Genomic DNA, 69748 nt, shown 5'->3' on the forward strand with positions numbered 1-69748 from the left:
CAGATGTCTATTTGCAATGTTGATTGCTCACAACATGTACTTAATTTCTAACGATTGACAGATGACAGAATATAAAAAATGGCAAGAAAATGGTAAGCATAATACATTGAAGACAGTTAAGTTACCAGTTCTACACAGCTCCACTCTTCTGAAACATTTCAAGGTAATAAACACAAACTAAGTGCTTTAAAATTTAACTAGCGAGACACATAACGTTTAAAACAAATGGATTAAAGATTCTGCATCTTAACATTACTCAAGAGTAATAAAATTCGCCAAAGCAAATAACCTTAAACTGAATGTGCATTTAAGAACGATAAACACTAAGCTGCACATTTCCATCTGAAACGAAAGTTACGGCTTACCGATAATTGAAATAAATAGAATAGTGTAGCGTAGAATGAATTGCAATAATTGAAATAAATAGAATAGTGTAGCGTAGAATGAATTGCAATAATTGAAATAAATAGAATAGTGTAGCGTAAATAGAATGGTGTAGCGTAAATAGAATAGTGTAGCGTTAATAGAATGGTGTAGCGTAAATAGAATGGTGTAGCGTAAATAGAATAGTGTAGCGTAGAATGAATGGTATAATAGGAAGGTTTAGGAAATGCTTTATTCGGAATATCCAATGATGAGATAATGAACGATTATCGTTGTATTCATACATTTATTTTATAATTGTATAATACTTGCAAACTAAAATTACAAGTATATCAGCATGCAAAATATTTTATCGCCGTTCAAAACTGTAACTATCACTGACAGTGGTAAATACTAAAAACCCCATGTACCGCGTCCACACATATTTCAAGCCTCAAAAATAAGGCATGAACATTTACTTTGAAACATAGATCTTCAAGTATAATATTCGTGTTCACAACAAACCGCTCATGGATTATCATACATTCCGTGTCATTTAAAAAATATCATCGTATGTATGTTGAATGATTTAAACGGATAATCGTTATTTAAAAAATTATTTATACTGACCTTTAATATCTGCGTAAGACATTGAATTTGAAGACTGTCATGCATTTCCTATTGCGCGAATCACACGAGCAACAACGTGACCAGTTTTGACAAGTTATTTGTGCATTATTCCATGCATTGAAAAGCAACAGAGCGAAATATCATTATTTTGACATAATGTGCCGTTTATGAACATAACGTTCAACGTTTGACAGTTAATTTCAAGATAGTAATGTGATATTATATTAAAATTCTGAAATGCATTCCAAGGTAGAGTGCGTAAAAGCAATATTGTGACACTCATTGGCCACATAAATATATAACCGTGATCTTGGAAATATGTCAGTAGTTTTTTTTTTGGTTTGTAGGCGACAAGCTGTTTCATAAAGTCGAACATGTTTTCAAAGTTAATTCGAAAACATGCAACACAAGGGAAAGTTGCAATCAGGATGTGTATCGGAACGGACAGATCGACAGTCTTGCCAGTCGTTTATACATAGCAGAACAGTTCATTTGGTAAGCAAAGGCCGACGGCTTAGTGATTTCTACAATATTAAAGTTGAAAGCGGTGAATAACATTCATTAAACGGTATCAATTAACTGAAATGGTAACACAATTATATTCTTTTAGAGACGACATAAATACATGAATTCATATAAAACTTGAAGCTCAGTTCAATGAGTATAGCAGTTAAAGAGGGATGAAAGCTTAGCATCCTTTTTAACAATAATAAAATAAAGCGGGAAATTCACTATACATAAGGTTATGATTGTGATTATATACACACACACAAAATGCTAGTCTCCTCTGATTATTCAACGTTGGCTCCTAAGTGAAATATTCAAGTTATAATTGATCTCTAAAACTTGACATGGTAATGTCGTATACAGTATCAATCTATCGACCATTATGGTACATGATACAATAAAGACGTTTATAGTGTATGTTTGCAAAAGACAATAATTGGTTTGTGAAAAAAGAAAAAGTTATATGTGTCACACGCTATCCACAACATCGAACAAAAATTGCCATTTTTCCTCCCTTCACAAATATACATGCATGAACAAATTAAGTACATGAACTATATAATAAAATACAATAAGTAATCATTAAGCGTAAATGGCGCTTTTTTGTCACAGTATACTTATCACAAATATTTTAAAATCATGTACGATACACAAATGTGTGATGTGTCGCCGTTTTCCTCCTATAACCACTTGTGAAGTAAAATGTGACCAAATTATGAATAAAAAAAATTCCTTGATCTGCTTAATCTGCAGAAGATATATAAATACACGAATGTCAACCCGTTACAAATGCCCAACGTTTGTTTAAAAAAGTGTTTCTTTTATTTATTGATAATATACTTTGTGATATATGATATTTAAGCAGTAAAGAAGTTGAATTTTACATTCATATTGGATAGTGCATAGCGAAGAAATATAATGCTCGTCACCCAAGATTGGGGACCCGAATTTTTTTTTTCAAACGATATTTTGTTAATTTAATAATGTTTATGAGTATTTTATTGTTCATTTTTACATGTATGATGCTCATTTTTTGTTATGTGTTTACATTTGGATATTTTCAATACTACACAACAAACAATTGATCAGCAAAAATTGGTAAATTCTTTTAATTTCGGTCAGACACATGCGATAATCTAAAGCTGCTTTTAATATAATTACATCAAATGTAGAATAGGCATATATGAATGGATTAAAAAATTGTTGTATAATATACATGAAATAAAGCTATTCTTAAAATAAAAACAATAAAAAACATGCTTTTCTTCCGATATACGAACCAAAATTGTCCGCAAACAAGCGGGCTAGTTAAATCACTCGGCCAATGAAACGAACATTTTTTTTCACATATCGTTTACATGTCATACATTGTTTGGCAGTAGCCTAACTGGTTAAAACTTTGTTTTATACAGTGCTACAAATAACGCTTTCGACTTCCCAAAGATTATAAATACATTGACAGTGTAGAAAAAAACTATACACCCTTAAACATACTGTATTTGTCCATTTATAGTTATTTATTACAAACAGCTACACGCCCAAATCCATAATCTAATACATCTTAATTGCATTATATCTTTATTCGTTTAAGTTTCTTACTTACATATAAACTGGTAGATGAAACACTTTTGCTGCATTACTGGTTATTGTTTGAACGCTGTGTCAAGACGACTATTCAACTGATTTGCAATTTTAAGTAAACGATTGGCAAAGGTCGGGACAATAATGATTTTGTCAAGCATGCATCCTAAGCGTTGTTCAAGCAATGTCTTAATAAATGTGTCATTATGAATCGTAAAAGGACTGTAAAAAGTGGCAATTATAAATCCAACACACGCCTTTAATTAATAAGATTTTCAGTCTTTTCCCAAAATCATATTGTTTCTAGACTGTGACAGGACGCTTACCCATCACATTGCTACGTAATTATAGCATAGTTCAGTTTCTCTTGTTCAACTTAACCCTTGAATAAACTGTAATTTCTCCAGATAAATCTAGTGTTTTTTCTTTCAGTAAGATAAGTGTCACGTGCGAAAACAAAGTTTCATCACCTTCACAAGACCAAGAAAGGCATAAGGCTACAACATGATTCTAGTTTCTTCCAAAATGATCAGTCTAATCCATCACACTTCCAACAAAAATCGAAACCGTAACTCTTCATTTTCGATCAGTTTATCGTTGCCTACCGTTTCTAAACTATTACAAACTAATACGTCACACCGGCAGCGGAGCTTAAGTTTCGAAAGTAATTTACATTAATCGGATTTATCTATTGTTTTATAGATTTTTATCAGATGAAAGAAAATCCAACTATACTGGTCGCACCTTGTAAAATTCTTTAACTTCTCAATGGTAGGTATGACCTTTAGAAATGCTTAGATTGCTTTTATATATTGAAATTTGGTTATCGTTTCCATATAGTTATAAAATATTACATCATCACAAGAAAGACCAAATGTAAGATTATTCAGTTTTTCTAGTGCACATGAAGTTTGTTTATGATGATAAGTCCATACTATCACACTAGCAATCTTCAATTTCGATATCAGGTCATCATAACCGTCGGCTATTGTTTTTAAACTATTACAAACTGGTGCGTCACACCGGCAGCGGAGCTTAAACATTCATCGGATATGTCTATTGTTTCGAGACTTTTATCAGATGATAAGTCAATGCAACTGCACTGGTCGCACCATGCAAAACTCTTCAACTTCTCCATGGTAGGTATGACATTTAGAACTGCTTTGATTGCTTTTATATCTTGAAATTTTGTTATCGTTTCCATATAGCTACAAAAAAATACATCATTCAAGGACAGTCAAAATGTAAGCGTTTTCAGTTTTTCTAGTGCACACACACCATTTGGCAATACGGACATTCTTCCATATATGTCTATTGCTTCTAGATTGAAAAAAAGATAGGACTAACCTATCACACTTAGAAAACAATTCAAAACTCTACAGTGTTCTCAGTCCACATAAGGCATTTTGTAGTAAGTGTATTTTTCCATATAAGACAACTGTTTCAATTTGTAACAATATGCTAAGTCTAAACCATCCCAATGAATGGCAAGCTAGTTCAAGACTCTTACGTTTCTCAAGTCCACGAAAGGCAATTTGTAATAATTATGTAATAAAAATCCTGAAATGTCTACTGTGACTAGATTTTTGCATGATGATTAGTCGAAACTATCACAATAGCAGTCTTCAAGCTTTAGACTTTTCAACTTCTTAAGTCCATGTAACGAGTTGGTCCTAATTTTATTTCTCCAGAAATATATACTATTTGTAAATTGGTACATGATGACAAATCCAACCCATCACAATGGCAGTTTCTAAGTTTAAGACTCTCCAACTTCTCTAGGCCGTGACAGGATTTAGGTATTAATGTTATTCCTCCAGATATATCTATTGTTTCTAGATTGTAACATCTTGATAGGTCTAGCCCATCACACCGACAGTCCCTTAACTTAAGACTCTTTAAGTTATCCAGTCCTCGTAAGCCCGTTGGAAATAAAGTCACTCCACCAAATATTTCTATCGTTTCTAGTTTCTTACAAAATGATAAGTCTAATCCATCACACTTGCATAAAAGTCAAAACCGTCACTCTTCAAGTTCGATATCAATTCATTATACACGTTGCCCTTCGTTTCTAAACTGTTACAAACTGGTACGTCACACCGGCAGCGGGGCTTAAGTTTCAAAAGTACTTTACATTCTTCAGATATGTCTGTTGTTTCTAGATTTGTAACAGATGATAAGTCAAAGCCTCCACACTGGTCGCACCACGTAAAACTGTTCAACTTTTCCATGGTAGGTATTACATTTAGAAATGCTTTAATTGCTTTTATATCTTGAAATGTGGTTATCGTTTCCATATGGTTAAAAAATAATGCATCATCACAGGACGGTCCAAATTTAAGCTTTTTCAGTTTTTCTAGTAGACACACACCATTTGGCAATAAGGAAATTCCTCCATATATGTCCATTGCTTCTAGATTATAACACAATGCTAGGTCTAATCTATCACACATGCAAAACAATTCAAGACTCTTCAGTGATCTCAGTCCACTTAAGCCATTTGGTAGCAAGCGTATTTCACCATATAAGCCAACTGTTTCAAGATTGTAACAATATGCTAAGTCTAACCCATTGCACTTGCACGCTAGTTCAATACTCTTAAGTTTTTCACGTCTACGTAATTCATTTTGTATTAATATTAAATCTGAACATATATCTACTGTGACTAGATTTGTACATGATGATAAGTCCAAACCATCACACTGGCAGTGTTTAAGTGTTAGACTTTCCAACTTCTTAAGTCCATTGAAGCAATTTGGTCCTAATTTTATTTCTCCAGAAATGTATATTGTTTGTAATTTGTTGCATGATGATAAATCCAACCCTTCACACTGGCAGTCTCTTAGTTTAAGACTCTCCAACTTCTCTAGGCCGTGTAAGGAATTTGGTAGTTATTGTATGCCTTCAGATATATCTATTGTTTCTATATTGTAACACGTTGATATGTCCAATTCATCACACTGGCAGTCTTTAAGTGTTAGACTTTCCAACTTTTTAAGTCCATTGAAGCAATTTGGTCCTAATTTTATTTCTCCAGAAATGTATATTGTTTGTAATTTGTTGCATGATGATAAATCCAACCCTTCACACTGGCAGTCTCTTAGTTTAAGACTCTCCAACTTCTCTAGGCCGTGTAAGGAATTTGGTAGTAATTGTATGCCTTCAGATATATCTATTGTTTCTATATTGTAACACGTTGATATGTCCAATTCATCACACTGGCAGTCTTTAAGTGTTAGACTTTCCAACTTTTTAAGTCCATTTAAGCAATTTGGTCCTAATTTTATTTCTCCAGAAATGTATATTGTTTGTAATTTGTTGCATGATGATAAATCCAACCCTTCACATTCGCAGTCTCTAAGTTTAAGACTCTCTAACTTCTCTAGGCCGTGAAAGCAATTTGGTATTAATTTTATTCCTCCAAATATGTCTATTGTTTTTAGTTTGTAACAAGTTGATATGTCTAACCCATCACACTGACAGTCTCTTAATGTTAAACTCTTTAAGTTATCTAGTCCACTTAAGCCGTTTGGAAATATAGTCACTCCACCAAATATTTCTATCGTTTCTAGTTTCTTACAAAATGATAAGTCTAATCCAACACACTTACAACAAAACTCAACACCATAACTCTTCATTTTCGATATCCATTCATCATACACATTGTCCATCGTTTCTAAACTGTTACAAACTGGTACGTCACACCGGCAGGGGAGGTTAAGATTCAAAAGTAGTTTACATTCTTCAGATATGTCTATTGTTTCTAGATTTTTATCAGATGATAAGTCAATGCAACTACACTTGTCGCACCATGTAAAACTATTCAACTTCTCCATGGTAGGTATTACATTTAGAAATGCTTTGATTGCTTTAATATCATTACATTGAGTTTTCGTTTCCATATAATTATAAAATGACGCATTATTACAGGACGGGCCGAATTTCAGCGTCTTCAGTTTTGTTTGTGCACACACACCATTTGGCAATAATGAGATTCCTCCATATATGTCTATTGCTTCTAGATTATAGCACAATGCTAGGTCTAACCCATTACTCATGCAAAACAATTCAAGACTCTTCAATTTCCCCAGCCCTCGTAAGCCATTTGGTAATAAGCGTACATCTCCATATAAGCCAACTGTTTCTAGATTGTAACAACATGATAAGTCTAACCCATCGCATTGGCAAGCTAGTTCAAGACTCTTAAGTTTCTCTAGTCCACATAAGTCATTTTGTAATAATGTTAATCCTGAAATTATGTTAACTGTGACTAGATGTTTACATGAAGATAGGTTCAAACCATCACACTGGCAGTCTCTAAACTTAAGACTTTCCAAGTTCTTAAGTCCATGTTAGCAATTTGGTACTAATTGTATTTCACCAGAAATGTATATTATTCGTAACTTATTACACGATGATAAATCCAACCCATCACAATGGCAGTCTCTAAGTTTAAGACTTTCCAACTTCTCTAGGCCGTGAAAGGAATTTTGTATTAATTTTATTCCTCCAAATATGTCTATTGTTTTTAGATTGTAACAAGTTGATATGTCTAACCCATCACACTTACAGTCCCTTAATGTTAGACTCTTTAAGTTATCTAGTCCACTTAAGCCTTTTGGGAAAAAAATCACTTCACCAAATATTTCTATCGTTTCTAGTTTCTTGAAAAACGATAAGTCTAATCCATCACACTTGCAACAAAACTCAAAACCGTAACTCTTCATTACCGACATAAGTTCAAAAAACTCTTTGGCCCCCGTTTGTAAACTGCTACAAATGGGTACGTCACACCAACAGCGGACCTCACGTTTCAAAAGTAATTTACATTCATCAGATATATCTATTGTTTCTAGATTTTTTTCAGATGATAAGACAATTTCACCACACTGGTCACACCATGTTAAACTCATCAACTTCTCAACGGTAGGTAAAATATTACATAATGCTTTGACATCGTTTATACCTTGAGGAGCTTTCGTAAGCGTTTCCATATTGTTGAAGATTGTTGCATCATCACAAGATTGTCCGAATTTCAGCTTCTTCAGTTTTCCTAGTGCACACACACCATTTGGCAATAATGAGATTTGTCCATATATGTCTATTGCCTCTAGATTATAACAAAATGATAGGTCTAACCCATCACACATGCAAAACAATTCAAGACTCTTCAATTTGCCCAGCCCTCGTAAGCCGTTTGGTAATAAGCATTTAATTCCAAATAAGTCAACTGTTTCAAGATTGTAACAATATGATAAGTCTACCTCATCACCCTGACACGCTAGTTCAAGACTTTTCAGTTTCTCTAGTCCACGTAAGGCATTTTGTAATACTCTTACTCTTTCTGCAATTATGTCTACTGTGACTAGACTTGTACATGATGATAAGTCCAAGCCATCACAATGGCAGTCTCTCAGTTTAAGACGCTTCATTTTCTTCAGTCCGTGTAAGCTATTGGGTAATAATGTTTGTTCTCCAGATATGTCTATTATTTCTAGATTGTTACAAAATGATAAGTCCAATACATCACACTTGCAGTCTTTAAGTCTAAGACTCTTCAGCTTCTTGAGTTCACGTAAGCAAGTTTGTTTTAATTGTATTCCTCTAGATAGGTAAATATTTTCTAAATTTATACAAGATGATAAGTCTAACTCTTCACACGTGCACCACAATTTAAGACTAATCAGCTTTTCTAATTCTCGTAAGCCGTTTGGTAATAAGGTGATACCTTCGTATATGACTATTGTTTCTAGATTGTGGTAAGATGTCAAGTCTAACCCAAATTGTTCATTGTGTTTTCCATGCAAACATTTTGGTAGAGATTCAAGTTTACGTGTGTATAAGTTGAGTTGTTTTATGTTTGAAATGTTCATACCTAAAACGCGCTTAATAGAAATATTTTGTCCATCAAAAATATAAAAATGACTGAGTTTCAGCTCAATTTCGTTATCTGTATAATTGCTAGTTTTAGCTTCTTCATAACCACGTGTGATCATTTCCTGAATATGTAATCCTCGAATTTTTATTTCACTGTTGTTTGAATTAATTACATGAGACAACCTATTTGCAGTTGTAATGTTCATTCCGCATAAAAAAATGAATGCCTGGTTTAAAGTTGAAATGGCGTCAGCGCATTCTATAACATGTTTCAAAACTGTGTCAATTTGTGTACAGTTATTAGCTAAATAAAAAGCAGCCAGAAACTCTTGTATGCTTTTCTGAAGGAATGCATATGTTGATCTTTGATACGTAGCAGTTGTCAATTTCCTTTCTGTTAAAATTCCTGCTGCTAATGCAAAAGTCTTTTGTTCAGGAGACATGCAAGAAGCGAGATGTTCATTATTGACAACTATAGAGTTTTCCTGTTCCGAAGAAAACAACATTTCAAACGCTAGTTTAGCAAAGACTTGCAAGTATTCAAAGTTTTGAGCTATGTATTTGGTGCCCTTGAAACACCGAGTTAGCGGACACGTGTTATCGCGAGTGTTTGCCTTTTTGAAAAGACCGTCAATTAATACACTGTATAATTCGCACAATGAGTATCGTGTCATAATTGTCCCTTCAACCCACGAAGATACAACAAGAGAAAGCAACATTGGTGAAACTAATAAACTATCAATATTGTTTTTCTTTACATGTTTCGTAAATTTATCGTGTTCATCGTCAATATTCCCATGTTTTCGAATTAAACCCATAATCACTTTACTAAGTTTGTACGGCTCACGTACACCCTTCAATTCTAATAAACTGTCAAACTTGGTTTCTTTGATTCGTTCGTCAGTCAATTTCCATGGTCGTGTTGTAATTAGCACTGCACACATGCTTTGACATGGAAACAGTAATGGTAGAATCAGTTGGCGAGACGTGTCTGTAATTGTAGTATCCTTCCACTCGTCAAAACCGTCTTGTATTACAAGACATTTTTCGATTTGCATAATTTTATGAAGAAGCTGGTAGGCATTTTCAAGCTCAATGTCCACATATATCATGTCGATTATTTGTGTTTTGATTATTGTGATTATATCACGTTTACCTACAGCTTCCCTCAATGTGACAAGGAATACAAACTTAAAGTTTCCAAGAGCTTCTACATCATCAAAGTCTGCATAATTTTCAGAAACCTCACAGCTTGTTTCTGCTTTGCACCGTTCCATCGCCGAATTATCGGCGAATGTCGCGTGATACATTCCAGATGATATTTTCGAAACATCGAGCGGAAGTCTTGAGTAAATCACTTCCTCAATATATCTTTTGTATTTTGAAGGAAGATCTGGTGATTTTCTTGCATTGCACCAGTCGAGTACTAACTTAGCAGCGAATGTAGACTTCCCCATGCCAGCTTCACCTTGTAGAATTGCTTGTCTGTTTTCTTTTTTTCCGGTAAACAAGATATCTCTGTATCTTCGAATCTGATGTTTTCCTTCATCCTTTCCATCTTCATTCTGTGATATTCTATTTATCAATGGTGTTGCATAAAATGTGCTGATATTTTTGTCGCCGCTTGGATACAAAGGAGATAACGGAACCGTACTTAGCTTGTCAGTGTAGTGTTTTTTTAAACGCTTGAAAAAATCTGTAAAAGAAATACGCATTACCAAAAATGTATGCATATCCTCTAAACAAACATGTAATCTTAGAATAATGTTTAATGCCCAGACACAAAATCGAAATGACGACGTTTTTATCAACAGTCTGATTGCACTTTACTTTTGTCTTTTCCGTTATTATTTCCGAAGAATTATTGTCTATATAAATCGGAATTTACAAGTTAAATAAGCTTGTGATAGCGTGTATCAATCATAATCATAACAGTAGTTCTTGAGACAAGGATAACACTATAACATATATTGAAATTGTCTTCGATTCGGAGCAACGGTATGTCATTGAAAGCGCCTAATACATTATTATTTACCGAATGCAAATTTCGTGCACATACGAAACAAGCTTGCGACACAACGAACTTTTCGTCTACTACGTCTTACAAAGATACCGTATATTTAGTTTACTAATAAAATTATTTAACTAGTCAATTCACTGTATTATTTTATGCGAGAAATACTGTTGCAACTTTGTTGCATGGTAATTATTGATAGTAATATGCACTATCGTGATGAGGCAAAATAGGAAAACAGTTATAGAAATTACAACACGAAGTTTTAATGATTGTCAGTGATGTATGCAAATGTTCTATCAACGTTCAACAATCAATTCAATCCTTTAAGTGAATTAAGCATAATTTTCACCTTTATTTAATACGCTCAGTCACAATCTAATTCCTCAACGTTTACAAAAAAATAGCGATGTTACAAAGTCGATTAAATCTGTTTTGTGGACAGCCTATTGCAATATTTAGTCGGACATTTTTCGTTTATCACCGGATTTTGAACTGCCAATGGTTTTATTATTTCAATAGTCGAGAAAAATTGCAATAAGTAATTTTAGTATTTAAATTACTTATAAAAATGCAAGTAAGTGATGGAATAAGTTTTTAAACATCACAAAGGAATGAATTTATTCTTAATACAAAACATTGTTTAGTTAGTTGCATGCAGATTTATCGCATGTTAGTCAAATATATATATATATATATATATATATATATATATATATATATATATATATATATAACGATCTTATGGTTAAATATATCGAAGATTCCTGTTGTGTGCGTTCAATAATACCTTTTATCAGATAATAAAAATTGTTACAACTTGCCTTCACCAGCACGAGCGTAGGCCTGTTTTTTGCGCCTTTCTTGTTTCTCTAGAAAGTTTCCTACAAAAGCGTTCATCTCATCCATCGATACTTTAGCGACATCAATTATTTTACCAAGTGCGCTCTGTGAACTTTTCAGCAACGTGTGCATTTCCGCCACAGTTATTTTTAAACTGTCCACTTGTAGCTGGTCATATAGAAAACGAATGGAATTTATGTCAGGATGGTAAAGCACCAGTCATTTACAGCAAGCATTCACAATGTATACAAATATATATGTGATATTTTTTATTACAGTGCAAGTATGCATGACCATGAAAATGATTGATATTCCAAGCATAGCATCGTACAATTTGTATTGTATTATATTTTTTTATGATAGGAGTGTATTTTATGTACCTCTCTTAATTTGGTTAATGCTTCTTGCGCAATAATGTCCTGTGCCAGACATGTCGGATCACTGAGAAGGCCAATCAATATTGCGAACGCGTCCATGAGGGCCTTGTCTTTCATCTTGCAATGGGGATTGTGACGCACTAGGCCTATCTTGCGTGCCTAATCAAAAATATAACACTATACACAAATATATAACACGTTATTTTTCTTTATTGATTAGGCATATCAAATTTTGAGTGAATGACTGTGCACGCATGTATAGTTTAAAGGTGTAAATAATGTTTATCATTTATCATAATTTAAATACACGCGATGTGTAAATATGGATTTGTTCAAATGTCAAAGCAATCAATTTACATGCTCGAGACTTACTTTTCCAAGCAGACAAGTAGACATATGCTGTGATATGGGGAAAGACATCTTGCTGTCAAAGTGTTTGCAGTTCAACATCACATTCACAATGCCGTTGAAATCCGTCTCCTTTGCAGTTTTCATCACATTATACCCTTCTCGTGGTAAAAAACATTTCGCTATTTGCCAGTGATTTGATGCCCATTGTTCAGCCGATGTATTCAACCAGGATGGTTTACCATAACGATGGTATTTAATAATCTCATCACGAACTGCATCACATATATTTATGCTGCAAGTCCGAGGCTGTTTGGAGGGAGAGTCATGCATAGACACGCATGTTTGGCCATTTTTCTTACAAACATCTTTAGTTGGACATCTCAGCAAGTTGGCTGTGCAGCAACTTGTACATGTTGCAGTCAAAGGAAGATTAAACCTCGATCTAACTGATTGGAAAATGCAAGCATGAATGTTCTTGATCTCCTCATCAACAAACTTTTCTAACGCAGATCGTGTTATATACAGTGCAAGCTGGGCCTTTAACCAGTTTGTTCTTTCTTGTTCTGAGAATATATCAGCCAGGCTAGTCATTTTATGGATTGGTAACTGCCATGCACCGACTGATATTCAGCAGGTAATTTGTACTGGATTCACTGGACGTAGGCTACCTAAACGTGTATAATATAAACAACAGAACATTAACATAAATTGATGATTGTACCGGGACGGCGGAAACAAATAAAGCTATTTATTTTCGAAAAATATACATCATATTGGTTATACATTCAGCGTAAGTTTGTTTTTACCATTTATAGATACATACGGACAGTGTTGTGCAGTACGAAGAACAATGGAACGTACATATCCATCACTTTAAAAATCAGTTTATTCCAAACTAAATTAACCTTCAATTCATTAGCAGGTATAAACATCTCCAAAAGCAATATATATCAATGCAGAAAAATGATCTGCTGTAAAAATACTTTATCTATTGCATACATAAAAAAATAAACAGCTGCAACTGTCAATTTGATTTTCTTATTTAATTTCAAAGCACATTAAAGAGCATGGTATTCATGTTGTTGTTGTTGTTTTCAAAAATAGTGTGGGTATTTTTTATATTCATTTTATAATTGTATGATCTTCCATATTTTCAAAATTGTTAGATTTATTGCATGTATGAAATGAGGAAATTAAAACTTTAGCGGAAACGGTGAACATGGATAATCCAAGTTTTCTTTGACGGAAACTTAAAATCGGAGAATTGTGATTTAAAGAAGTAGTAGAAATACCTGTTGATATGTTCATATCATTTGGCATATTTGTGAAAGTGTCAGATGGAATACTCGATTGCATACTCGATGTTTCGTGAAAAAGGCAGTTATTGCTACTGCAATAGTTTTCACGAATATCATGAATTATGCGTTTCCTTGTGTGCTTGTATCGGGGCTTGTATGTACAAAAGGATTCGTTGGAACATGCAGCATGTTGATGTCAGTCGATTAAATTGTTTGTATGCCAACAATCCGTAGTTTTTTTTAATTCGACACTATTGTTCTAACCTTTTAACAATTCGTTGTTTTTTGTTTTTCAAAAAAAGGCTTGGTTTCAATTAAAAACTTTTTTTTTAATGTGCAGTATATACTTTATATTTCGTCCATCAGCACATAATTTTCCTGCAGCAAAAACAGCGAATTTTTCCGCCCTTTTTAACGAATATTATTAAATGTTTTAAGTATATTTATAGACGTAAGTAATTTGTACAAATATTTCATATCACCCGTATCATGCATGGACTCTTTAAATTACACTAAGAAATAACTTCATTGTACAAATAGGAAATATTACAAGTAAACGCAGTGCTTACCTCTTTAAAGGGACCTTTTCAAAAATTTTGACATGTATTGAAGTTTCTCATTAAAAGCTCAATATTGATAAATGTAAACATGGAATTTAAAAAGCTACAGTAAAAAAACGAAAATAAAATTAAAGAAAGAAAAAAGTAACCCTAAACTGGACTCGAACCACTAACCCCTGGAGTAAAAGTCTAACGCTTATACCACTCGGCCATCCGTGCATGAGTTATGTATTTATACTTTATATAAGCAATCCTCGTAGCGTCACAAAATATAACGACAACAACACAACTCTCCAAATTATTCAATCGTTTCACATTGCAACGCTTTATAATTTTCAAGTGTTTAAATCGTTAGAGCATGGTAAATGTTCAGTATTACTGTGTCCTCACAAATACCATAACTAACACGAAAATTTGCGATTCTGAAACATTTTGTTTAAATTTTATCAATTTTGCAATTTAGCAAAACGTGAAAAGGCACTTTTAAGCTATTACATAACAGTACGAAGGGATAAATTTTCATTTAATTTTGCATAAGACTGGATGAGGTGATATCCTCTATATATCCATTTTCGTAAAAATAGTTTCGTGTGTTTTTGACATAGTTTAAACTTAAACTAAAACATACCCGAAACATCGACAGTTCATGTCATAAGGCTGTTAGTTTAATTGAATGCATATCTATGTTTGAAAACAATGGAAACAAGTTAGACATAAGCCACATATTCACCGTATGAGCAACATTTATTTTACGGGCACCTCAATATGTGTTATATTACATACAACGTTACATCTGTCTTTAACATATGTCAAATGTTATGTTATGAAGCCATCTACATACATAACGAATAACATTAATGTTATAAAATCCCAGAATATTGGTAGGGCATCACACAAAAAACAATATGCTATTACATTACGGCAAACTAAAAAACACATACACACATAGTTAATTACGCTCCTTATGTTCTGTAACACACATTAAAATGGTTAACAATTATTTCTGTGAATTTTTCAAAAATATGGTAAGCAATATTAAATGTGATCCGAGTGTTGTATTAAATAAATATATTGTGTTAAGTTGTGCTTATTTAAAGTTTGTTGCAGTGGTCTATACAGGTTTCTGATAGAAATATTTATTTCATGCCGGTGCAAATGAGTTGGAATTTTGTTTAAATTATATTTGCTTTTGGAGAATGGTTTGATGAAACAAGTCAAAACGTGTTAATTTTCATTTTCCACAATACGTTGAAATTAGAAGGAATGAAAGAAAAGTCCTAAAAAGGGCCGAATGTTAATAGCCATTACAACCATACTGGTTCTGTTAATAATCAGTTGTGGTTTCATTTGTGTTACATAAGTCCTAGTCGTTAATGCGCATCAGTTGTTGTTTAAACATAATGGTCAACCCAATTGACCGACTCATGTTTATAATACGGTGAAAGTTATCTGGCTTACAGTTATTGGGTGAATTTCATTACTGATCATGACATGGTTAATATATGGGTTTTCATATATTCTTTCAACTTAAATTTTACTTAAAATTCATTTTTCTCTGATGTGTTCCTGTCGCATTATTTTGTTGTTAAGTCTCAAATTATTCATTATTCTTAATAGGTTCTTGCTTCATATTGCCACAGTAACACGTTTAGTCTGAAGTGATACTGAATATATTTACCTGAGTAACCCCGAATTGGAACGCTAGGGAAGGCTTTTTTAAATACAGCCTGTGAAATTGATATGAAAATGTCAACGCGCAACTCATTGTGTGGAGTACAGTTCTTTAGAGTGCTTCAAGTATGTTTGTATCGATATGTTGTAACTTACTATGATATTACAGCCGATTAACATTAATGAAAAACCGGTATATACTAACGCTGTATGCATTTATTGTCAAATGTTTTATAAACTTTAATATCTCAATGCTTATAGATTTAGTTTGTGATGGTGTGAACAAAATGACACGCACTTTCGGATGGTCCTCAAGGAATGGATGTATATTCTTAATCGTATTTGACGTAACTCGCTTGACATATCATCAATTTGGTGACCGAGAAAGGTGCACATATTCACGAATTATTATCATTATCACATTGTGTCTGTTTTGATAAGTTGGCTTTTTTGCATGAAATAAGAACGTAAGTGGGTAGGTTGGACAGAGAATTTGAATAAGACAAACAACGAAAATATAATATGAATAACAATCTGAAAAAGGTTCTTAATTTTATGAATTACGACACTGGACAAAACATAAACTTATATAGTTTTTACCTTTGTTATTATTTGACAGGTTTAAGCGTTTGTATTTTTCCCCTTACCATACTCGTTTTCAGAATTATTGCTATGTTTCTTTATAACGTTGAGTGACTATTCAATGATTTCTTACGATATCTTTATAGGTGCGTATGTCGAGTTACGGCAACGTTAGTTAAGATACATTTGGTTGACATTGCCCGTAACTACGCAGTAATGTAAAATAATAAAAAATGTCTGGTACAAATATTTCAGTATTTGCTCTCGCACTGCATTTACTTTGAGAAAAAGTATAGTTTAAATTGTTTAGTTTGCGTTATTTGATGGGGCATAATGACAACTGTGTGTATTACGATGTGTATAACGGTATGAATTACTTAATTAACTGTTTAGCCGTTGCTGCATGTCATCAGTGGGTATCACAATGGGAATATTTCATAAACCATTTAGCTACTATTTGATATTCTTGATGTGTGTAACATAAACAGTTATGTTGTTGATGTATCTAATGTACTGGACAACTAAATGAACAGTTTATCCATTGTTACATGTTATTATTGGGAATAAACATGTTAATACTGAATAGCCAATTTTGCTCTAATTACATATTCTTGGTGTGTATAACATGAACATCAAATGTGCAGTTTTATATTGTATATTCTTGATGTATATAGTGATACACACATTATATTTCATGTATTGTGAACTCCACACCAAGAATGCAATTTCTATTTATTCGTTGTGTTACTACTGTACGTGTTAATGTATATTAAATAATTATCAACATATCGACATATCATACACAAAATCTATTAGCTGCTTCTCACCGAATGCTATGACCTCAATTTTCAAAAAAAACAACAACAAAATTTCGCCATCTCATTTAAATTATACCACGTGGCAAATATATAATTGATTTAATGTAGAACAGATTACCGTTCAAATAAGTGTTGCCGTATCTTCCCATATTAAATCTGAACTCGATATGTAAATTGTTTAAAACTCTGCAGTATTCCAGATAAACCGACCAGGACAAAGATGTGCAAAACCACTTAAGTACAGGTATCAAATTTTGCAGGAAACCAAACCTCCATCTTTCATGGAAACAACTGAATTATGTGATCTCAGCAATTTATTCCCAAGCTTAATATACATATTTGTTCGGCAAAAAGTTTGATAATTGAACAAAACCAGTACATATGTGAACACGAAAAAATGATAACACTATGTCGGTTAAACGTACATACACTGAAGTCATATTTAATCGATGTCTTGTTTTTCATATACATTCATTTATTTGTGTAGTAGAATTGTACGCAATTCCATATTTCTTACCAAAATATCTATCTTAACAAATGTAATATTATGGCAGAGTATTTGTATCAACGAATAAATACATAATTAATGTGTATGCAAGTAACAACCAACCTTTCTCCATAAACACATTTGGTTTTTAAACTTCTGAGTTATGACCTAAACCGTCGAGTGAGCACTCCATTTTAATCTTCACAATATGGAGACCGTTACCCTGTTTCCGTCTGTTTGAAATACCTGCCCGGGTCGGTTGTAGCTATATATTATATATTATATTAAGTTTTACGTTATTTTACGACACTGGTGATCATGTCTGTATAAATAGTTCAGGTTCAGTAATATTATCTGCGCGAAGGTATAAACCATTTAAACAGGTACATGAGATTTAAAGCTTAATCATGCATTTACACAAAAAATAAATAAACACCATATATCAATAGGAACGATGAATTTAAAAATAAAAACCAGTAACATGTGAAATAAATCGATTGTTTTAATGAGAAGCGTATCTATGCTTTTTTCATAGCCATATTTGAAGGCCAATATTATACGGACAAACAAAAATTGTGAACATTAAAAAATTGTATTATGAATGACAAAGTCTTAAATTGCTTAAATTGTATCTTTTACCTATATATGTTACCTTTATATTTAAGCAGAGACATGCGTATTGCACGCAACATGCCTTATCAACAGAGTAAATATTTGTGACAAATAATTTAAATAATTCATCAAGAAAGAGCAATGTACTGTCCGGACAAGTTGCACCAAATTTTAGCACTTGGTCCCAATGTGTTACTTTGGTCTTTGACCTAGGGACACGGGTCATACACCCGACTCGCGGTATCCACGTGACAGTTCATTAGTGGGTAATGATTTTCAAATTGATGTAAGTGTTCTGAAGTCATATACTGTATTGTGCCAAAATATTACGTTGGACCTCTAAGTGTTATATTGACAATTGAGCTAGGGAGTTGGGAGCTTCGAGCAAGATGCCGTCTCTACATGGAAATATTGTCTTGTAAGTTGTTTGACATTTTTGTGATAAATAACTATCTTAAAGTCGTTCAAACTGTATTCTTGGCAAGTTGGGATATTGCGATGGATGCTAAACGCCAAACGCCATGAACAACATTTGTGGTCAGCTCTTGCATGATGAATGACGAATTTACATTGTGACCAGTTGTATTATAATATACCAAATAATGAAACTCCAGCAACGCTATGAGGAAACACATTATTGATTCATCCACTACCTCTGTTACAGAACACCAAGTATAACTATGCAATGATTAAAACAAAGCTCACCGCAATGGAACGGTCCAATTGGGGGTTTGATAGCTAGCCGAACCCCACTTTAAACCCAGAATCAATCACGACCTAAACGTGTTTCTCAAACGATCTCAATCAAATACGCAGACAGAATATGAAAACATGAATGTCTTAACGCGCGAATCGCATATTAGACACATACATTTAAGGTTGTAGGGTCATTCAAATCATTAAATTTGATTTTTAAAGACAGACAGACAGACAGATTTTTTTATTCAAGACTTATATCAAGTACATCGTCTATATATATACAATCGCACATATATATGGTCACGTGATTTTATACCAAAAAAATATAAGCAGAAAAAATAATTATGTTAGATACAAAAAAACACAGAAAGCAAAACTCGCAGTTTTTAAAATAAGATTGTTACAAATGCAGTTGGTAATATATTACATACATTATAAGTATACATGAGATGAATATATAATGACATATCATTTATCAGTCTTGATCGTATAGATAGCGCGTTTTTGACAAACAGTGACAGATTAATAAGTTCCATTTTATCCTCCGTAGTTAACAAATTCAAATATTTATAAACAGATGGTTTGATATAATATTTGTTTTTTTTATGTATTTTTTCTAAAATCATTATACATAGGGCATACACAAACAAAATGATAGTCATCCTCAATGTCATTTAAAACACAGAACATGCAGTATCTTATAGATCTTTCCTCCACATTTGTAGCGTATCTACCCGTTTGAATTCTCAAAGGGTGTACATAAAGACGTTATCTATGAACATATGCTCTAAATGATTTAGGTAAAATATTTAGATATGGTTCATATACTAGAGATGTTTTAAACTGACTATACATATCCATCATAGAGCATTCGTTCACATCATTGTACCATTAAAGTTTAAAAGAGTCAACAATTCTACATTTAAATACAAACAAAAATGATTTCATATCAAAAGCTTGCACATTTTCGAATACGTCTGAAAAACCATAATCATTTAACATCTTTTTAACATTATATACCCAATTTGTGCAACCCTTTTCACAATATCTAACGGCTTCGTTGTATACATAAATTAAAATGATGTTGTCGCTTGACTGCAGCTTAAACCAATCTCCCAAGTTCGTCATACACCATAATATCACATGTATTAAGTCTAACTGTTAATAGACGTTTTAAGAATTTTAGATGCAGCCTTTCTAATTCTTTTAGTATATCACCAAACTTCTGCCTCATAATTGATAATAGAGCCAACAAAGGCATCAAACAATTGACAAAGAGTACTAGGCTTCAAATCATAGTCCTGACATGTACAAAGTAAAACATTCATGGCCTTAAGCCCTTTACCAACTAAATATTCTTAATTAAGATTAAAACTACCAGTATAATTTAGAACAACTCCTTAATAGTTAAAATCACTAACAACTTCTATTGGCTGACTATTGTAGGTCCACTTCTCTGAGGTCAGTAATCCACCTCGCTTACAAAAAAACATAATTTTGGTCTTATTTATGTAAACCTGCAATCCCCAATTATTGCAGTAAGTGTACAAATGGTCTATATGGTTTTGAATTTATGTTGTATTTTTACCTATAATAGCCATGTCGTCAGAAAACAAAAGTAATAAAGTCATAACATCATCTAAATTTATGCCTGCATTAATATCATCTTGGAGATAAAGATCCAAGTCCTCAACAAATAGAGAAAATAGCAAAGGGGACATTACCTCCCCTTGACGCAAGCCTACTGAGTATGAGAAATAATCAGAAAATGAAGAAAATGACTTAACACATGATTTAACATTGTTATACATATCTCTAACAACTCGTAAAACTTTACCCTGAATTCCAGATTTATATATTTTCAACCAAAGACCGTTTCTATAAATAGAATCAAAACATTTCAACATATCAACAAAACTAACATACAGACGTTTATTTTCAAACATATAGTTCTGGACTAATGACTGAAGTATAAATATTGCATCTACAGTAGAACGTCCTTTTCGAAATCCGAATTGGGCGTCCGAAATAATGTTATATTTATTGCAGACAATCTCAACTCTTTTTTTTTATAACTGAGGTAAAAAGTTTAGAAAGACAGCTTACAAGTGTAATACCTCTGTAGTTGTTTACATCTGACTCGGAGCCTTTTTTGTGTAATGGAACAATATTACCGACTGTCGACGCTTCGGGGAAAACTCCACAGTCTATTATCTTATTGAACATTTCACTCAAAGGCAAAGCTAAAATGTCAATAAATTCTATAAAGTATTCATTCAACAAATTATCAAGTCCATGGGCTTTGTTCCGCTTGAGTAGTTTAACGGCTTTAACAATTTCTTCGACAGAGATAGGTCTATCTAGCTCCGGATAAACGTTATTCGGCAAATCAAAAGTATTATGTTCATTAAAAAACTCAGATTCATCATTTTAACAATTAAAAACATTTCCTCATAAGTTTTTAAAAAAGACGCGAAAATCATCTAAAGGTATATTTCCAGATTTATTTTTTTGTTTTTTTTTTAAGTGTTTCCAAAAATCTCTCGTTTTTTTGTTAATTCTAAGATCCTCAATCTCATTCATTTTCCTTTTGTAACTAGCGTTTTTCTTTTTCCGAATAATACCTTTATAATGCTTTTTACGTTCATATAAAAATATACGATTTTCTTGCGACTTCACTAAATTGAACTGCCTAAGGGCATGCAAATAACTTTTGCGAGCTGTTTTACAAACTTGATCAACCCAATTATTTTCATGTACAGGTGAGGTACTGAAACGGACATCTTGCTTAAAATAACATTTTTTGGCAAACAAAAGATCTGCTATACTTCCCACTGTATCCGTAAAATTATTAAGCATATTATTTACGGATATTCTATTAAAACAATCTGTATTTTGTATAATTTCAATAAAAATTTCTAAATTATCATAAATACCAGAGCGAAAATGCTCCCGTAAATTGACATCCCACCTAAATTTAATCTCTTCATGGTCAAGTATAGTAGTAGTAACATTATTACAACACAAGGTAAAGTGCAATGGTGCATGATCGCTCCATTCATTGAAACCATCAATATAAAAATTGTTCAACTGTGACATATATTGATCATTTGTCAGTAAATAGTCAATTACAGAACAAGCGTTATGTGATAAAAACTTATGGTGGTTTGTATTAGCTAGCCGCCCTTTCATAATACGCAAACCGGACGCTTAACACAAATCTAATAATTTAACACCGTGACTGTTAACTGTATGGTCCAATGAGGCCCGTCTAGTACTACAGTCGGGGCTATAATCAACATCGTCAACAATACAGTTAAACTTGTCATGGATGATAAAATCACATTTTTGCCCAACTCTACTATTAAAATCACCACATAAATACACTGATCCACATTTATCGTAAACGTTTAAATCAATTTCCAATATATCAAACAAATCAACATTAAAAGTAATATAAACGGGCGAGTCATCGCCTCATATATAAGCACCACATAAATATACATCTTTTTCCATGTTAAAAAATACATGATCTGATTTCACCCAAATAATAGAGTCAAAGTGATTTTTAAAATATTTATACCATCTTTTAAACATTCTCTATAGTAAAGTATAACACCACCACTACTATGCCTAGCATTCCTGACTCGCAACCTTCCAGATATACTTTCAGAGGGGGTAATCACGTGATAGTCAAGATGGCGACGTCCACACCGAGACAGTTATTTTTCGCCGTTTTATACCCTTTATTACTTATGATTATTTTTTGAAAGACGCTCACTTTCCAGCCATATCAGTAAAAAGTTGATTAGCATTTATTTCGTATTAAAATTCGCTTTAAATCTCGACTTTACTCATCGCATATTTTCTTAGTGGAGCCTTAATTAGGTCATCCCGCTAAGAAATTTCGCACTGAGTAAAGTCGAGATATAGAGCGAATATTACTATGAAATAAAAGCCAGTAACTTTCTTCCTAATATGGCTGGAAAGTGAGCGGAATACAAAATAATAGTTCATGTAATAAAGGGTATAAAACGACGAAAAATACCTGCCTCGGCATGGACGTCGCCATCTTGTCTGTCACGTGATTACCCCCTCTGTACTTTATGATGGAAAATTATCTGGTCTTATTCTCAACATTTTCTACGACTACGGCGGTAAAGGGGAGATACTCCCTCTTGACCAACCCAAGGATGATTTCTACGGACGCACATGCTTAGAATATCCCGTAGTAAAGCTTCCTCCACAAAATATGGATCCTTCACAAAATATGATGTGTAGTGAAATGATTCTAATACATCTTAATCATGTGTTGTTTAACGTTTAGCATATGATCTGAAATGACAATAAGCATCTTTAAAGTGAAATGACTTAGATGTGTACAAGAAGAAACATATCGTGTCATTTTGTCCATGCATTTAGCTCGATTATTCATCGAAAAGTCCGAGCTGTATCACTGCTTGCGTCGACATCGGCATATTGCTCTTGAAAAGGTAAACGTGCTAATTCTCCGTATCACTTTTAATACTACACGTATTAATTAAATTGAAGCATCACACGTGTTCCATCTCATCGTGTGGGGGTCACTGACAAAATTGGATAATCTGACAAGCAAATTAGAAAAATTATGCCCCCTTTATGAACCTAGAAATGTGGTTAATGTAGACGTGTATCATATCACTCTCAGTGTTTAAAAAGGTATTCAATTGAAACTCGACACATGTATTCGTGAGCATTCGTGAGAAAATCAGGTTCTTGCATTTATTTTAGCTAAATTATCGTCCTTTTTGCACTTAGAAACATTATAAATAACGTGTGCGTGCACATACCCCATATCTCTATATTTACTACAGATATAGAGTATTGAAATAAATTTAAATATAACCTTACATACGTGTTCGATATCATAACAAAAACTCGCTAAACTAGACCTTAAACTTTGACTATCCTTTTAACATAATTATTTCAACCTTCGTATTTGTAAAAAAACGTCTGGTCATTGTTTGCATTCACGTATAAATTCATCTTACAGTATTATGCAACAAGTACACATCTCTGTAACTACTACAAATAGTCAATCATCATGCGCAGTCACAAAAAGGCCCATAACTATGACCTGAAATTTAGCAGAATTATGTCCCTATTACGCAATATTTAATACGGTAAATGAGCAGTAGGAATGTTACCAACATTTAGAACAAGATTTAGTATATTGCGTTTGAGCAAATTCACCATAAGTATTTCTTAATCAATAATGCAAAGAATTACTTAAAATGCTTATCAGCATAGCAGCAAAGTGAAAAAAAACAACACCAAAATAAGATTTCAGTACACAAGCGCACGGCATTTAAATTTTACAGACGGTAGTAGAATGAATTTTAGAACACAAAGCTAACATTATATTGAAAATTTTAACTTACATTTTCCAACAAAAATGCAACGAAGGTACTATTTTAATCGTTGTAAATGAATATGATGATACTGTTTAAAAAGCAGCAACGGAACACAACTTATCATATTCGTTCGGTTTAGCGAAAACTGTCCGAAAGTTTCTCGCTTACCAATGTTTAGGTATTTATATATTTTCGGTGCATTTTATGTAACAGCTTGAATGAAAGAATTAAATGACATAATCACTGGAACAATACAAATCTAGATGTTCAGTCATGAATATTTAATTAATAAGATTGCTATGTAAGGCTCTGAAAAACAATACGCCCTTCTATCGAAGTGAGGTAAACCTGTTTTATTTTTCAAATCTTCGCCGGTATTATTTTACGCGTCTCGTCACAAATCATGTAGTTTCTGTATTTTTAATACGCGCGTGTTTAGCCTATTAAAAATGTGATAATCTTGGTTGATAAATATTGGTTGAATGGCGATCGGGTAGATGCCTATCTTGTTTTTGGTACTTCAGAGTGGGGAGGTATTTTGCGCCATAACCGTTTTGAACCGAAAATGCATAAGTTACAATTTCAGAGAGCTGTTTACTGATCCAACTGCCAGTTTTGGACCGAAAAAAAGAGCCATTAGTGCGCATTTTAGAAGAGGATGTGCGTGTTGCGCTCGTTGAGTGTTGGACTGAAAACAGCCATTATTACGCATTTCAGATGGCGGGACGGTGGTGGTATTCGAGTTCCGGATTTAATAGAAGTATTAATACGCATTTCAGAGAGGGTACATATCGTCCCGTGCGAATTGAGGCCCGAAAAAAGGATCAATACGCATTTCAGATGTGAGTAAGAGGTCTTTTTACGCTATGAAAAAAACCCACATGAAAACGCATATCTGGAAGGGGTAGGGTATTTGTCATCCGATTCGAGTTGTGAACCTTAACAAAATCATTCATTCTAGATGACGGCTCTGCGTCCAATGACTCTAATGATATTTTACATAAATGGAAAATAAAATTTAGCAACTTATTTAATAATCCAAATGTATCATGTAAAAATATGTATAATATTGAAGATGGTGATTTTGATACACTTAGTTTTAATACTGATATTTCTATTTTGGAATTGAAAAAAGTGGTTGATGGTGGTAAACTTTTGAAAGCTAATGGTATAGATGAAATACCTACTGAAGCTCTAAAGAATGATACTGCAGTTATGTTTATGCATGCTTTGTTTAATGTATGTTTCAAGAGTGGTACAATCCCAACTATATGGGGTAAAAGGATTATTACCCCAATTCCTAAGTCAACAAGTATGGATCCAAGGAACCCGTTATCTTACAGGGGAATTTCTTTAACTTGTTCTGTTTATAAATTATATTGTGCTGTTTTAAATAATAGATTAAGTAGTTGGGCTGAAAGTGAAAATATTCTTGTTGATGAACAAAATGGCTTTAGAAAGTAACGAAGCACAATTGATCATTTGTCTACTTTAACAAACATTATTGAGACTAGAAAGAAACGTAAACAATCTACATTTGCTGCTTGTATTGATTTTCAAAAGGCATACGATTATATAAATAGAGACTAAATGTGGAAAAAAATGCATGGCATTGGTTTAAAAGGTAAAATGTTAAGTGCTGTACAATCTCTATATGCTTCTGTATATTCATGTGTAAGAATTAACTCCAAACACACAGACTGGCTTACTGTAAAGTCTGGATTACGACAAGGCTGCATATTATCTCCCCTTTTGTTTAATATATACATAAATGACCTAGCTATATACCTTAAATCGCTTGATATTGGTGTTGATTATGGATCTGATAGAATCTGTATATTGCTATATGCAGACGATATTGTCCTCTATTAGCTGAAAATGAAAAAGATTTGCAATGTTTATTAAATGCTCTCAATAACTGGTGTAGCACCAATGATATGTATATAAATATCAATAAGAGTCAAATTGTCCATTTTAGACCTGTATCTGTATGTAAAACATCTTTTAATTTCAAATGTGGTGATCACACAATAACGATTGTTGACAAATATATGCATTTAGGACTTATGTTACTAGAGCACTTAGATTTCAATGTCACTGCAAAGGTAGTTGCTCAAAGTGCAAGTCGAGCTCTGGGTCTTCTTATAGCTAAATGTAAATCTGCTGGTGGTCTTCCATATAATCTATTTACTCACCTATATGATTCTACAGTTTGGACTACAATCAGTTATGGCTCTGCTATCTGGGGTTATAGTTCTTACTCGTGTATTAATGCTGTGCAGTATCGCGCCATGCGTTTCTTTTTAGGTGTTGGTAAATATACGCCAAATGTTGCGGTTTCTGGTAAAATGGGATGGACACGCCCGGAAATCAGACAGTGGAAGTCTATTGCTACTTATTGGGCTATATTATCAAATATGCCTGACTGTAGAGTAAATAAACGAGTTGCACTTTGCACTGCATCTGCAGCAAATAGATCATGCAGGAACTGGGTTTACTATGTTGATAATATGTTAAAAACTTGTGATGCACAACAATATTGTAGCATTAGTGTTTCAATTCCAAAACATGCTTTTGTCAATAAAGTTATAAGCAAGATGCAAGAAAAAATTGTTTCAGAATGGCTGGAGTCTTTAAATAGTGCCACAGGCCCTTCTGGTCATGATTGTAATAAGTTACGTACGTATCGGCTGTTTAAAAATGATTTCCAGACCGAGAAGTATTGCACACTTATTATGCCCCACAACATCGCGCTGCATTTAGCAAGTTCCGCTGCGGTGTCGCTTCTTTGCGCATAGAAACAGGGCGTTACGAGGGCTTAAGTGTACGGGAACGAAAATGTCCGTTTTGTGGTAATATTGAAGACGAAAGCCATGTACTTCTAGATTGCTTTCTATACGATGACATAAGACACTTTTTATTTGTGAAGGCTAAGCTTGTAGATAATACTTTTACTAGAATGTCTAAAAATGAACAATTGATATTCCTTTTCACAAATACTGAAATGATACATTTTGTGCCAAAACCTGTTTTAATATTCTACAACGTCGTACTTTATTCCTGTGTAAATAATGACATTGTACTTTCTTTAATCATACATGTATGTACTTTTACATATATGTACTTTTATTTGACATTGTACTTATTTTAATCATATGGGTTTTTTTAAGAGCATTTAGGTGATCATTGCTAATAAGTTCACCCAAGATCTGATCTTGGATGATATTCGGTATTTTATAATGTTTTTTGTTATACGCGTATTAGGACCCGATTTACAACTCTTGGTTGTTATTGTTGTTGTTTTTTTAAATGCATCAGTCCTATAGCAGTTTTTTATGTAATGATTAGCGATGGTCACCTAACTTTTAATACTTTGTGTAAATATGTAATAGTCTTGAATTAATGTTATTTTGATTAGTTATGTCTCTTAAAATTCTATAATAGAATGGTTGTATGCATGTTTTATGTGAATATTTGTATGTGTATATGTATAATTATGTATGTATGTATACGCATGAGAAAATAATAAAGTTTGAATATATTCATTTCAAAGGGAAGTGCTAGTTTTCGCCATATGCGAGGTTGAGAAAAAGCTTGAGATCGCATTTAAGAGGGGTGTTACCCATTGTGAGCTTTTAAGCTCAGGATGTGACAATATTTTTTTGGTTCCTTCTAATGGTATTGTTCACATACTTCTTCAGTTCTCTTCACATTAACTTAAATTTTGAAACATGATTTTTTATTTCACCTTAAAAGAAACTTCAAATTATTTAAAATTATGAGAATATATTTATGATATTTTATTATTAGATCACAAAAAAACTTATGTTTTCATTGCATATCTATGTAACCGGAATAACGCAATGTGACCATGCTTTGGCGTCTTTGATACCAGTCTACAAATGAGAAACACCGCGCGAATGTAATTGTCAAAAATGAAATAAGTATTTAAGTCATTTTAGCATATCACACATTATCAGTGTACTCTTAAGCTTTCATCCACAATGGTCGGTTAATATTGACGACGTTTTATTGATATTGACGACGTTTGATTGATTGACGACGAACAAGGCCGTTCTGGAATCATGCCGTTTTGACCTGCTATGATCAATATTACAACTAAAGAATATTTTACATTAATTTTATAACGAGGCCAAAATTGTTCACCAAAGAAAAAGGGGAAAATAGCGTTATTTCAGGTAATTTTTTACAATTGTATTGTTTGTATTCACAAAAACTATTTTTAGATTTACAGTATTATATGTTTTAACACAAAATTGTGTTTTAAGGCTGTTGTTGTAAACCTCGCGAATTTGTATGACATTAAGTTAACATTTCATAATCATACTATGTTGAGCAACGTTTGAATTTCTGAAATCGATCTTGAAGTTTACTGTACAGTTCTGGAACAGAGTCAGTGGTCTTAAAAACTGTTTTTAACAGTCGTGTTGTAATATTTGGCTGCCAAGCTCCTTGGCTGTAAATTTCAGGGTTCTCAATAAGAGCCGGCCAAATCGGCCGGTTGAAATCAGATTTTGGCCGGTTGAAAGTCGCTCAGATTCTTAAAATCGGAAATTACCTTTACAACATTTGCATGTCCAGGGGTGGCGAAATCAAATGTCCGAGTTGCCCGAGTCGTACATTTGCTTGTCTGGGCAATAGTCCAAATAATTAGACGTAAGCTACCCCGCTTACGTCTAAACGGCTACCGTCGTTTTCCTGTAGCAAATTGAGTTCAACTTAAACTTCAGTTTTTCACGTTAAATCTTGCTAATGCATTAAATTATCATTAATTAGACATAAATGTGAGCAATTACCTCTTAAATGTGTAAAATTTGTGCTTTTAAACCACCTATGTACATTTTAAAAATAAACATACACAACACACGAAGTGTGTTTGTCATTTATAGAATTACATTGAATTATCTTGAACGAAATTATTTTTTGAATAGGTTACACATAACCAAGTGTTGTTGTAAAACAAACCACATCACTTTTTAGCTTTCTGTACTTTTTAATTCAATGAAACCTATATGGGTGTGTTAAAACTACCAGTTGTATCACGGAGTGTATATTGATAGGAGATGAATCGAGTATTTGACCCTTAATGTAGTAAATTCAATCATATGCAAAAACTATTCATCCGATTTTATTGTTTTATACGTTATCTTGTTGCTTATTAATTCCTCTTTCAAAAAATATACGTTTTAGTATATTCCCGTTGTTATTAATGGATTTATAGCGAGATAAACACAAGAAATACACATTTTATGTTTTACCACCGCGCGTTTTACCGTGTTGTGGCTATCGATCTTGTACAATAAGCGTACAGCGAAGCGCCGAGGTTATACATTTTGATGTACCCACTCACGTCTTTTGTTGAATTATAGTTTCATTTCTCGGCCGATTTTGACAAATTATATATCATTAGAAAGCTTACGTTACGTAGTAAACAGATATATAAATATATATTAAGTTTTTCTTCTGATTTCGACAGTCCGGCGAGTTATAATTTTAACTTTTGCAAATATCATACCGTTTTGGAGTTTTAGAATCTAGATTTACGGTTGACATGTTCGTACTTAATACCAATTTGTAGCGTTCTTCTGATTTCGACAGCCCGGCGAGTTATAACTTCAACTTTTGCAAATATATACCGTTTTGGAGTTTTAGAATCTAGATTTACGGTTGACATGTTCGTACTTAATACCAATTTGTAGCGTTTATATTTGGAGTTCAGTTTTAAAAATTACATCTTGCTTAGGAGAATAGAATTCTGTATACGATAGAAAAAAATTGTTTAAAAACGAAAGTAATTAAGGAATGAAGGCGGAAGAAAGTAGCGCGCGTTCCTAACGCACTGAACTGATGCTACGTTCTTGGCGATTATGCTTTTGTTTAGAAACCGGCCATTGAATTTTCTTTGCCATGATTATTATATTTTTTATGGAATATATTGTAGTATTTTGTTCGCGAAACATATCAATAAAGCTTATTATAAATAAATCTTAATAAATAAACGATTTCAGCTCTTGTTTATAACACAGAAAGGGTGTTAAATTTATGATGAAACAGCGTATATAGCGGACCCTCTCGATTTTATTCGGCTTTGCATGCATACTTGAAATAAAATGGGTGTCAAAATCATTCATCGTTTGCTGTTAATTACCAACGAGGGAATTATGTATAATTATATGAAATGTTATTTACCTTAAATTACAAATTTATTAAAGATTCTTGAAAATCACGGTCGGTGTTACGCGGGTCATTTCGTATTTTGACATCAGGGCATCATGTCCAACTATTCAAAATCAGATTTTTTTTCACTGGGACGATGACGGCTTAGCTTTAGACAGGCAGACAGATAGTTTATTCAGACTTATACAACAGTACATCGTCTTCAACTCAAATATATAAATTATTTTTAGACGAATTGTTAGGTGATTACACATATAGCAGTGATAATTCTGAGAATGTTGCCATGTTTCTTATCCGTGTAATCTAGAGTCCGTGGTTTGAGCATTTTTATCGCGGCGTTCAATAAAAGATATCTCAATAATCTTGTTTATTGATAGATCTGTGGTTTTCTGCCCCTGTGTTCAGCACAAACCAATTATCTCGTTATGATCAGATACTGTGCCGACCAATACTAATTAACACTATGGTGTCATACGCTACAGCAGGGACCTATACTTGTGATCATGGAGTCTTAAGTGCAAGACTTAAAAAAGTATGTTGTTTCACTTGCGGTTGTTAAAGCCAAAACGGGGCTTCCCAGCTGGCACAGCTGCTGATATTCGGATCTGAATACCTAAACTTATTCAAACCTTATTCTTAACCGTTGCGCGTTTTACGATATCGGATTTTAGGCGGGAATACAACTCAGTGAAACTATTCAATTTCTTATACAACATTAAGCATATTAACAGTTATTGAAATTAACAATATCAGCGACATCTTTTTAAAGACTAAACACCTTTTCAAGTATCGAATTTAACATGTCAATAAAATATATTAATACCAAAAAAGGTTTCATTTAATATTGTTCACATGAAACCTTTAAATGAAAGTGTCGCTTTAAATATTTTCCGTGTCTTATTAAGCCGCGAATCGTTTGCTAAAAACAGTTAACAAAAAGGGCTTCACATTCTAATTCTTAATGAAATACAAAAATAAGTATAACATAATTAATAACGTCCATAAACACACACGGCAAGATCAAAGTCTTCATGGAAAACTTATATGGCATTCCACGTAAATTATTATTTTCGTCTAAATCTAATACTATATATAAAGAAACAATGTATTTATAACCGACCAAATAGGTAACATTATGCAACTTTCAATTTACACAGTGCTATAAGGCAACAATATGGAATTTGAACAGTGGTAGTGTTTTAAGGTCTGGACTATCATTACTTGTAAGTTTGTATAAACATTTTTCTTGTGCAATTAGTAAAATAATGTTTATATTTTATGTTTAATAATTTATTGCATGATTGTTCTGTGCTGTTATATGAATTTGATGCCGTTAAAGCTTCCGACATGAATTCATGTCGGAACAATGCTATTGCAAAATAACGTTAAACGATATGAGGTCGATGTAAATCGACCTCATATTTATAGGAGTAGTCTGGGCAACTGACTTTTTTCAATTAAGTTGTCCGTGGACAACAAGTTTTTTAAAAGTCGCGTCCAGGTATACAAAAATACATTGTATTTAAGCCGTAATTAAGCTTTACAAAAACGGATGTTGACACGCGATTACATGCTATTTGCGGAGCAATCAAGCTAAAATACATGCACTTTCCTGCGCAGTGATCTCCCTTATTCTATATGAGACCGGGAGCATGCCGCATTTTCAACATTCGGCCCTACTGTTAGACAGTGTACAGACTGGTTTCTTTATTTTTTCAGACGGAAATAAAAAGTATCAATCTAAGATAATCAAAACATGGTCTACCTTGTTATTTAAGACGACTTTAATGGTAAAGACGAAACTTTTTTTTTTATTCTTCAACAACGGAGCAGAAACCCGAAGCTTTGAGCAGCCCACCTCCCAAAAAACCAAGAAAGATTATGATAAAAAATATGATCTAAGTAAATGCACCAGAACTTTTCAAGAAACTTGGCTAACCGATTTTCAATGGTTACCAGTTTATATAATCAAATTGCTACCAGTAGCGTAGTCTCAGTCTGATGAGGTCCACATATTGGACTAGTTTAATTTGTTAAGATTACAATGTACTTATGTTCAGCACATGTTTTAATAACACTAGCTTCGCAAGATTTAAAGTTTGAGAAAGTCTTTATATTGTTTATAATCTACTGCTATAATGAATGTACCATTGAAATACAATTATAAACAAAACAAGCAAATCATACTCATTTTGATATATTCCACATTATTTAACATTAATCAATAAATGCGTTTATAATTTATATAAACATCAGGGGTTTTTTTCCACTTTTTGGGAAGATAGCCCATGGCTTTGGAATTGGGAATTTTATCAGCATTTTCATGAAATTGGGAAAATAAATTCATTAGACTTTTTTCCACACGAAAAGTCCACTGATTAGGGAAATACTATATTTGATATAACCCTTTATAATCATTCAAATTAAAAGAACAAAATCATATAATACTTTGTTAGATGTAATTCAATTAAAATTGAGATAAAATACACAAAAGACATCTTTAAAAAAAAAAAAAAAAAAAAAATTTTTTTTTTTGGAAATTGGGAATTTTTGCCACATTTTGGGAAAAAAGTATACTTTTTGGGATTGGGAACTTAGCCGAATTTCAGCTATAAAATCGGGCCAAAAAAAACCCTGAACATTAACGGACAAGTGTAGTTCAGCAACGGGCAAGTTAAATTTCCTAAATGGTTGTCCGTGGACAAGTATAGTTTTTTGAGATTTCGCCACCCCTGATGTCTTTTATGTAATTTTGCTCCTTTTTTGCTATTACGCAAAGACGTCGCTTGATTATCTCCCTTAACTTGGTTTGTTTACTGGTTTGAATTTTGGGGACATAATAATGACCTTTGTATCATTAGACACACGGTTCAGTCTAACATTGCATTCCCGTTAACTAAAATGTCATAAATCTCGTTAGCACTAAGAGTTGATAGCTACATTCGACAGCGTATTAGAATTACAACAACAACAATGAAATGGTGCAAATTGGGATCGTTCAAAAAGCAGTCAAATATTTTGATGTTCTTTTCATCACATGGTGAGTCAGTAGTGTTTTTCCCAGGAGGGCAAAGGGGCATGGCGCATTACTTTCAAAAAAGGGCATTTTAGCGCGCAGTTTAGGCAAAAAGGGCGAAAACGTTCCCTGACAGTGATTTTTTTTTGCTTTAATTTGTTACAGCCTGTGCCTTTTGAATTGGGAAAATTAGTGCGATTAACCATGAAATTGGAAAAATAGCGCGATAAACCATGAAATTGGGAAAAATTAAGCATTATAAATAGGATTATAAGTAACAGAAGTGATATTGTTTTTAAGTACATGTTCAGGGAGTTTTCTAGAAAAGAAGTCTGGTCAAATTGGGATTTTTTTTAATCAATAAAAGTGGCAAGTTTGGGAATGATTTATGGACAAAAATGACTAAATTCAAGTTATATATTTTGTAAGATGTTTAAAAAATAAAGTTGAGACCTAGATTTATGAAATCATAATTATCCCCACGCTTTTTGAAAAAAAGGTGGGGATATTGTGGTTATCTCCGCCGTCCGTCTGTCTGTCCGTCCGTCCTGGCCACTATCTCCTCCTACACTAAAAGCACTAGAACCTTGAAACTAACACACATGGTAGCTATGAGCATATGTGCGACCCTGCACTATTTGGAATTTTGATCTGACCCCTGGGTCAAAAGTTATAGCGGTTGGGGTGGGGCCGCGTCAGAAATTATCACTCATTTTTTTAGGTTATTTTACATTTACTTCTTTATTTCTACACCGATTCACTTCAAATTGATACTGGACCTCTCTTATGACAATACGGTCAATCTCAACCATGCATGGCCCCATTCCCAACCCTGGGGCGCCCCGCCCACATAGGCCACACCCACCAAAAATTTCCATTTACTATAATTTTTTCATTTCTACACGGATTCACTTCAAATTGATACTGAACTTTTGTTATGACATTAGGGTCAATCTCAACTATGCATGGCCCCAATCCTAACCCTGGGGTGCCCGCCCACATAGGCCACACCCACCAAAAAATTCCATTTACTATAATTTTTTCATTTCTACACGGATTCACTTCAAATTGATACTGAACTTCTCTTATGACATTAGGGTCAATCTCAACTATGCATGGCCCCATAACCAACCCTGGGGCCCCGCCCACATAGACCACACCCACCCAAAATTGCCTTTACTATAATTTCTTCATTTCTACACCGATTCACTTCAAATTGATATTGAACTTCTCTTATGACAATACAGTCAATCTCAACTATGCATGGCCCCATTACCAACCCTGGGGCGCTCCCGTCCACATAGACCACACCCACCCAAAATTGCCTTTTACTATAATTTCTTCATTTCTACACCGATTCACTTCAAATTGATACTGAACTTCTCTTATGACAATACGGTCAATCTCAACTATGCATGGCCCCATTACCAACCCTGGGGCACACCTATGTCAAACATTCGGCGTGGGGATACGCGTCGGCCTCTGCCGCGCCATTTCTAGTTAAGTTATATGAGACTTCTTTCTAAAAAAAAAATATATATATATATTTTATTTTTTTTTGAAGTTGGGCTTTTTTGGGGAAATTTTGGTCAGATTTTTGGGAAAAAACGTGTATTTTTGCGATTGGGAAGCAGCCGAAAATCGGCTGTAAAATTGAGCAAAAAAAATCACTGCCTGAATACCTTAATTACGTGGCAACATGTAATCGCATCTGAAGCAGTTGTGGAAAAAATAACATATAAACAAACACATTGAATGGTAATTGATGTATTTAACTTACTATGATTTATATTAATATATGTACCTTGCAATGTACATTTAAGGTCCATGCTGTTTCAATAAACTGTACAGCATGACAAACATAATAAAGCAATATATATTCATATGAATCTGATTATACACAGATCCACTAACATATAAATGAAACCATGTTTGTCTTATCCCATTTAATTTCTAACAATAATCTTGCCAGATGTTTAAAATAACATTGCGAGTAAATTGATCGCTAACAATATGCAAACACTCCTTTCCGTGACATACATCCACCAAGTAGATTACAAATAAATAATGTTGTTGCTATTTAAAACATTTTTATGCATCGTTGATTATCACAGACATTTCATTAATTCCTTCTTAATGTATAATCTCCATTGTTAATTCGATCGTTTAGGACGTTATTTGCCATTTTTGCCGAGTCGCAATTTAATTCTGTATAGTCTGCCATGTTGTTCAAATGTCAAATGATGTTAGCGACAGGTGTGCATAGCAACGTTAAATCGTATATGCGATTCGCATTTTGTTAAATTAGTATACGTCTCAGTAATTATTTCAATAATTAGATCTAATTATCACAAAGACGAAAGCGAAAAAGAATAAATTTGTTTGTGTTTTTAAATGTAATTATGCGTAAAAATATGTTTTGATATAACTGAATAATGCATGCAATGCACAATTGCCACGAGAATAACATCGAGTTTTTCATCAAAAGTCTCCGAAGTTACATAGCCTCTGACATTATCGATTGATACTGACATGGGGTTATTCACGCATGACTAATTCACAGCTTTGGGGCAGTCTACCTATAAATCGAGCACTATAATAGATTAAATCTGCTCAAATAATATAGTCGATTAGACGTTTACGTCTCTCGAGTAAATCAAGCATAGTCAGAGCGTCACAGACAATCAAGGACGCTGATTTGCGGACCAAGTTAGATCTTAAGGCAATAAAGATATTATCAATAAGGGCGCGTGGCGAAATTTGCTTTTGAAAAGGGCAGCGTGGCGATCCGGGAGGCGGGTGGCTTTTCGCCACTCTAAAATGGCCTGGGAAAAACACAAGTCAGGGTTTTTTTGGCCCGATTTTATAGCCGAAATTCGGCTATGTTCCCAATCCCAAAAAGTATACTTTTTTTCCAAAATGTGGCAAAAAATTCCCAATTTCAAAAAAAAAATAAAAAAATTATTTTTGAAAAGAAGTGTCTTATGCGTATTTTATCTCAATTTTATTTCAATTACATCTAACAAAGTATTATATGATTTTGTTCTTTTAATTTGAATGATTATAAAGGGTTATATCAAATTTAATAGTATTTCCCTAATCAGTGGACTTTTCGTGTGAAAAAAAGGCTAATGAATTTATTTTCCCAATTTCATGAAAATGCCGATAAAATTCCCAATTCCAAAACCATTGGCTATCTTCCCAAAAAGTGGGGAAAAAAACCAGTAAGTGTTTGCTTGCCTTTTTTGTGTTAATGCAAAGTTTTTGTTGTTGTGAAAGTTTGTTTTAATTCAGGTGCGTTTCAAACAAGAAGTGTCACGCAAAATGTGCATGGTAGATGGACGCTCAGGCCTTTTCCGCCCATTCCTGTAGGGCTGAATTTCAGCCCCATTCCCAATCTAAGAGCTGTTTTCATTTATCTTTACTTAGTTAAGAAAGCTAAAATTCATAAAATGCTCAAATTTAAGTGCCTGGTAAACCATTAAAATAGCCATTAAATGGCCCAAAATGCAGGAAATCAAGTGCTCAATTAAAAAAATTTCCAGGGAAGCATGCCCCAGGACCCCACTAGAAGGCCTGTTGGTTTCACATTTTTGCCTGTTGGCTTATAAGTTATTGAGAACCCTGGCTGTAAATTAATCATTTATGTAAAGTTAAATTTCATAGCCATAGGGAAGATATCAGGTCATTTTAAGTGTTTACATCTGCATCATACGTCGGCGCAATCACACTTGATTATTACGCTACTGGGATAAACATAGTAGGATGACAGCGCTTCCGTTAGCTTTTAAAAGTTGGAAGCACTGACCTCCAAGCCTAAAATTTTGGACGTCCCAGACATAAATTTTGAAGTCCCACTTTTATTTTAGAATTTTAATATAGTACGTACATGTTCCAACTCTATCCATTACCCGATAATCCAGTATTATTACGATTTCTATTTTCAAAACCAAAATACGGGCAATATTGACGTCCGCCATTTTACGCAAGTTGAATTGTGCGATGAAGGAATTCCCATTGAACATGCGTAAATCACGTGACGCGATTTGAGGGCATAGAGCTGAGCACTGTTCATATTTAGTAATTATGACAAATCAACGACTGAATATAAAATGAAACATGTAAATTATGATCAACAACAAATACTGTATCCGAAAACGACTGTCCGAAAAAAATGTATGTGTTTTGCACATAAAATAATATGTGCATATCGTTTGACTGCAGAAAATGAAAACCAATTACTCATTAAATACGTAATCAATATATAATTTGGTTAACATATTGCTTTACAATATGCTTTTGCACTACTTTACTTTGCTAATCTACACTTAAAATATTTCAAGATGGCGGACATTTGACTATTAAGATTTTTGGAAACTAGCGAAGATATTTCGTCAATTTCATTTCATGTCCGTACCATCTGCTAACAAATCGGAAATAAATAAAATACGGGTGAAAATCGGTACCGAATGAACATTTTCGAAATGCCGAATTCGTTCTCAAATGCTCGCGCACGCGAACGAATTTTCGTGAATTGATTATTTGTTTGTTTATTTCCAAACTGTCTTTTCAGATTTTTGCTATCGCCAGAGCTGAGATTCCAGCGCATTGGCGATCAGGCGATGGGTTAATTTTGCAGACTGCTTATTTTTAAATGCGTATAATCAAACGTGTTATCCGAAAAATTCAGGATTTTATTATTCACGGAAGGTTACGAAAATTCTAGCAACAAATAAACATTTCTTGTGTATTTCATGTACAGATGAAAATCATGCGAAAATTAGACTTCATGTACAACATCATGTCATTCTTCCTCGGGGAAAGTGTGGACTCAAATATCTGATTGCTGAATAAAAACTTTTTAATGCAGAGGTCGCTAATATTATTGTATACAGCTTCACGTGGGGTCGGCGTGTATTTGGCTGCCTGAGCGCTGATTGGCTGATGCGCTTACCAAGAAGACTTTGATTGACAGCTGGAAAAATCAATAATGGCCACTTGCTGAGAAAATCGTTGAAAACAGTAGCTCTTGGGCAGAGTTAACGGTCTGAATAACCCGATTTACTGTTGACATTTGTACGTGTTGTGTATTAGAAAATAACGTACATGCGAATTATCAGACGTCCAAGGGACTTCCACCATTTGCATAATGGACGTATGAGTGCCGTTTTCGGGCGTAATTTACGCCAGGACATCCACTAACAGAAGCACTTACCACTGGGATGATTTTTCACATTGATAGTTAATAACAAATATATATTTATAAGCATTCAAATTGATCAAAAATATTCTCTAGTTTCTTACCCAGGCCTTTTTTTGCGCCTCGCTGCAATTTTGAAATGCCCATTGCCCTTTTCAAATGTGAAAGCCGCCATGCACCCATGTCCATTATCAATAACAATCTAAGATGCCTCTTGAAAGGTCAAGGTCATCCTTCAAGGTCAGGGGTCATATATATGTGGCCAAAATCGCTCATTTTATGAATACTTTTGCAATATTGAAGATAGCAACTTGATATTTGGCATGCATGTGTATCTCATGGAGCTGCACATTTTGAGTGGTGAAAGGTCAAGGTCAGAGGTCAATTATATGTGGCCCAAATCGCTTTTTTTATGAATACTTTTGCAATATTGAAGATAGCAAATTGATATTTGGCATGAATGTGTATCTCATGGAGCTGCACATTTTAAGTGGTGAAAGGTCAAGGTCATCCATCAAGGTCAGAGGCCAAATATATGTGGCCCAAATCGCTTATTTTCTGAATACTTTTGCAATATTGAAGATAGAAACTTGATATTTGGCATGCATGTGTATCTCATGGAGCTGCACATTTTGAGTGGTGAAAGGTCAAGGTCATCCTTCAAGGTCAAATAAATGGGTTAAAATTGCTCATGTAATTTCACTTCTGCAATATTGAAGCTAGCAATTTTATATTTGAAATGCATGTGTATCTCATGGAGCTGCACATTTTGAGTGGTGAAGGGTCAAGGTCATCCTTCAAGGTCAAATGTCATATAGGGGGACATTGTGTTTCACAAACACATCTTGTTCCATCTGTGAAACCTTTCAAAAATTTGCTCTTTCCTTGAGATATACTTTCCACTGTTGAGTTTTTATGCCCCCGGTAGGGTGGCATATAGCAGTTGAACTGTCCGTCAGTATGTCAGTCAGTCTGTCCGTCTGAAAAAAACTTTAACATTGGCCATAACTTTTTCACTATTGAAGATAGCAACTTGATATTTGGCATGCATCTGTATCTCATGGAGCTGCACATTTTGAGTGGTGAAAGGTCAAGGTCATCCTTCAAGGTCAAATGTCAAATTTATGGCATCTGTCCGTCCGAAAACTTTAACATTGGCCATAACTTTTTCAATATTGAAGATAGCAACTTGATATTTGGCATGCATGTTTATCTCATGGAGCTGAACATTTTGAGTTATGAAAGTTCAAGGTCATCCTTCAAGGTCAAATGTCAAATATATGGCGTCTGTCCGTCCGAAAACTTTAACATTGGCCATTACTTTTTCAATATTGAAGATAGCAACTTGATATTTAGCATGCATGTGTATCTCATGAAGCTGCACGTTTTGAGTGGTGGAAGTTCAAGGTCAAGGTCATCCTTCAAGGTAAAAGGTAAAAAAAAAAAATTTAAGCGGCATTCTCATGAAGCTGCACATTTTGAGTGGTGGAAGTTCAAGGTCACCCTTCAAGGTCAAAGTCATCCTTCAAGGTCAAAGGTCACAAAAAAATCTAAGCGGCGTTCTCATGAAGCTGCACATTTTGAGTGGTGGAAGTTCAAGGTCAAGGTCATCCTTCAAGGTCAAGGTCATCTTTCAAGGTCAAAGGTAAAAAAAATTCAAAGCAGCATTATCATGAAGCTGCACAATTTGAGTGGTGGAAGTTCAAGGTCAAGGTCATCCTTCAAGGTAAAAAAAAATTCAAAGCAGCGTTCTCTTAAAGCTGCACATTTTGAGTGGTGGAAGTTCAAGGTCAAGGTCATCCTTCAAGGTCAAAGGTAAAAAAAAAATCAAAGCGGCACAATAGGGGGCATTGTGTTTCTGACGAACACATGTCTTGTTTCTTCAAAAATCAAATATTTTATTTTCTTCTAAAATCGTATAATAAACAATTAAAAACAAATAACATGTGTAAATATATAAGTTCAAAAATAGTTATGAATTTGTTTACTGAAAACATACCAATGCGCATGTTTAAATGACATATATTCCCAACCAGTACAAGCGTTGTCCCAAAACAACATCAGGCTTGACAATTGTTTCTACAGATTTTGTCTGGCATGTAAGATTTTATGTAATTTTTCAAGCTGGCGGACAATAGAGAAAAAAATCACCCCTCAGACAAAATGAGAAGTGACAACAAACATCATGTGTCCAACATCTATATAGAATAGGTTTTTGATGCAAACAACAAAATTAAATATTAATTTGAAATTTACACACTGAAACGTATGTCACAGAAGCCACCGTTTGTAAATTACTAAATTGGATTTCAGTAAACTGGAAATTGAAAAACATTTTAAATGCTGGCCAGGAGCTACTCTGTCCACTTTGAGCCCAGAAAACCTTTTATTTAATTCTCATATCATTTTCCACAATTTTGAAAAGTTTGTTACTCATTTTTTTCCACATAAAATAAGGGGGTCAAGGACGCTTCACAAAGATGGGGAAAAAGCTATGGACCCATTTTCTCAAGTCATATTTCATTTTAGAAATGATTGTGCTAAATAATAATAAGCCTCATAATTCCTTGGCAAAGCAAAATAATAGCAAAAAAACGTGTTTTATAATTTATTTCAGACCATCTAAACAGCCATGGCTCCTAACAACACCTTGGCAATATGGGGCAACGAGAAGACCATGAACCTAAACACCCTGATCCTCACCAACATACAATCCTCCCCCTACTTCAAGGTGAACCTGTACGAGAAAAAGACATATCATGAAGTCATTGATGAGATTTTCTACAAGGTGATCTACCTTATTCAGTGAATTTACAGCTGTGTAACTGTTATTGCCCAGTCCACCATTCTTAACAGTTAAGGCTCAGCGAGTTTTTTTGCACAGTTGGGAAAAGTACTGGTACCAGCCCAATTGGGAAAAATATGCGCGAAAAAACATGAAATTGGGAAAATTCGCTTCATGAAGTCTTCATTTTGTGAAAATGGTGTATTTGATTTTTTGATCCAAAATGCTTCAAAATTTATAACTAAGTGTTGTCAAGATTACATTATATTTACTTAGGTTCAAGCCATAAAGCTGCATAGGAAAACTAACAAAATGTTACTTTTGATTATTAAAAAAAATGTTGGGGGAAAACTTCAATTGGGAATTTTTGGACAGCAATATGGGAAATTTGTAGCATTTTCCTTACTGGGAAAGTGCAGTTTTCTGGTTCTTAAGTTAATAAAGAAAGAAAAAAATCGCTGGGGCTTTCATTTTGGGGCTGGGGAATACACGATTCTACAATGAATTGATTCTGTTTCTTGTTAGTACTCAACCAGTGTTGTTGTTTGCAGGTGTCACACCTTGAACCCTGGGAGAAGGGCAGCAGGAAGACTGCAGGACAGACAGGCATGTGTGGAGGGGTACGTACACATGTAGCAGCCTTGTACAGCTCCTGTCTCATATATATGAGCAGGACAGACAGGCATGTGTGGAGGGGTACGTACACATGTAGCAGCCTTGTACAGCTCCTGTCTCATATATATTAGCAGGACAGGCAGGCATGTGTGGAGGGGTACGTACACATGTAGCAGCCTTGTACAGCTCCTGTCTCATATATTTGAGTAGCACTCTGGCAAACCGGGGCTTAACCCTTTGCATGCTGGGAAATTTGTCGTCTGCTAAAATGTTGTCTGCTGAATTTCTAAAATTAGCATTTTCTTCGATTTTTTTCAAAGAATACTATCAGAATAGAAAACAGTTTGGATCCTGATGAGACGCCGCGTTCTGTGGCGTCTCATCAGGATCCAAACTGTTTGCAAAGGCCTTCAAAATTCGGTTCCAGCACTGAAAGGGTTAATGTTAAATGCGTTATGTGTCTTCCCAGATTAGCCTGTACAGTCAGCACATGTTGATCAGGGAAGACACAAGCTCTTTTTGTATTTTCTGTTAAAAGGAAGTTTCGTCTGAGAGGAAATCAAGTTACGTCCGAAAGTTTTGTCCCTGATAAGCCTGTGCAGACTGCACAGGCTTATCTGAGAAGACAATTTACTCATAAACATTAAACACTTTTTACCCAGAGCAAAGCTCATCAATATAAGAAAGAATCTTAATGTTAAAGAGGTTATTTTGTTGTTAATTTATAATGAATTTTGGTTTTGATTAACTGTAGAACTGTACAGAGCAATAATTTGTTTATATTTATTTTTCATAAACTGATATCAGGGCAATACAAATAAAACCATATCCTGAATAGTACCGGCCCTTTTTTCTTTCCTTCTTTATAAAGTACTGTTAAAAGTGAAAGACTGACATGCAACATTGATTAATGCAATGAATTCTTAATGATTCAAATCTGATTATGGTATATTTTTGCTAAAATATATGTACGCATAATGATACCAGTGAAGTGAATGAGGTAAACTGATAATTAGTTTAGGTTTTTATTGAAGACGCCATGTAGTAATTGATATGGTGTCAGCCTACAGACCAGGGGTTCAAGGGTATGATCCCCAATATACCCGGTAGAAGCATTCTTTAGATCTCCCCTAGAGACTCCAAGTACTGGTTTCACCGAGTAAAAGGACTCGAGTGTTTCAATAAGCCTACAGACCAGGGGCTCAAGGGTATGATCCCCAATATACCCGGTAGAAGCATTCTTTAGATCTCCCCTAGAGACTCCAAGTACTGGTTTCACAGAGTAAAAGGACTCGAGTGTTTCAATAAGCCTACGGTTGTTGATGCAATAGAGCTAAAATAAATTGGTTTAAATTAAGTTATTGCATGTTTGTTCAATGTCCAGGTTCGAGGTGTTGGTGCCGGAGGTATAGTCTCCAGTGCCTACTGCCTGCTGTACAAACTGTTCACCCTGCGACTTACACGCAAGCAGCTGGTGGGACTGCTGGACCACGCAGACTCACCCTACATCCGGGGGCTGGGGTTCATGTACATCAGGTATGCACATCATCCCATGGGATCAAACTAGCTAACCTAATCAGTTTGAAGAGGAAGCTTGTGGACACTCTACAAAAGGGATTTAGCTCGAGTGGAATGGCAGGAGGGGCCCCTTTTCTATTTTTATGCAGACCATTTAAACATGTTTAGCCCTTCATTTTTATGCAACCTCTTTTAAAATCTGTTCCGCCCTTTTTTTGTACATGTACCTCTTTCCATTTGTGAATGTTTTAGTAAATACAGACTAACATATTATGTTTTTTTGGCTATTAATGATGTATTATAGAGTAGCTCACAATATTTACAAACAGCATTTTTTTTAATTAATCACAATATGGAAAATATGCTGGATGGATTCTTGAATATAAATACTTAAGTTGAAACAGCGCCATTTAGTAACGTACATTCAAACTTTACAATCCTATTAAAATTGGGCTGAATATTTTTTCATTAGCTTATGTTCACCTGGTAGATCAGTATCTACCAGGGCTTTCTGGTGGAGTTTTCAATGCACCTTGGTCCTGGAAGGGTTGCCTCTTGAGAATGGTAACTGTCTCCACCTCCCCTATGTTAAAATGTTTATGTCGTACATGCCAAATGACGTTGACTGTTGCATTTTTGGCTCTTTCAAATATACATGTCTTGCAGAGTCTTTCTCTGGAATTTACGTAACACTTTATTATAAGCTTTTATTGATCAACGTTTACCTCGCGTATTACATTTATTCCAATATAAACTTGTATTTAATCCCATCCTTTTTATGCCACCACATATATGGAGGCATTAAACATTACATTTGTCCATGAACTTTCACAGCACAGGTTAAGAGAACATTGCAATTGGAAGTCAGAACAGGCTAATCGTGGATAAGACTTTCCTCCTAAACTGGGTTTTCACTAAGAAGGACTTCCTTTAAAAGAATAATACCATAAAAGCAGAAAGTGTCGGCCCTGATTAGCCTGTATGGACTGCACAGTTTTCCTGAGATCACAATTCCTATTGATGATGTTTGCAGGTACTGCCAGGACCCGAAAGACATGTGGGAATGGTATGAACCCTACCTGGACGACGATGAGGTATGTACTCACATCAAAACACCACACACATCTCAACACTACACTGAACAATACACGACATACATCACTACACTTGACACATCACAACACCTGACACATCACAACACCCGACACATCACAACACTACACACATTCAAACACTAAACACATCACAACACCTCACACATCACACCACCAGACACATCACAACACCACACACATTAAAACACCTCACACATCACAACACCACACACAGTAAAAGACGTCATTAAAACACCGCACACATCAAACCCACGCATTGACATCAACACTGCCCAGTCGCCCATCATATTCAAACTCTTCATAAAAATGCCATTAACAATGAAGAGCAAAATCACACTCACTTCCACGTCACATGGTATTACTCAAACCAGAACTCCCGGTAGATCAGATGGTATCTCATCTGAGAGCAGAACTCTGTTGGTGAGTATAACAGATCTATCTTATTTATTTGATAACTTTCCCTGTCCTATTTCTTTCTGTATTTTCACTTTGTTTCCATCTTACTTTTCAAGTAATGTAACACATTATTGTATTGAGTGTATTGAAGTTATCAAGGCATGGTTTGTTTTTGGTAGAGGGTGACAATTTTGTAGGCAGAGGGAGAAAGTTTTGCTGGTAAATGGAGACAATTTTGTTGGTAAAAAAAGACATTCTTGTTGGTAAAGGGAGACAATTAGAGTTATCATGTGAAAAAGTGGTAGTTAAAACAATCACAGTGATGTAGGTAACATTGTATTATGGTCATGTTAGGTATGTGTTTTTTTAAGTAAATGGTCATATTTCATGTTATTCACAGTGTTCGTATAAAATATCAGCTAGAAACCTTTTAATCTTTTATTGGAAGCTATTATGGCAAACATCGAAAAACAGACCATGACTTGAATTCTGTCTCTGTCTACTCTCCTATAGATGTCTCTTATTTGTATTGGACAGGTTCCAAAGACTTTAAAATTTGCAATTGTCCATCTTCCCATTTGAGAAGGACAAAATTTGAGACAACAAAAAAAAAATTATTTTAAAAACCTTGCTTTTAAAAATCTTATCATTAAACATTATTAAGAACTAGACCAAAGCACTTCTTTATAAATATACATCAGATTAAGATAAATTTAACATCATCATAATTATTGTATTTTATTAAATAAAAAAATCGTACAGCTTACCTAAAAAATTTAAATTTTAAAAATTAAAAAAAAAAAAATTAAAGTTATGCCTATACAAATAATTTCAGAATAGTAATGTAACAATCCTGAGAGTCAAGTTATTTAAAATGCAAATTTTGAAGACTGGTTCCCTGTTTGAATGTCTAATATTTATCCACTGCAGGTGGTTAGGCTCTAGGCTCGTGTGGGACTTTCATGTGTGGAAGGACGAGCGAGCCCAGGCTACACTGTGATATAGCATTGAGAGGTTATAATCTGGAACTATCCGGATGGCTGACCTTGGCATGCAGGGCCGGGCACCATCAGCATTTCTTTACCACAGGCCTTTTTCTGGCCATTTGGGGATAAAAGCAATTTTGGGATTTTTTTGTGGGCATTAAAGCAACTGCTACGGGAAAGACTAATAAAATTTTATAATAATTTAAATTATAAGACAAAAATCATATAAATTATATTTATGAACTTTATTGATTTAATTGACTTAAATTGATATATATAATCGAAATATATAATTAGAAACTTGTGTCAAATTTTTAGGGGGGTAAAATTGGGATTATTTTTTTTATTTTTTGCTTTTGGAATGGGTCAGTTTAACAGATGTGTAGATTGACCAGGAAGAGGCCGCTACTCTCATGACACACCAGCTTGCTCAGTTGGTAGAGTGCTGGACTATAAATATCAAGGTTGAAAAAAAAACAGATGTGTTCGTGCTATATTTACTCAATACGTTTCTAGTATAAATACCATATGTTGTTTTTGTTTTTATTATCACAAAAGCTTTTAGTTAAGTTATTTTGGAGATTGATCAATAGCATTGATGGTAAAAATCATGTTTATATAATTGAATATCAACTGGTATCAAATTTAATAAATTATTGTCCGTCTTTGGTTTAAGCCTAGCTAATCTGTTGGAAAAGTTTGACAAACTTTTAAATAACGGTTTGAAGACACCATCAGTGCAGTCAGGGTTCCTAAACATTTAAATGATGCATTGTTTATTTTAAGGAGAAATAATCACCTATGAGAAATTTAATGTAAAATTGTTACTGGTTGTCAGATAGTAAAGAAAAGATCAAATTAAAATCTTGGCCTCAGCATAAATGATATTGTGTTTGTATGAGTCAAAGAAAGTATTTTTTCTAACAAATAATAATCATTGAGAAAAGTGATGTATGATTGTTTGTTTGTAAGTAGATATTTGCAGTGACTACAGTCCACATTGAGCCTGCTGTTCAGCATTGTGGAGCCAGGGCCTTTATTCACCAACCCATTCTTACACTCTTAAGAATAAAGAAAATATTTAGACTCAATAAAAATACCTCGGGTTTTCATATATACGAGATAAAATGTTGCTTATATTCTAAACATATCTTTGTTAACAAAGAATGTTATCATTATTTTTTGTTAATTTTCATGCTAGAATTGACTTTCAAGTAGTTCTAGCATGTCACAATTTTAAGAATATACTTAATTTGTAGACTTAAGTCTAAGAATCGGTTATTGAATACAGGCCCAGAATAATTGTCTAGTTGCCTTTCAGATAGCGACAGTCTCTCACGTCCACACTGTTCTAGAGCTTAACCTTCTCTCCGTACAAGTCAAGCTTACTTCCCGATATTAACAGGTGTCTCTTTGTGTCCATGTCCATAGGAGATCGACGTGAAAGCAGGGGGAGGTCATGTGATGACCATCGGAGAGATGCTGCGACAGTGGCTGGTGAAGCTAGAGTGGTATGCGACCCTGTTTCCACGGATACCGGTGCCCGTACAGAAGGATATCGACATCAAGATGCGGGAGCGCAACATGCAGAGGTTCGAGGTTGAACAGGAGGAGGCCCAGCCGAGACACATCGCTGATGATGAGCTGAACTTCGGAGAGGCTGAAAGATATGCAGTAACTGCAGCTACTAGAGCTAGGTAGGTGTGATATGTTTCCTGCTATAAAAACTTGAACAATAAATTAGCTGTACTCTGAGAAAACAGGGCTGAATGCATTATGTCCTAAAGAGAACTTTAGAGAGGTTAGAGAAACACAGTCACTGCTGCTAGTAGAGCAAGGTGGGGTTCTTGGGCTTAGAGATACACAGTCACTGCTGCTACTAGAGCAAGGTGGGGTTCTTGGGTTTAGAGATACACAGTCACTGCTGCTACTAGAGCAAGGTGGGGTTCTTGGGCTTAGAGATACACAGTCACTGCTGCTACTAGAGCAAGGTGGGGTTCTTGGGCTTAGAGATACACAGTCACTGCTGTTACTAGAGCAAGGTGGGATTCTTGGGCTTAGAGATACACAGTCACTGCTGCTAGTAGAGCAAGGTGGGGTTCTTGGGCTTAGAGATACACAGTCACTGCTGCTACTAGAGCAAGGTGGGGTTCTTGGGCTTAGAGATACACAGTCACTGCTGCTACTAGAGCAAGGTGGGGTTCTTGGGTTTAGAGATACACAGTCACTGCTGCTACCAGAGCAAGGTGGGGTTCTTGGGCTTAGAGATACACAGTCACTGCTGTTACTAGAGCAAGGTGGGGTTCTTGGGCTTAGAGATACACAGTCACTGCTGCTACTAGAGCAAGGTGGGGTTCTTGGGTTTAGAGATACACAGTCACTGCTGTTACTAGAGCAAGGTGGGGTTCTTGGGCTTAGAGATACACAGTCACTGCTGTTACTAGAGCAAGGTGGGATTCTTGGGCTTAGAGATACACAGTCACTGCTGCTACTAGAGCAAGGTGGGGTTCTTGGGCTTAGAGATACACAGTCACTGCTGCTACTAGAGCAAGGTGGGGTTCTTGGGCTTAGAGATACACAGTCACTGCTGCTACTAGAGCAAGGTGGGGTTCTTGGGCTTAGAGATACACAGTCACTGCTGCTACTAGAGCAAGGTGGGGTTCTTGGGCTTAGAGATACACAGTCACTGCTGCTACTAGAGCAAGGTGGGGTTCTTGGGCTCAGAGATACACAGTCACTGCTGCTACTAGAGCAAGGTGGGGTTCTTGGGCTCAGAGATACACAGTCACTGCTGCTACTAAAGCAAGGTGGGGTTCTTGGGCTCAGAGATACACAGTCACTGCTGCTACTAGAGCAAGGTGGGATTCTTGGGTTTAGAGATACACAGTCACTGCTGCTACTAGAGCAAGGTGGGGTTCTTGGGCTTAGAGATACACAGTCACTGCTGCTACTAGAGCAAGGTGGGGTTCTTGGGCTTAGAGATACACAGTCACTGCTGCTACTAGAGCAAGGTGGGGTTCTTGGGTTTAGAGATACACAGTCACTGCTGCTACTAGAGCAAGGTGGGGTTCTTGGGCTTAGAGATACACAGTCACTGCTGCTACTAGAGCAAGGTGGGGTTCTTGGGTTTAGAGATACACAGTCACTGCTGCTACTAGAGCAAGGTGGGATTCTTGGGCTTAGAGATACACAGTCACTGCTGCTACTAAAGCAAGGTGGGGTTCTTGGGCTTAGAGATACACAGTCACTGCTGCTACTAGAGCAAGGTGGGGTTCTTGGGCTTAGAGATACACAGTCACTGCTGCTACTAAAGCAAGGTGGGGTTCTTGGGTTTAGAGATACACAGTCACTGCTGCTACCAGAGCAAGGTGGGGTTCTTGGGCTTAGAGATACACAGTCACTGCTGCTACTAGAGCAAGGTGGGGTTCTTGGGCTTAGAGATACACAGTCACTGCTGCTACTAGAGCAAGGTGGGGTTCTTGGGCTTAGAGATACACAGTCACTGCTGCTACTAGAGCAAGGTGGGGTTCTTGGGTTTAGAGATACACAGTCACTGCTGCTTCTAGAGCAAGGTGGGGTTCTTGGGCTCAGAGATACACAGTCACTGCTGCTACTAGAGCAAGGTGGGATTCTTGGGTTTAGAGATACACGGTCACTGCTGCTACTAGAGCAAGGTGGGGTTCTTGGGTTTAGAGATATACAGTCACTGCTGCTACTAGAGCAAGGTGGAGTTCTTGGGCTTAGAGATACACAGTCACTGCTGCTACTAGAGCAAGGTGGAGTTCTTGGGCTTAGAGATACACAGTCACTGCTGCTACTAGAGCAAGGTGGGGTTCTTGGGCTTAGAGATACACAGTCACTGCTGCTACTAAAGCAAGGTGGGGTTCTTGGGTTTAGAGATACACAGTCACTGCTGCTACCAGAGCAAGGTGGGGTTCTTGGGCTTAGAGATACACAGTCACTGCTGCTACTAGAGCAAGGTGGGGTTCTTGGGCTTAGAGATACACAGTCACTGCTGCTACTAGAGCAAGGTGGGGTTCTTGGGCTTAGAGATACACAGTCACTGCTGCTACTAGAGCAAGGTGGGGTTCTTGGGTTTAGAGATACACAGTCACTGCTGCTTCTAGAGCAAGGTGGGGTTCTTGGGCTCAGAGATACACAGTCACTGCTGCTACTAGAGCAAGGTGGGATTCTTGGGTTTAGAGATACACGGTCACTGCTGCTACTAGAGCAAGGTGGGGTTCTTGGGTTTAGAGATATACAGTCACTGCTGCTACTAGAGCAAGGTGGAGTTCTTGGGCTTAGAGATACACAGTCACTGCTGCTACTAGAGCAAGGTGGAGTTCTTGGGCTTAGAGATACACAGTCACTGCTGCTACTAGAGCAAGGTGGGATTCTTGGGCTTAGAGATACACAGTCACTGCTGCTAGTAGAGCAAGGTGGAGTTCTTGGGCTTAGAGATACACAGTCACTGCTGCTACTAGAGCAAGGTGGGATTCTTGGGCTTAGAGATACACAGTCACTGCTGCTACTAAAGCAAGGTGGGGTTCTTGGGTTTAGAGATGCACAGTCACTGCTGCTACTAAAGCAAGGTGGGGTTCTTGGGCTCAGAGATACACAGTCACTGCTGCTACCAGAGCAAGGTGGGGTTCTTGGGCTTAGAGATGCACAGTCACTGCTGCTACTAAAGCAAGGTGGGGTTCTTGGGCTAAGAGATGCACAGTCACTGCTGCTACTAGAGCAAGGTGGGGTTCTTGGGCTTAGAGATACACAGTCACTGCTGCTACTAGAGCAAGGTGGGGTTCTTGGGCTTAGAGATACACAGTCACTGCTGCTACTAGAGCAAGGTGGGGTTCTTGGGTTTAGAGATACACAGTCACTGCTGCTACTAGAGCAAGGTGGGGTTCTTGGGCTTAGAGATACACAGTCACTGCTGCTACTAGAGCAAGGTGGGGTTCTTGGGTTTAGAGATACACAGTCACTGCTGATACTAGAGCAAGGTGGGATTCTTGGGCTTAGAGATACACAGTCACTGCTGCTACTAAAGCAAGGTGGGGTTCTTGGGTTTAGAGATACACAGTCACTGCTGCTACTAAAGCAAGGTGGGGTTCTTGGGTTTAGAGATGCACAGTCACTGCTGCTACTAAAGCAAGGTGGGGTTCTTGGGCTCAGAGATACACAGTCACTGCTGCTACTAAAGCAAGGTGGGGTTCTTGGGTTTAGAGATACACAGTCACTGCTGCTAGTAGAGCAAGGTGGGGTTCTTGGGCTTAGAGATACACAGTCACTGCTGCTACTAGAGCAAGGTGGGGTTCTTGGGCTTAGAGATACACAGTCACTGCTGCTACTAAAGCAAGGTGGGGTTCTTGGGTTTAGAGATACACAGTCACTGCTGCTACCAGAGCAAGGTGGGGTTCTTGGGCTTAGAGATACACAGTCACTGCTGCAACTAGAGCAAGGTGGGATTATTTGGCTTAGAGATACACAGTCACTGCTGCTACTAAAGCAAGGTGGGGTTCTTGGGTTTAGAGATGCACAGTCACTGCTGCTACTAAAGCAAGGTGGGGTTCTTGGGCTCAGAGATACACAGTCACTGCTGCTACCAGAGCAAGGTGGGGTTCTTGGGCTTAGAGATGCACAGTCACTGCTGCTACTAAAGCAAGGTGGGGTTCTTGGGCTAAGAGATACACAGTCACTGCTGCTACTAGAGCAAGGTGGGGTTCTTGGGCTTAGAGATACACAGTCACTGCTGCTACTAGAGCAAGGTGGGGTTCTTGGGTTTAGAGATACACAGTCACTGCTGCTAGTAGAGCAAGGTGGAGTTCTTGGGCTTAGAGATACACAGTCACTGCTGCTACTAGAGCAAGGTGGGATTCTTGGGTTTAGAGATACACAGTCACTGCTGCTAGTAGAGCAAGGTGGAGTTCTTGGGCTTAGAGATACACAGTCACTGCTGCTACTAGAGCAAGGTGGGGTTCTTGGGCTTAGAGATACACAGTCACTGCTGCTACTAGAGCAAGGTGGGGTTCTTGGGCTTAGAGATACACAGTCACTGCTGTTACTAGAGCAAGGTGGGGTTCTTGGGCTTAGAGATACACAGTCACTGCTGCTACTAAAGCAAGGTGGGGTTCTTGGGTTTAGAGATACACGGTCACTGCTGCTACTAGAGCAATGTGGGGTTCTTGGGCTTAGAGATACACAGTCACTGCTGCTACTAAAGCAAGGTGGGGTTCTTGGGCTTAGAGATACACAGTCACTGCTGCTACTAGAGCAAGGTGGAGTTCTTGGGCTTAGAGATACACAGTCACTGCTGCTAATAGAGCAAGGTGGGGTTCTTGGGTTTAGAGAAACACAGTCACTGCTGCTAGTAGAGCAAGGTGGAGTTCTTGGGCTTAGAGATACACAGTCACTGCTGCTACTAGAGCAAGGTGGGGTTCTTGGGTTTAGAGATACACAGTCACTGCTGCTACTAGAGCAAGGTGGGGTTCTTGGGCTCAGAGATACACAGTCACTGCTGCTACTAGAGCAAGGTGGGGTTCTTGGGCTTAGAGATACACAGTCACTGCTGCTACTAGAGCAAGGTGGGGTTCTTGGGGCCCATATTCAGCAACCTAGGAATGAAGAATAGACGCACCAAAACATACCTCACAGTTTGAATGCATACATGATGGAACATGCGCTTATGCCATTAGCAAACTGTTCTAAATAAATAATGATGTAATTATAGGTGTTTTCTCTCATGCAATACTTAACTTTCAAGTCATTATAAAACATTAGGGTTATAAAATTATTCTTGATTTTAAGTCTCAAGTCTAAGAATCAGTTGGTGGATAGGAGTCCTGATGTGAAAACGTCACAGATAGGAAAAACAGGGACGATAAGATTAGCTTCTATGGAATATTTTGTTTAAAGGAATTCCTTTCTAAATGAAAATCGAGTCTAGGCGGAAAGTTTTGTCACTGATTAGCCTGTGCCAACTGCAAGCACATGTATAAAGTCTTGTTTCCCCAGAGTAAGGCTCAAGTTAACATTTTCTGAAGATGATTTAAGGCTGTTGCTTGGCCCAATACGTTATCAGAGAGTGAAACGATAGTTGTTTCTTCAGTTGACTTCTGTCTTTTGTATTATCTCTCTATATGTTAATATTCCACATAACTTATTTGGCGATTTGCCATGACTTCCTTCTATTCCTAGTACCCCCTCCATCTCTGATTTCAGTGGAGGTACTGTCAGTTATTGATATTGTTATCAGGCATTTCCCCATGACCAGGTTGTAACTGTGCCTGAATTGCTAAATCTGTGCTTGAATGTCCAAACATTTTAACAATGTTTTTTTTACTAGGTCTGAAGTTATATAGAAATTTATATAGCATTATGAAATTAAATAATGGAATTTTATAGCCAACTGAAGGTATTTTCTGCTGGGCCTCAACAAAATCATTGAGAAAGGCCTTATTATGTACATTAAATACTTTTAAACCAACTCTCCCAGGAAGGTTTGAGTTGGTGAACTGACTCCTGTGATAAGACTGAAAGAGATAGAGAAAAATCTGATGAAACAAACACAATTTTTCATGCAAGGAACAGTTGAAAAATAGATTTAAGGGCAGACAGGACAGTTATAAACTTATTGTGAAATATTGAAGCTCCTCTTGGGTTTTTGCGTGTGTAATCATATGATCTGTCTTTGCAATAAAGCATGTAAGATACTTATGAAATGTGAGTATTTACGACGTCAGAAAAGTAATATACTCAATTAAATATGTATTAGACATGTATAATTGTGTATAATAGAGAACAGTGTTATCATTCTGTGTGCATTGCAGGTCTCCTACTCCACCATACAGGTCACGACCCCGAACTCCACCCCCACGACCTGACCGTCACAGGTCACCCCCAAGAACCAGAGTGTCCCCCAGTCGACACAGGCCTCACCACATTTCTCCCACCAGACAGAGGTGTGTAGGCAGGGTAGAACTAGCAATGGTTACTGTAGTTTTTATGCCCCCGGATTGAATGATCTGGGGTATATTGTTTTTGGTCTGTCTGTCTGTCAGTCATTTATTCATTTGTTGTATGTGTGTGTCCCAAAACTTGGTTAAACTTTTGCAATAACTTTTGCACTGTTGAAGATAGCAACTTGATATTTGGCATGCATGTGTATCTCGTGGAGCTGCACATTTTGAGTGGTGAAAGGTCAATGTCAAGGTCATCCTTCAAGGTCAAAGGTCAAAAATATGGCTTTAAATGGCGCTATAGGGGGCATTGTGTTTCTGGCATACACATCTCTTGTGACAGCCTGTCATTAGACTATGTATTTGCGTCTTATTAAATATGAGTTTATTTATTATAGGTTGACAATCATTTTGGCAAGTCATTTATTCCATTTGTAATCAGGGGTAGAAATAAGTGGTTGGCAGTTTGAATGGGGCGGGTAGATTAAGGCCTGGGAAAGTCAATTCAAAACTTGTTAGTCAGACTGGGCAACTGGCTTTTAAGAAAAGCTCTTAACATTTTTCCCACAGTGTATTCAGATTAAGTAATCGTCCTTGAAATAAACTTATAGTTTAGTTGACTTTAGGTTAGGTTATCATTGTCAAGAAAAATTGTTTGTAAACACAATGAACCACCTAGCCTTCCTTGAGCTCACAGGTTTGATCCCCACTGATTAATCTTTCTTTATGCCCCCCCCCCCCCTCATAGACATCAATAAGCCTTAGACTTTCAATGCTAAAATAAATAGATGTAACCCTTCCCACCATACTCAGCAAATAGAAAATGGCTTTTGCAACCAGCATAAAACCAGATCAGCCTGCAAGTAACTCTCAGTCTGTTCAAGTTGTATGCTGTTTGCTACTCATCAGTATCTAAGGGTTGGAAATGAAGCCTTTAAAACTTGAATCTAGTAAAAAAGGTCTTGAATTAAATGTAACTTGCTAAGGGACTACAAATGCGTCAATATACTATCTTGGTGGTAAAGGGTTAAATAGGTATCTAAGTGGTAAAGGGTTAAACAAACACAACGAACATGGGCCTGTAATGAGAGAAATGTGTTATTTCTGTCTGCAGACAGCGATCTCCACAGAGACCCAGGTCTCCACATCGGCAACGCTCACCCAGGCCACGGGAGGGGGAACCAGCAATTAGAACTAGAGATGGGGAACCTGCGTCTAGAAATAGAGATGGGGAACCAGGGTATAAAACAAGAGAAGGGGAACCGGCATTGAGAACAAGAGATGGGGAACCAGGATTTAGAACTAGAGATGGGGAACCAGCGTTGAGAACTAGAGACGGGGAACCAATGGACTTTTCTAGGGAATTGCAGCGAGAAAAGGAGAGGCAAGGGAGACAACCATCGGAAGACCGGTCACGTCCCGATGAAGATGATGATGACGACGACGACCCGATTAATTTTGCCAAGAAACTTTTGCGCAAAAAAGAAATGCAGCAGCAAGGAACGGCACTCACCTTCCGGGAGAAACTTGAGCAGCGAGCGAAATCATTGGAGGCACAGAAACTGAACGAGACTGAAAAACATCACAAACAAGCTCGATCGAAAGACAAAAATGATTCTGTGACAGATTCTAAGGAGAAAAGTAGAAAAAGATCTGGATCAAAAGACAAAAATGATTCTGTGACGGATTCTAAGGAGAAAAGTAGAAAAAGATCTCGATCGAGAGACAAAGATGTTTCTGTGACAAATTCTAAGGAGAAAAGTAGAAAAAGATCGCACTCAAAAGAAAAAGAGGATAAAAGTTCACATGAGATGTCAAAACACCACAGGACGCATGAAAAGAAGTCGAAAAAACACCACAAGGAACGGTCTGGAGAGAAAGAAAAAAAGAAACACAAGTCTAAGCACAGGTCCAGATCAAAAAGTGTAGATAGAAATGGACATCAGCCATGATATCTTTCATTAGGGGTCAGAAAAAAAATCAATACAGGTTTTATGTTAATCCTACCAAACTTTCAAGACAATGCATGAGTACTACTGCAAGCGTTCATGACCAAAAAAATGTTCTTGACCTTTGGATATGCTTTTCACATATAAAAAGATGTGTCAAGTAGAATGATAAAAATGAACTACAGCCTATTTTGTTAATTTTGTCTCCACCACATAAAGGTGAGTTGACATATTGAAGAGCAGCTATATGTTGGGTAAGATGGTTGGTATGATCATATATTATACCCCCGTAAACAAAGTTTGGGGGGGTATATAGGAGTAAGCTTGTCTGTCGGTCGGTTGGTCGGTCTGTTGGTGGGTCCGCTCTCTTATTCAAGTTGTTTTCATCCGATCTTCACCAAACTTGGTTAGATGTTGAAACTAGATGATGTGTAGGAAAAGTTCGAATATGGGTCATGCCAGGTCAAAACTAGGTCATGGGGTCACTTAGTGCGTTTTAAACATGGAGCATGGTGTCCGCTCTCTAATTCAAGTAGTTTTCATCCGAGCTTCACCAAATGTGGTCAGAAGTTGTATCTAGATGATGTCTAGGCAAAGTTCGAACATGGGTCATGGCAGGTCAAAAACTAGGTCACGGGGTCACTTAATGCGTTTTAAACATTGAGCATGGTGTCTGCTGTTTTTCTGTGAAGACAACATGCAAAATATTCTGTGTCAATGCGGCCTGTGGGGGTTTTCATCACGTCTGTGACAAAGCTCTTGTTGTGTCTGGTCTATGACTTTATTGTGCATTTATTGGATTTCAAACTAAATTTGCACCACATGAACGCTGTGACTCTTGCAACAACTGTTTTCTTTTTAACCCTTTCAGTGCTGGAACCGAATTTTGAAGGCCTTTGCAAACAGTTTGTATCCAGATGAGATGCCGCAAAACGTGGCGTCTCATCAGGATCCAAACTGTTTGCTATTCTGATAGTATTATTGAAAAAAAATCAAAGAAAATGCTAATTTTAGAAATTCAGCAGAAGACATTTTAGCAGACGACAAATTACCCAGCATGCAAAGGGTTAAAAAGTTAAGGTCACAATGGACACTAAGCTCGTGCATATTCCTTTAATGGATATATTGAAAATACATGTTAGCGTCCAACCCATTCTTTATAGAGCATGATGGGAATTTGACATCAAATTTTTCAAATGACCATCATAATTATCAAGATGATGTTTTGTGTATAAAAACCAGCCATGAAAGTGAATATCACTCTTAAGAGGTTAAAGGTCTTTACTCTTATCATGTCTGTAATTTCAATTATTTATTCATAGGGAGATATTGAATTCATCATGGTATATGTTCAATGCCAGGATCATATTTTATATTATGTTAAAATCTTTTATGATGGACATTGTGTGTATTTTATGACCCAACCATACATTCAGATATAATCTTATACAGTAAGGAAACATAATAAATAATGTGTCACATGCCAAAACTGGCCTGCTATGGTCATGGTCTCGTAAAGTCTTATTCAGAATAGAAAAGAACTTGTTCAAGTACAGAGAGTTTGTACAATTGGGCGGAAAACAAATGTGTTTGTTCCGAAAAAAGTGTCTAGTTCTAATTAGACATGTACATGTATGGTTATCCAAGTTGAGTTTGAAATGAAGAAATTGAACTCTTCAGATGATTCATTTTGGGTATTTGCAATAATTTCTTACAAAATGAGTTTCAGGTTTTGAAATGGTAACTCAAGAAAGCTGATGTTTAACTGTTTTTAATTAGTGATTTTACTATAAAGTGGAATTTTAATTGTTTTTAATTCTTAAGAGGACTGTATTACATAGAAATATATAACCATAACATCAGTTCAGACTGAAGCCTGTATGCTCAACATCAGTAGTTGGTGCACAGGAGCATATCTGTTGATGTTATACCATTCATTGCCTCTGTTGAGTACAGTATGGAATATTTCATGTTTTTTTGGGGGGAAAAACAAAAGTTCTCTTATATTCTAGCTGTGTAGTTTTATGTATGTATCATATAAATCATGACAGTCAATTGTACTTTCACAATAAATCTTTTTAATCTTGTTGAGTTTTAGCATTGTTTATGTAGAATGCTTATTCCTAGGGATGGGAACCAGTACTGAAAATGATATTCGTTAGTCATTATTCGAATATATTCGAATATTCGATTTTTAAACTATATATTAAAATGTATGAACTGATGACCGTCCAGAGCAACGTACTATTTCATATTGCCACTAATACCACTATAAATGGTTTCATATGAACAGCTTTGAAAAACTTTCTGAGTAATAATTTTAGAAAAAAATATTATTTATTAGTAGATCTATGTTCTTCCTTTTAAATTAATACTGTTTAATATCATAAGAAAACACATTTACCGTAATTCTAATTTATTTCAATACTTCTAATTTATTTCAAAACTTCTACTTGATTCAGATTACTTCCCATTGATAATATTTATGCTATTATTTTCGCTATATTTTCTTGAATTAAGAACCACGACGATTTAATTGGTTAATATTTGAGTAACCTAATTCTGATTAAATAAACATTGATTTAATATATGAATAAAGCATTCAAAACAAACATGCCATACGTCCTGATCTCGGTGGGACAGTCCTGCTTCTGGGGTATTTGGCCCGGCGTCCAGATATGAGACAATTTGTCCCGACATTTGTAAAACAGGACATACGTTCTATAAATTAACAATAAAATTCGCTATTCAATGTCTGTCTTGGTAAAACTTACTATCACTAATCCCTTTATCGCTCCTTATTACCATTACTTCTGCTACTCGAGTGTACCAGTGTAGTTTTTGACACATTATCAGCAATTTAGCGGCAAATTATTGATTTTATCAGGCATTCACACCATATGGTTTTATGATATGGGTCGCTAATTGCTAGTGATAGATGTGTCGCACTGAAATAAAAGCTAATGCGGCCCAATCAAGTCCAAAGATACTGTGTATTATAGACCAGTTCACGCGTGACGTCACGCGCACCTGCGTGTTTACATCCGGGCTATATTGGTAGTCAAAAGAAAGATACAATCAATGGGGAGAAATAGAGCGTGATTGGTTAAATTTAAACGATTACATTTAGATTTTATTTTTCAACATGCCAACAAGTTGTTCTACGTTACTTAAACAAATAAGATTGAACACAATGAATAAATAGATCAAATCCAAATAAAAAAAAATTACAAATTAACCATAATGGTATTTGTCTGGGCAGGGACCTTTACCCTGGTCCGGGAAAACTAACATGTTGACACATTATATAAACATTTAAACTTATTAAATGCAATAGTTTTCATTTGATTGTTTGCATCAATCTTAAAATCGTTTAAGCCTTTGTATTCCGGTGTTTAATTGCCCCTTTGTTCTGCCTAATCCGATTATCTCGTTTTGATCAGATATTGTCCAGACCTAACTAACAACATGGTGTCATAAATCACACTAGGTGGCAGATGACAGTCTGGTCATTAAACGCAATTGATGACGCCACCATGTCTTCATTCTGGTAGTTTTAAGTAACTAGGCAATTGGTTGAATAAATTTACCACCGACATACTTAACAGTTGCTTAAATTAGATATGCTACATAATTTTTGTATAAATTTGAAGTCTATAGATTATCGGAAATTGAACACGGTAAAGATACAAGCCCGTTTTATTTATAAAAAAATAAAGTATTTATGAATTATAAAATGTAAATAAAAAATATTTAACGTATTTAGCGGGCATCGGTTAATTATAAATACGTCATTCCGTATGAAGATGTAATGCACGAATTACATCATAAAAACAAGAAATTACGTTTGACATCAATGGGGGTAAATAATAATGAAACAATGTGTATATATTACATTATATATGTATATATATTATGTTGTGTGTGTGTGTTAAATGTTAGATAGTTGTCACTCATACTCGATCACTATAGTAACGAGTCTACAAAATACATGAATACACAGTTCAATTTGCATCATGTGAGGTTGTGTTTTTCAGTTAAATGTTAATATTCCTCAGGTCATTCTCGAAACAACACCCATCCAAATTAAAATTACATGTTAATACCGTCATGAACTTCGCTTTTAATAGGGCTTTGTAGTACGTTTATTTTCAATGAAACACTGACACATTCTAGCTATCACTAATTTTTTATTATTCTAGTTTACGCATGCAATTGATAATTATAATTTTATAATTAGATGTATCATTATTTTTATTGAAGCCTTTCTGCAAATAATTATACGGCTAATGCATAGAGCTCTTTGTTGCGTCGAATTGTCTGTCGTTCAGTCTTCAGACGATCTTAATTACTTTTATGCTAATGACGCGTTCTTTTAAAATGCAAATAAATGTGTTAATGCATTCTTTTGGCACTAAACATTATATTTTTTAAATATTATTTAGGTGTTGTTTTTTTAGTTTCTTTTCGATTTATTGATTAAACAAGTCTCGTTATCCATATGCTTTGCGTTAGCTGTAAGCAATGCTTTTGACTACCAGTGCATTGCGCATGCGCGAAAATCGGGAATCAAAACAATAACAATGAACTGGCCTATACCACCTGAGGTTGAAAGACCTATTAAAATACAGACTGCGTATATCAAATACATTGAATGCTTATAGATACACATTGATGTTTTACATAAATTATTTTTCATTTTCGACTTATTATAAGAAAATAGTTGTACATATAGCATCAATATAAATTTTAAGTAAATTGGCGATTGGTCCCTCTCCTTATACTCTCCCGTTTGTTAATTATCATCACGTTCATTAATGGCAGCTGTTATCAAAATAATGACTTATACACGAAAGTCGTCTGCACTAAGCCCGAACTGCGCCTTTTTACATGTACTTATAAATTTTTTAGAAGTATCTTGGCATTAAAATAGAATATGCGAATATGAATTTGGGATTCGAATATTCGGCCGATTTTCGAATATTAGGTCCCATCAGGGGTGTGATTTTTCCGCGGATTTCCGCGGATCGGGTTGTCTCGGAGGTCATTTCTGAGATTCGCGTAAATTCGTAAAAAAATGGGGGAGGGGGGTACGTCCGATTCCGCGGACGTCTTTTATAAGCGGCCCGGAATATCCGCGGCTCGCGAAATCACTTTGCATAGTACACTGGTAGATTCTGCCTAAGCAATTTGAAACGAGCGATGTCATTGGCTATTGTTTTCCAATCGACCAATCAAATCGTTCTTTTTAAATGCGTTCAGTATTTCTTTTCTGATTTGTTTGCAAATGGCGCAGTTGCAAAGCGAAAATTAAGTTTATCCAAATGACAAATATCAATCGAATTAGCGACTGTCATCATATAGTTAGATAGGATAAATGAAATGTGTCTGTCATCGACGAAGACTCTGTTTACAAGCAACACATATTTTTTTTACAAATGTGCACAGTGAATTTGTGACTCAGAAACCAGTGTTTGCAAATAGGAGTTCACTTGCGAAGTAAAACAATTTAGAAGAGTATCGTTTGAAAATGGAAATAGACAAACATGATTTGATTTATATGTTAGTGGATCTGTGTGTAATCAGATTCATATGCATATTCTGCTTTATTATGTTTGTCACACTGTTCAGTTAACTGAAATAGCATTGAACTGTAGATGTGAAATGCTATATTTTAAAAGGTAAACACATTAAAATATATTAATTTTACTCAGTTTAATACATCATTAACTCAACAAGAACACTCAAGTGTGTTTGTTTATATTAATTAATGTTTTCCCCATTTGATATAAGTGCATTTACTGTGAATACATTGAACAACTGCTGATTTATATTGTTTACTTTGCATCCTCAGTATGTGAAATGTGAAGTTAAACAGGTTTCATAGAGAAATAGTGTTATGAAGTTCAAGAAATTGTTTATGTTAATGCATGTTTTATTTTAATGTCTGTTTTAAGGTTTGTCATTGCGTTATTCGCGCGATTCGCGTAGTCAAAATTTATCGACAGAATTTTCCTCCCCTCTGACTTCGCCTCAATCACACCCCTGCCCTGTGGGTACGAGATACTTTATAGGAATGACTTTGGCTGCAAACTGTCTAAAAAAAAATTCAAAAAAAATTAAGGTTTTCAAAAACCCAGAAAGCTTCGTTTGTGTCATACTTAGGTAGACGGTTTAAAATAAAGATCTTTTGTCAAAATTGCTATTGCCTGTCATTTTATGAATGAAAAATGGCACAACACTGCATTGCCTCGGTTGTGCACGAGATCTCTGTGTTTTATACAAGTTTAATGAAACTATATGAACCATTCTTACAGGGTGGACATAAGGATATCGTCAGGTTGTTTACGTTCCAATTATTTTCCTCAGTTTCTTTTTAGCCTTAAATCTCATGAATGTCAACCTTATAGTGTATGCATGGTGTTTCTGCTATAATTACTTTCAGGGATTTAATGCACATTACATTACAAATCACAGGTAGTTAGCGTATGGCTATGATATAAATTAGTGAAAACATCATTTTGAATGATAAATTATCATATTATATTAAAAAATCAACTTTTCTGGAAAAAAAATCACTATCAAGTATATATATAACAAGGTATCCAACTCGAAATCACCCGAAAACTGGGTGCATTGTTTTGAACAGCCATTACTTCATCAATTTTGCAGTGATTTTCACGATCTTGGTCTTATTCAACGCAGAAATGAATTTGTCTTGCAATATTTGTACAAATACTGGGTCAACTTTTAAGAAATAACACGATACACAACTCGCGTAACCCAGTTAACATTGATCAGACCGTATTCATGACTGAAATCTTCACGGAGTAAAGGGCATTTTCCCTGCAAAGTTCACGGACCTCAATACCATAATTCAATAAAACGTATGAAAAAAGATTCTTACCGTGCTTGCCGTTGCACTATGCATCAAAACTAACTGTCCAGCGCATTTTGAAATCTGTGTTTACATACATTTCAACTTACTGACACTTTAAACACACGAGTGATTTCATTGGTCCATTGCGATGATGTGTCTTTACAACTGGAGATTTCATTCATAAATACGGTCTGATCGATGTTAACTGGGTCAAGCGAATTCTATATTGCGTTATTTCTTAAAATTTGACCCAGCATGTGTAGAAATATAACAAGATATATACATTTCCAGAAAGAAAATTCATTTCTGCGTTGAATAAGACCGGGTTCATGAAAATCGCTGCAAAATTGATGAAGTAATGGCTGTTCAAAACGATGCACCCCGTTTTCGGATGATTTCGAGTTTGATACCTTGTTATATATATATATTTGATAGTGATTTTTTTTTTTACAGAAAAGTTGATTTTTCGTAATAATATAATAATTAATCATTCAAAATGATGTTTTCACTAATTAATATCATAGCCACACGCTAACCACCTGTGTTACAAATTAGACATTTGCTAAGGAAAATTAGTGTTTCCCCCATGCAACGACGTAAAATAAATAATTCAAATTTGATAAGACTCAATATGCAGTGTCCTTTTAGGGTGAACGTACACAAACTACCTGGTTGCTTCTGTATGAAATATCAGGAGTTCCTGGTTCCAATATCACTGACCTTCACATATTATTAACCCATTTTGATACAAACAAGTTCATACTTGAAGTCCTTTGCATCAGGATTCCATATTGGGACATAAAAAAATTTAAAATGTTCTGTTTATTTTTGCATAATCATACTTTTGAGTCTACATCTTAATATTTTTTAAACTTCACAGTGTCAACATAATACACATAATTTAACAAGAGATTGCCAGGCAATATTGTCCTCTACCTGTGATACTCCACCATTGTCAGATTTTTTTTTGTTGCCATAGCAACCAGAATTCTTGACGTAGGAACAAAATGAAATGCCACGCATAATCTCCATATTGCCATTAATCCATGTTTCAAGTTTCATGAAAAAATATGAAAAACCTTCAAAGTTATTGCAGGATCCAGAAAAGTGTGACAGACTGACTGACGGACAGAGCGCAAACCATAAGTCCCCTCCGGTTTAACAGGTAGGGGACAATAATAAGACTGAATGCATGTTGGCAAAGCAAAAATATGCAGAATATCACATTTTTATGCTGCAGAGGTATTGCAGATAGTTTCCGCACTATCCATCTGTCTTTTTGGTTTTCACTCTCTTACCACCCAGTTTTCATCTGAAAGTCATCAAACTGTATGAAAACGTTTTTCAGCATAAAATGAAGAGAGACAAATTCAATAACCTGCCAAACCTCACCAGGAGTTATGGTCCTTGAATTTCAAAACAAAATAAATGTCTTTTTGATAATTTATGCTCTTCAAGTCAACACAATTTTCTAGACATGTAAAGCAACATGTAACATGCAACTCCTTACCTCAAAGGTCAAGGTCACAGATAGAGAGCCAATGTCAAATTTGCCCATAAAACAGCTTGTCCTGACTTTGACTTTGTTATTCATCATGCTTTAAAAAATGCTTTTAACCCTTTGCATGCTGGGAAATTTGTTGTCTGCTAAAATGTCATCTGCTGAATTTCTAAAATTAGCATTTTCTTCGATTATTTTTTCAAACAATACTATCAGTATAGCAAACAGTTTGGATCCTGATGAGACGCCACGTTCTGTGGCGTCTCATCTGGATCCAAACTGGTTGCAAAGGCCCTCAAAATTCGGTTCCAGCACTGAAAGAGTTAAAAAATAACTTGACCACTAATGACTGCAATGAGGATACAGCATGTCATATAACAACTCCATTCCATTCTCTCCATAAGGAGATGGTAGAGAATACAGCATGTCATATAACAACTCCATTCCATTCTCTCCATAAGGAGATGGTAGAGGATACAGCATGTCATATAACAACTCCATTCCATTCTCTCCATAAGGAGATGGTAGAGAATTAGTGCAGTCATGTATGCCTAACTCTACCTGTTTTGGGGCAGTATGGTGTATTTCAAGTCCAAACTTTATTGTTCGTTCCTGGCCATAAGGAGATGGTAGCGGGTTAGTTCAGTCAAGCAGCTTGATTTTTTGTATCCAGGTCTGCAACCTTCCTCAAGTGATTGTCACATTAAGAGGTCAAAGAGTCAAATTTATCTACAAAAGAGCATATTGCCGCATTTTTGAAATGCTACTTTGTCATCCATTAAAATAACACAAATGACCACCATTAGGAGATTGACACTGAGAGGTCAAAAGTCAAATCCGGCCATAGATAGCTTCTTTTTGAAATGAAGAGTTTTAAGTAAAACAAGGAATGTGCATGCATCTGTGCCCTATGGAAACATGTGTTATTTAATGTTGTGGCACCAACAAAATGGAAATGAAATGAGACACATAAATAATATTAATGGCAAATGAAAACACAACCTCATGTTCAATGCAAAGTCTTGTATATTGTGCATCTTTTAAAAGAAATTTTACTTTACGACTGCTTCATTTTTTTGTCCAGATCATAGATATATCTTTTAAATGTAAGGATGATTTTGATTGGTTCTTTGTCCATATCGTCCTCCTGATTGGTTGATTCCTCCTCACCTTTTTTGCTCTTCTTTTTTCCTCCACTATACTTTTTAACAATGTCCTCTTGTAGACCAGCTGCAAACACAATATAATATAAAAATAAAAACATCACGATACTGTTTTACAAAATTATGCAGTAGAAGCAATCATGTTGAAAAGCATTTCAACCATAGTAAAGCTGGCCAAAACTAATCTGATGCTTTAGCATTGTCTTTGAGTACATTACATGTTAGAATTGAGTCGTAAATTAATAACTTTTTATGCCCCTGGTATGGTGACATAAAGCAGTTGAACTGTCAGTCCATCTGTCTGTCTGTCAGTCTGTGCGTCGGTCCGAAAACTTTAAAATTGGCCATAACTTTTGCAATATTAAAGATGGCAACTTGATATTTGACATGCATGTGTATCTCATGGAGCTGCACATTTTGAGTGGGGAAAGGTCAAGGTCATCCTTCAAGGCCAAAGGTCAAAAAACAAAATCCAAGGAAGTAACAAGCTTTAAAGGAAGATAATTTCTATTTGATATCATTTGGCAGGTACAGATCATTTTCACAAGGAGAGTATTATTTTTTAAGGGATATAATAAAAATAGCATTAATTCAAAGCAGCGCAGTAGGGGGCATTGTGTTTCTGCCAAACACATCTCTTGTTTTTTAAATATTTTTCGTGAGGTACATCACAACACAAAAAGGAAAGCTAGTGGCATATTGTTTTATCGATATGTCCTACTCAGTATGAAAACTTGTGTATTTGTCACGAAGGTACGTGGATATATCCAAGCATACAGATCAGTGTCAGATTAATGTTGGTCAGCTGTGCTTGGAATAACCAAACATGGTGTCAATTATATGTCTGTAGACAGCAACATTGCACTGATATGTGTACACTTTTCTTTTATAATTGAGCCTCTCTCTAAGAAAATGGGTTTTAATGCATGTGCTTTAACCCTTTGCATGCTGGGAAATTTGTCGTCTGCTAAAATGTCGTCTGCTAAATTTCTAAAATTAGCATTTTCTTCATTTTTTTTTCAAAGAATATTATCAGAATAGCAAACAGTTTGGATCCTGATGAGACGCCACATTCTGTGGCGTCTCATCTGGATCCAAACTGTTTGCAAAGGTCTTCAAAATTGGGTTCCTGCACTGAAAGGGTTAAGTGTCCCCCCAGACTAGATTTTGCAGTTCTTACAATTTAACCAGGGATGACACTTTCCGCTTTTATGGTATTTTACTTTGAAAGGTAGTCTCTTTGTAGCCAAAATTCAGTTTAGGTGGAAAGTGTCCTCCCTGATGAGCCTGTGTAGACTGCACAGGCTGATCTGGAATAACACTATGCATCTGCACTAAGCCATGTTTTCCCATAGCGTGACCCAATTATAAATGCTCGATACTGACCTGGAATTCTGATCTTGATTTTCCCGCTCTGACCAAACCCACCTTCAATGACACCTGCTTCCCCCGTAGACAGTTGTATCTGTAATAGAACCATGGGAAGCTTAAAAACGATGTTGAAATGATTACAAGGTTTGGCTAGCCCTCAAACTGGTTTAAACCCCTAATGCTTTGTAGTGACCTTTTATTGCGGTGATCCAAAATTTAATAATTGTATTTAAATAGTTGGTGCTCTGTGATAAAAGTTGTGGATACAAATAAAAACTTATCGCCTGAAAGTTTCTGGGGTTCCATCATTTGGTATATCAAAACAAAATATTTGTTAAAATTATCATATATAGAGCTGCCTTATAACTTAAGTAAAATAAATTTCATTACAAAGCAAAATGCAGCATCTTCTTACCTTTAAACCTGTGAATGAAGCAACGTTAGTTTCCTTCTTAAACAGGTTCTTGCCAATAACTGTGTAAGTGTCCATGACCCTTTCTACCAGCCCCTCTTTGACCTTGGTCTTGTAGACCTTGACCTTACTGAGCTGGGAGGCCACAGACTGCGGATCGCTGATTCCCAGCAGTATCCGACCATGGAACGCAATGCGGCAAACATTGGCATGAATGTCAGTGTCAAGCTTAGATCCAATTATCAATGCATGCTGCTGGCACGTCACTGGTTTCTCAAACTGAATCAGTGCGTATTGCTTCACTGGACCTGCCCCACTGATACCGGAGTCCGCCACAGTCTGTTGTTTAGCAGTCAGTAGTTCGTCTTGGTAAAGGTAGTCCTTAGAGAGATCAAAGTCCAGCTGACTGTCCAGACTCAGTGCAGCTGTCTGGCTACTGAGGTTGCCTCCGCTGTAGTCACCAAATATTGTCAGTCTGCCCATCACTGTGTCATGACCCGAGGTGATGTGGAACTTGGCTTTTGATGCGATGTTGCCCTGAAAAGTATCATATGTAGAGACAACAAGGAATTTTTCACACATTCTCTACTTTTTTTTACAGAGAATAATATGTGCAGTATAGTCAGTTTTCATAAGCAGCTTGTAGGCAAATTGCTTTTGCAAGTACTATAACCACTGTTGGAAACACAGTTAAATATTTCAAATCTGGACCATTTTGCTCTTAATTTTGAGTTAAACAGTATTGCTGCTTACTTTCTATAATCAAAAATAGTATTTACCCACCAGATGAAAGCTAACTAATTTTAGAAACATGAATTTAACAGCGTTTTCAGAAGAGCAAATAATAAAACTTGTTAGCTAAATGTTACCATTTGTAGCCAAAATATTTATTAAGGATTGGAAAAATGGATCCCTGTTTTCTAGTTCACTCTTTACTTTATAGTATGGTATTCTGTTAATGGACACAATGGCCGCCTCCATAGTTGGTAGAGCTCTGGGTGTACAGACAATGCCTCTCTCCAACAGGCTCGGATCAAACTGGGTCACACAGACGCCTGCTCTGTCCCCCTGCAAATATCAGAACATGAGATGTGTCAATCAGAAGTCATGGCCCCTAAAAACGCTTTTTTCGAAACCTAAACGCAGATTTTGAAACCTAAACGCGGACCCTAAGTTAAAGGTCAAAGGTGTCAAAATTGTTGTGCGTATGGAAAGGCCTTGTCCATATACACATGCATATCAAATATGAAGGTTACATCCGAAGCGACAAAAGTCATGAGCAGTTTTCGAAACCTTGACGCAAAAGTGTGATGGACATACGGAAATACAGACGAACAGTGCGATCACTATATGCCTTCCTTCGGAGGCACAAAATGCAAATCTGATAAGAGTCTCAAATATTGATGGATTGTGCAATGTTGATTTCATTCAATACAAGTACTACAAAAATATGACGATCAGTTAATATACATGTATATTGTGTACACAGATTTGAAAAAACATAATTATAACAATTTTGAAAGCGTCACTTATTTTCAAATACATTAACCACTGCGCCTTTGTATTAACGAAAGCAATCTGTTTTGCTTTGAGATTTATTGATTTTTACATTCAAACCGTATTTTGATTGAAAAATAGTGTGGTCTGATTACATTTACTATTAATCAACTTTTGCTTTTATACTACATTTCTTTGTAATTGCTCCATGTATTCAGTTTTCAATGAAGGTATATGAAAGGAAGCATACATTATTGGTCTTTAACATCAACATATTTTCCACAAGTAAGGAGCTGACTTACCTGCTGAATCTTATCAACAGGTTTTCTAAACATCTGAATGGATTTCACTTTTTTGGTCACTTTCATTGATGGAATTTCAATGTTCTGAAAATTAAAAAATCTACTATCTTAACATCATGTCAAATTATGTGTTCTTAAAAATTGTCTTTTGACTATATTTATTTTACAAAACACTGTACAGAAACCTACATGTTTGGTAATTTGAAGTAAAACTTAACTTGTAAGA

At 35.6% G+C, this 69748-nt stretch overlaps 2 protein-coding genes across 3 annotated transcripts in view; one reads left to right on the forward strand and one right to left on the reverse strand.

Moving 5' to 3' along the window:
* Window positions 1-28789: 28789 nt before the first annotated feature.
* On the forward strand, window positions 28790-58482 carry LOC127836833 (pre-mRNA-splicing factor 38B-like). 2 transcript variants are annotated; one of them, XM_052363439.1, is made up of 8 exons: window positions 28790-28862; window positions 41695-41865; window positions 42414-42482; window positions 43862-44013; window positions 45029-45089; window positions 47924-48189; window positions 54319-54450; window positions 55562-58482. In XM_052363439.1, exons 2-8 carry the CDS (start codon window positions 41710-41712, stop codon window positions 56397-56399), a joined length of 1674 nt encoding a protein of 557 aa, XP_052219399.1. In that variant the 5' UTR covers window positions 28790-28862; window positions 41695-41709; the 3' UTR covers window positions 56400-58482. The 2 variants fall into 2 exon arrangements, with proteins under 2 accessions (XP_052219399.1, XP_052219398.1); XM_052363438.1 differs by lacking the exon at window positions 28790-28862 and having other exon boundaries at window positions 41692-41865.
* Window positions 58483-64705: 6223 nt separating this feature from the next.
* Window positions 64706-69748, reverse strand: part of LOC127836832 (selenocysteine-specific elongation factor-like) — an 8466-nt gene continuing 3423 nt past the window's right edge. The window contains exons 5-9 of the mRNA XM_052363436.1: window positions 69523-69606; window positions 68660-68791; window positions 67727-68260; window positions 67327-67405; window positions 64706-66007 (exon numbers count right to left, since the gene is read on the reverse strand). Of these exons, the coding sequence (XP_052219396.1) occupies window positions 65835-66007; window positions 67327-67405; window positions 67727-68260; window positions 68660-68791; window positions 69523-69606 (1002 nt within the window). The 3' untranslated portion in view covers window positions 64706-65834. The remainder of the gene's footprint in view (window positions 66008-67326; window positions 67406-67726; window positions 68261-68659; window positions 68792-69522; window positions 69607-69748) is intronic.

Source organism: Dreissena polymorpha, chromosome 7, assembly GCF_020536995.1.
Source record: "Dreissena polymorpha isolate Duluth1 chromosome 7, UMN_Dpol_1.0, whole genome shotgun sequence".
Taxonomy (NCBI): Eukaryota; Metazoa; Mollusca; class Bivalvia; order Myida; family Dreissenidae; genus Dreissena; species Dreissena polymorpha.

What these genes read in the sequence shown, in the direction of transcription:
- LOC127836833 (XM_052363439.1), top strand. Translation starts at nt 41,710, where the DNA reads ATGGCTCCTAACAACACCTTGGCAATATGGGGCAACGAGAAGACCATG. An exon ending in CCTACCTGGACGACGATGAG is followed by an intron (nt 45,090 to 47,923) that starts GTATGTACTCAC and finishes CCATGTCCATAG; the next exon opens with GAGATCGACGTGAAAGCAGG. An exon ending in ACTGCAGCTACTAGAGCTAG is followed by an intron (nt 48,190 to 54,318) that starts GTAGGTGTGATA and finishes TGTGCATTGCAG; the next exon opens with GTCTCCTACTCCACCATACA.